The sequence below is a fragment of the Propithecus coquereli genome, unplaced genomic scaffold (genome assembly GCF_000956105.1).
Source record: "Propithecus coquereli isolate 6110/MARCELLA unplaced genomic scaffold, Pcoq_1.0 Scaffold243, whole genome shotgun sequence".
Lineage (NCBI taxonomy): Eukaryota > Metazoa > Chordata > Mammalia > Primates > Indriidae > Propithecus > Propithecus coquereli.
In genome coordinates this window covers 300,093-368,533 of record NW_012147986.1, presented here as the reverse complement: position 1 = coordinate 368,533, position 68,441 = coordinate 300,093, and the positions used below count along the sequence as shown (strand labels likewise).

General features: G+C 49.8%; 5 protein-coding genes across 5 annotated transcripts in view; 3 read left to right on the top strand and 2 right to left on the bottom strand.

Moving 5' to 3' along the window:
* Positions 1–4,681, top strand: part of NOTO (notochord homeobox) — a 7,894-nt gene extending 3,213 nt beyond the window's left edge. Inside the window, exons 2-3 of the mRNA XM_012646416.1 lie at positions 2,258–2,472; positions 4,523–4,681. Of these exons, the coding sequence (XP_012501870.1) occupies positions 2,258–2,472; positions 4,523–4,681 (374 nt within the window). The remainder of the gene's footprint in view (positions 1–2,257; positions 2,473–4,522) is intronic.
* A 3,305-nt stretch (positions 4,682–7,986) lies between these two features.
* SMYD5 (SMYD family member 5) lies at positions 7,987–20,791 on the top strand. The gene is made up of 13 exons (XM_012646464.1): positions 7,987–8,121; positions 12,140–12,248; positions 12,996–13,135; positions 13,622–13,743; positions 14,131–14,200; positions 14,778–14,882; positions 15,708–15,770; positions 15,992–16,062; positions 16,404–16,510; positions 16,934–16,990; positions 17,898–17,992; positions 19,164–19,234; positions 19,331–20,791. Exons 1-13 carry the CDS (start codon positions 8,026–8,028, stop codon positions 19,473–19,475), a joined length of 1,251 nt encoding a protein of 416 aa, XP_012501918.1. The 5' UTR covers positions 7,987–8,025; the 3' UTR covers positions 19,476–20,791.
* A 454-nt stretch (positions 20,792–21,245) lies between these two features.
* Positions 21,246–25,280, bottom strand: PRADC1 (protease-associated domain containing 1). The gene is made up of 5 exons (XM_012646463.1): positions 25,105–25,280; positions 23,090–23,190; positions 22,458–22,567; positions 22,036–22,203; positions 21,246–21,811 (listed from the first exon to the last, which is right to left on the bottom strand). The coding sequence occupies exons 1-5, from the start codon at positions 25,169–25,171 to the stop codon at positions 21,691–21,693; spliced, it is 567 nt and encodes a 188-aa protein (XP_012501917.1). The 5' UTR covers positions 25,172–25,280; the 3' UTR covers positions 21,246–21,690.
* A 901-nt stretch (positions 25,281–26,181) lies between these two features.
* CCT7 (chaperonin containing TCP1, subunit 7 (eta)) lies at positions 26,182–43,269 on the top strand. The gene is made up of 12 exons (XM_012646462.1): positions 26,182–26,343; positions 31,316–31,469; positions 32,109–32,215; positions 33,397–33,522; positions 34,370–34,422; positions 34,779–34,950; positions 38,542–38,706; positions 39,516–39,704; positions 40,368–40,465; positions 40,852–40,984; positions 41,461–41,667; positions 42,906–43,269. The coding sequence occupies exons 1-12, from the start codon at positions 26,338–26,340 to the stop codon at positions 43,125–43,127; spliced, it is 1,632 nt and encodes a 543-aa protein (XP_012501916.1). The 5' UTR covers positions 26,182–26,337; the 3' UTR covers positions 43,128–43,269.
* A 1,456-nt stretch (positions 43,270–44,725) lies between these two features.
* On the bottom strand, positions 44,726–58,802 carry FBXO41 (F-box protein 41). The gene is made up of 12 exons (XM_012646461.1): positions 57,898–58,802; positions 56,340–56,565; positions 55,770–55,843; positions 55,159–55,517; positions 53,463–53,704; positions 53,126–53,241; positions 52,851–53,003; positions 52,590–52,685; positions 50,969–51,087; positions 50,628–50,786; positions 49,209–49,324; positions 44,726–49,072 (listed from the first exon to the last, which is right to left on the bottom strand). The coding sequence occupies exons 1-12, from the start codon at positions 58,800–58,802 to the stop codon at positions 49,010–49,012; spliced, it is 2,628 nt and encodes an 875-aa protein (XP_012501915.1). The 3' UTR covers positions 44,726–49,009.
* Between the last annotated feature and the right edge of the window lie 9,639 nt (positions 58,803–68,441).

The following is a 68,441-nucleotide window of genomic DNA, read 5'->3' as shown; positions in this document are numbered from 1 at the left end:
AGGATCCATTTGTAGAAGCTCTTTTATATTGGGAAATTAGCTCTTTGACTAATGAATTGCAAATATTTTTCTCCCCAGTTTATTGGCCTTTTGACTCTGATTATGGTCATTTTTAGGTCATGTAGAAAAATATTTTCTTTTTTTTCTTTTTCTTTTTCTTTTTTTCTCCCCCTATCTGTACAAATCAAAATTTTAAAATATTTATGTGTTTGAATGTATCTTTTTATAAATGAGTTCTATGTCTTGTACCATATTTGGAAAGACTTTCCCCACTCCGAGGTCATAAAATAATTCTCCCCTGGTTTCTTCTAGATTTTTTGTGGGTTTGCCTTTTTACATTTAAATATTTGCTCCATTTGGAATTTTTCTTGGTGCATGGTATTAGGTATGTATCTAGCTTATTTTTTCCTAGCTCTGGAACTAATCCATCCAGAAATAATCCATCTCTTCCCTATTGCATTATCTCTTTTGTTATACTTTTTATAACAACCATTGACTTTCTTCTTGCTCTGTACTGGCACAGTAGTAAGGACTTCACAAGTACCATATTTTAAAATCCTTGCGACATCTCTGAAAGTAGGGATTATTGTCACCATTTTACATAAGAGGAAATCAAGGCTCACTGAAGTATATTCACTTGCCTAAGGTCCTGTGGCTGGTAACTGGTGGCAGAGCTAGGATTCCAACCAGAACTCTTAAGGAATATACAATACAGCCTAATCTCTTCTTCCAGGGTCATAACTACTTATGATTCTGCAACAAGGCAGGAAAGACTAGGTACTACAGACTACACCAGGCCGTATGCCTGCTGGGCTTTTTCTGGTCTTTTAGTCCTGCCTTGGTCAGGCACATGGTAAGCCTGGTGGGCCCAGTGATTGGAGTCTCAGGCAGTCAGGATCCCAGCCCTGCTCCCTTCATTGGAGCAGTCTGTCTGCCAGCCCTGAAGCCTCCCCAAGGCTGGTGAGGGCTGAGTGGACTTAGCATCACACTTGCCCTTCCTCTGCCCAGAACACTCTCCTCCTAGATAGCCCAATGGCCCACTCCCTCGTCCCCATCGAGCCCTGACTCAGGTACTTTCCCCTGATTGATGCATCTCCACTGATCCACAACTTGGCAAGCTGAATAGTGCTTTGTGTCCCTTTAAAAGGGCATCCTTTCCTCCAGACAGACATAGCACCTTGTCATGGGGCAAAAATGGGCCTACAGAGAGTAGGCAGAATTTTAGACCCCACGCACCCTACCAGCTGGATATCTATGTGCAGGGCACAAGATTTACAGAGTGGCTAGACATAGTGGACCTGTTTAAATATCACCAACACCCTTTCTGACGATGTAAACTACCTGCTACCAACACACATACACACTCACCCTGTCCCCTTTCCCTGCTTTTTTCCCCTCCTGAGCACTTATTGCTATCTGACATACTAAATATTTTATATTTTTACCTTGTTTACTGTTTTCCCCACTTCTAAGATGTAAGCTCCATCAAGATAGAGATTTTCTGTTCTGTCTTGAAACCCTGCTTGACACATAGCAGACATTCAAAAAGTATTCGTTGAGTGAATGAAGAGGGTGAATCCCTGGTGATGCCTCTTCTGCCCATCCCATGGGGTTCCCCAAAGCAGTCAAGGAGAGGAGAGGAGAGCAAGGAGAAGGGAGGTTTGGCAACTCCTATCAGGGGCCAGAAGTTAAGCCACTGGTCGGGGAGTAGTGAAGGCAAGGAGTCTCATAGCATTGCCCTTTCTTTCTCATTTGTTTTCTGTTATTTCTGCACAGTCTTTTTTTTTTTTTTGAGACAGAATCTCACCCTTTTGCCGGGGCTAGAGTGCCGTGGCATCAGCCTAGCTCACAGCAACCTCAAATTCCTGGGCTCAAGCGATCCTTCTGCCTCAGCCTCCCGAGTAGCTGGGACTCCAGGCATGCATCACCATGCCTGGATAATTTTTTTTCTATATATTTTTAGTTGTCCAATTAATTTCTTTCTATTTTTAGTAGAGACAGGGTCTCGCTCTTGCTCAGGCTGGTTTCGAACTCCTGAGCTCGAACAATCTGCCCGCCTCGGCCTCCCAGTGCTAGGATTACAGGCGTGAGCCACCGTGCCCAGCCTGCACAGTCTTTTTACACTCTGCCTTCCTGCCATGTTACCTGGCCAAGGGGAAGGCAGGGTAGCGGACTTGTGGGTGTGTTCTCTCTCCTCCAATATGGGTGGGCAGGCAGCTGCTGGCTAACCACCCCCCTGCTGCTGGTTGTTCTTCAGGTTTGGAGCTGGCTCCCTGCCCAGACCTCTGGAGCTCCCGAGACTGGGTCCCAACCAAGGACATTCAGGACACTGAGAGACACCAAAAGAGGGTCCGAACCATGTTTAAACTGGAGCAGCTGCAAGAGTTGGAGAAAGCGTTTGCAAAACAGCACAATCTGGTGGGGAAGAAGAGAGCCCAGCTGGCAGCCCAGCTCAACCTTACGGAGAACCAGGTGGGAGCAGGGACTCCTGTGGGGCCTGGGCTGCACCTGGGGACAGACACTACCTCTGGAAGGCCCTAGGGGGTGGGAGGAAGACAGGGGCCCTCTCCCTCTGCACCAGGCTGTTGGGGAGTCAGGCCCTAACTTTTTTGCACATCCCCTATATAATGAGAAAAACAATTCCATTTGAAGTCACAATATAGGATCAACATATGATGTTAGTTTAGATTATTAGTCTAGAAACTTATAATAAAGTACTTCCATGCTAAATAAGGAGCTATCAGTAAAATTAAGTAGATATTCAAGAGACTCAATATTTTAAAAAATCATCAATATTCCCTTGACTCCCATATTCCCCTCCAGCTATTTTTCTATCCCTTTCATGGGCAAACCTCTCAAGAATTTGCTATGTTCACTCTTTCTGTGTCCTCACCTCCCATTCACTCCCTAACTCATTCCAACAACACTTTTTTCCCTACCATTCCATCAAAACTTCTCAGCAAGGTCTCTAATAGCTTCCATGTGGCCAAAGCCAACAGATGCTTTCCTTTCCTCAACTTAGTCCACTTCTCAGCAGCTCTTGGGTCAGCCACTCCTTCCCATACTGAAACACACTTTTCTCTGGGCTTCTGCACACCACGCTCTCTTGGTTTTACTCCCAGCTCTCTGGCCACTTCCATCTCCTTGGCAGGCTGCTCTTCCATTTAAAACCTCAAAGTCTCTCCCCAGCTGGTCTTACCTGCTCCCGTTACTTAAAGTACCATCCATAAGCTGATGACTCCCAAATTTATATCCTCAGCCCAACCTTCTCTCTTATGACTTATGTAATACGTCTCACTACCTTCTTGATGTCTCCACTTAGATGTCTCAGGCATTTCAAACCTAACAAGTCTAAATCTCAATTCCTGACTGCTTTCCTCCCGAAATCTGTTCCTTTCTCATACCACCCACCATCCACCCAATTGTTCAAAAGACCTAGCTATCCTAGACTCCTCCTTCTCTCTGACTTCCAACCATCAGCAAGCTTTGTCACCTCTACCTCCAAAATATGGCTGGAATGGCTTCATCTCTCTCCATTGTCCCTATTAAGATGTAAATAGGCTGGGTGTGGTGGCTCATGCCTGTAATCCCAGCACTTTGGGAGGCTGAGGCAGGAGGATCACTTGGGACCAGGAATTTGAGAGCAGCTTGGGCAACATAGCAAGACCCCATTGCTACAAAACTTTTTTTTTTAAATTAGCCAGACATGATGGTGAATACCTGTATGTAGTCCCAACTACTTGGGAGGCTGAGGCAGGAGGATCACTTGAGCCCAGGAGTTTGCAGTTGCAGTGAGCTATAATGCCACTGCAAAGCCAAGCAAAGGAGCAAGACCTTGTCCCTAAAAAAAAAAAAAATGTAAATAAAACTACATCACATCCCACTTAAAATTCTCACAGGTGACACTCCTTACCTGTGGCCTTCCAGGTCCTGGGTGATCTGGCTCCTGCTGACCTCTCCCATTTCCCTCCTGTGGCATCCCCTCTCGCTCTCAGCCACGTTTTCTCTTCTGGTCCTCAAACACTCCAAGCTTGGTTCTACCTCAGAGCCTTCCTACAGGCTGTCCCCTGCCCCACTGGCCTGTTCTTCTCTGTTCCCACTGGGCTGGCCTCTCTTACTTTGAGCCTCAGCTTCAGTCCTGGTTCCTCATGGAGACTCCCCCTACCCAAACCCCTGTTTGTATCCCATTTGTTTTTATATATTTCTTTGTTTACATGTTTGTTACCAATGTCCCTCTATTAGACCGTGAGCTACACGAGGGCAGGGACCATGCCACTATTGCTAACCACTATATCATCATCACCTAGGATGGTGTCTAGCACATACTAAGAGCTCAATAAAGACTAATTGGATGAATGAGTGGTGTCTGGAATTATAGAAAAGGGTGTTTCAGAGGAGGTGTTTCCCTTAGAAGGAAGGGCAAATTTTGGCCAGACAGAGGAGGGGTGGGCACTCCAAGAACTGGGGAGCACTGGAACCTGCTGGTCACATTCTGATCTCTGCCCATTTTCTCCAATTATAGGTGAGGATCTGGTTCCAAAATCGCAGGGTCAAGTATCAGAAACAGCAAAAGCTGAGACTGCTAGCTGTGTCTTCCGAGGCTGCCTCCCTGGACGAGCCCTCCAGCAGCTCTAATGCCAGCATCCAGAGTGATGACTCCGAGACAGGAGTGGACAGCTGAGGACCGGGACAGGGGCCTTACCCAGATGGCCTGGGCTAGTTCCTGTTCTGGGTACCCACTGGACCTCTCCACCCCACATCTTAACAAAGAGCCTTTTTAACCAGAGGAATATGAACTGTCAAAGCAGGGAACTTCTTTTATATACTGAGCCCTGGTAACTAGAATAATGTAATGGTCAGAGGCACAAACTTTGGCGTTCAGCTATGTCTTTGGTCAAGTTCCTGAACTTCTGAGGCTTTTTTCTTCATCTGTATAATGGGTGTCTTGATAACTTAGACCTTTCATGGGTGAGATAATGTCTGTACAGCACTTACAATGTGCCAGGCCCAGTGCTAAGCATGCAGATACTGTTAAGGCTAGGCCCCTTAAAAAAAACAAACAGTTTTTCCTCTGCTCTCACCCCATATCAGTCAACATCAGAAGACTTCTGTGACCAAACATATGGGTTTTTTCCCCACACACCAAACAGCCAACACCAGTTGGGTATCCTCTAATTCAGTTCAATTCTGACACTATCTACCTGCAGGTAGTGTCAGACCCCACAGCTTGAGGGCTCAATCCTACAAGACTGCCCCCTACTTTCCATGCCAATTAGAAGCCCCAGGTTTTACCTGTGCTTCTGATGGACCACTTATTATTTATTTATTTGGAGACAGAGTCTCGCTCTGTTGCCTGGGCTAGAGTGCTGCAGCATCAGCCTAGCTCACGGTAACTTTGAACTCCTGGGCTTAAGCGATCCTCCTGCCTCAGCCTCCCGAGTAGCTGGGACTACAGGCATGTGCCACCATGCCCGGCTAATTTTTTCTATATATTTTTAGTTGTCCAGCTAATTTCTTTCTATTATTTTTAGTAGAGACAGGGTCTCGCTTTTGCTCAGACTGGTTTCAAACTCCTGACCTCGAGCGATCCTCCTGCCTCGGCCTCCTAGAGTGCTAGGATTACAGGTATGAGCCACCTCGCCAGGCCTGATAGACCATTTATAAATTGGGGTTCCCATGCATCCTTCCTTGGGTTTGATTAATTTGCTAGAGTGACTCTTAAAACTTAAGGAAACACTCATGCTTACCAGTTTATTATAAAGGATATTATGAAGGATACATATGTGGGTAAACGAATATATGCTATAATGGAATAAACTTATGGAAATAATTGCAAAAAAAAAAATAAAGGATACATATGAAGAGATACATAGGAGCAGGTATGGAGGAGGGGTATGGAGCTTCCATGCCCTCCCTGTGTATGCTATCCTCCGGGAACGGTCATATGTTCAGCTTTCTATAAGCTCTCCAAACCCTATCTCTTTTTTGTTTGTTTTTGTGGAGTTTTACTTCCATAGGCACAACTGATTAAATCATTGGCCATTGTTGATCAGTTTAACATTCAGGCTGGGCGATGTGGCTCATGCCAGTAATCCTAGCACTTTGGGAGGCTGAGGCGGGAGGATTGCTTGAGGCCAGGAGTTTGAGGTTGCTGTGAGCTTTGAGCACGCCACTGTACTCTAGCTCCTGCAAAAGGAGAGACCCTGTCTGTAAAAAAAAAAATTTTTTTTTCAGTCCCTGTCCCCTCCTGGGAGGTTGAGAGGTGGGCTGAAAATCCCAACCCTCTAATCCTACTTTGGTCTTTCTGATGAGCAGCCCCCATCATGAAGCTAGCTAGGGCTATCAGCCATCAACTCAATTAGCGTACAAAAAGACATCACTTAGGAGATTCCAAGACCAAATATTTATTTCACAATATCACAGCCCCCCTCACCTGGGGTAGTGGTACCTGTACCAGCCTTAGCTTCCCAGGGATCAATCTTTTCCTGGCCTGGCTGGGCAGGGGGTGAGGAGGGAAGGAGAAGGGGACTCCTTGAATGAGTGTCTGGGCATAGAAGACTTCCCCACCAGAGATGGTGGAGTTGAGAGCAAAGAGGAGGGGAAGGTAGACCATTTAGCCCACTTCACCTCACAGAGATTCTGAAAGTTTTCTTGTTTTGTCTGAATTGTTGCCATTCTCAGGAACTCAGGCCCAGCTGCCTTCTTGGAGCAGCATGCTACCTTGACCACCATCTTTGTCCCTCCAGCTACCCACCTCAACCCCCTCCCATCTTTTTTTAGAACAATTTACTCTGTCTATGCCAAGGCTGGCATTTTGTCAAACTCTGCCATGTTTTCACAAAACAATTATTGTTTCCCTTTCTTGACCCTAACTAAGCATGACAGCCTACCCTCCTGGAAAGCCTGTCACCAGAATTTTCAGAGGCCATTTCTGTAGTACAGACCATTCAGATTCCAGACTAGCTCCTGGGGGCTCAGGTGAGGGGTAGAGGGAGGTCTGTCCTGCCACCTGGTAGGGAGTGAGGGCATGGTCCCCAGCTGCCCTCAAGGTGGAGTTTTCTGAGGCAGGGGCAAGGCCCCCAAGGGATCTTTTTTTTTTTTTTTTTAAATCATGTCAGTTACCTATACAGCAGTTACTGGGCTCTACCCAGTCCCCAAAGGTCATCATGAGACTATAGCAGATGCAGACACAGATCTCTTTTCAAGGAACACAAAATCAGTTGGGGACAAGGAAACAAAGTAAGGCATGATGGTCAAGGCTAGCTGTTGGGACAGATGCTGTAGATCAGTGGTTTGCAGCTTTTTGGGGTCCTGAATGGGAGAACAGAATCCTCTCCCTGCTCAGACAATGTGCATATGTACACTCACTTCTGCATCCAATTTCAGGGGTCCTCAGATCTGAGGTCTACTATGGACCCTTTCACTACCCACAGGCTGCAAGGTCCCCAGGCCTCTGAAAAATCTGAGAGGCACAAGTCCACGTAGCTCTTTCCGTTGGATTGTCTGCCCTGCTGCCAGAAGGCTTATGGAGAAAGGAAATCTTGCGGTGGACTTTGTAGATGGGGTGAGTGAGTTGAGGGTATAAACTAGACTAGTCCTTCCCTTCAGGTTGAGGGTCAGAATAGGAGTAAATGCCTTCTGCTTTCCCAACCCTTGGTCCAGGGCTAGGTCCAAAGAGTGCTTTACTCAATTAAGACAGGCCACTGTGTGGACACTGACAATAACGGACATACAATCATGCACTCGGACACAAACACACATCAGAAGTACGTACGGATACATAGACTCTGACACAGAGGTACATACTGGTCACGAAGACATAGACACAAAAAATACACAGATGTAAAAGCACAAAGACAGGCCCAGCTACACCCAGTCAATGACCCGAGGGACCTAAATTCAGACCCACTAGAGCGCAAACCGTCGCAGCCTCAAGGACACTCACGCCGGGGGCGGGGCTGAAAAGGGGCGGGACCTCCCAGGTCGAGTCGGGGTCAAGGGTCAGAAGGCGGAGGCGCGCCCAAGATGGCGGCCTCCATGTGCGACGTGTTCTCCTTTTGCGTGGGCGTGGCGGGCAGTGCCCGGGTCTCAGTGGAAGTCCGTTTCGTGAGCAGCGCCAAGGTGAGGCTGAGGCGGATCCGGCTGGGAGCCCCAACCCCGTTCCGCCTTGGAGATAGCCCCCGAGGACCCCAAGGCCGGAGCCTAGAGGCTCCTGTGCCGCTTGGATGCTGCGGCTCGGCCCCTGCTCGCGGCCCGGGGGCTCCCAGTGTGTCCCCACGCGCAGGCTCCTGGCGCGGTCACGCGATTGACCTGGGCTTCCACAGTCTCCTTGCGCTTCCCCTCCCGGCGCAACCCGACCCGCCAGGCAGAGGCCCTGCTGTGCCTGCTCGGGGGCGGGGCTGGGGGGGGTCCCAGGCCTCCTGGCCCAGGTTGGGGGCTTTGCTGTTGGGCCCCTGGAGCCGTGGGTAGGGACGTGCTAGGCAGAGAGAACTGAAGTATCAAAAAGCGCGGGTCCTCTGGGAACTTTCTGAGTGAGATTTGGGTGTGGGGATGAGAAGAGAGGCCAGGACCCTTCACAAAGGGCCTTGGAGTGCTAAGGAATTTGGACCAGAACCCCAAGGCCATGAGAGCATTTGAAAGGTTTTTAGTAGAAAAGTGTAATGATTTTGTCATTTTATTACCGCGTCTTAAAAGTTCACTGTGGATAAAAATAGAAAATGCATGTAAGGAAAGGAAAGATAAAAATCACTCATAATTCTACACTTGTACAAATATGTGTATATTAATATTATATTTTTAAGAGCCGCCTTTTGTTGCAGCAGTGAATCTTTCAATGTTAATAAACCTATTTCTACATGTTAATTTTTAAGAACTGAATAGAATAGTCTCTTCCATGGGAGGGCCGCAGTTCACTCAACTAATCCCTTATTAATGGGCCCTTTATTGTTACTTATTTTTCATCCTTGGGGTCAAAGGCCTTAGAGTTCATTTTCTGTTCATTTTCTGTTCTCTCCTGCGTTGTTTTCTTTCCTAGTTATCTTTGCAAATTGACGTGTGCAAAATGGTATTGCTTTGTTCTCGTTTTCGTTTCTTTGGTTACTCATGAGGATGAATAATTTATTTGTAATGGCTGTGTGTATCTTTAGTCCTTGCCCAAGATGTTAGCCCTCTAGTCATCTGTCACTTGCTGTCAGCATTATCATATTGATCCAGTTTCTCAACCCAACTTCCCTTGCCTTCTTTCTATTCCAGAGGCATCTGGAGCACTCCTGTCCTTCCCAGTAAATCAGCTCCCTTACATCCTTGGTTTCCTTAGCTGCTCTTATCTCCATCTCTACCCAGGACCTCTAGTGCTCCCGGGTGGCCCATAGTTTGAAGGGTTCTCAGTTCTATCACTCCTAGTTTGCAGTGATATTCATCTTTATCTTCATTAACCCCCAATCTCTCGGCCTTCTCCTTCTTCACTTTTTCCCCTCTTTATCACTTCAACCACTCTCCTTGCACATTTGTCCTGTCCCAGCCTTCTACTAAGGGTCCAGCTGATTGTCCTCTCCCTGCCTGTTGCTGGAGAAAATCACATACCTACCTGGACTTGGTCACAAGATGGATTATCCCGGGCCTTTTGCATCTGTATTCAAGTTAGATTGGTTTGTGATTTTTTTTTTCTTTGTGTGTATGCTTGTTTTTTGGTAAAATGGAGAAGCTGTCCATTTTTTTTCTGTCATTAAATAGTTTAAATAGCATGAGAATTTTTTATTCTTTGAAGGTTTGAGAGAATTGGCTCATGAAACCAATTCATACAGACTGAGGCCTCATGTGGTAGTACTTTCTGACCACTTTTTAATGCTTCTATGGATATTGGCAGGAATGACTTTTCAAAAATTTACCAACTGTCATGCCAGGGACATGACCAATCAGAACAGAAACCTGACCAGGTCCCGTGGATGCCAGCTGGACTGCTATAGTGGTGCACACAAGCCAGGTATCAACATGGCTTATTGGCAGCTGTCTTCCTTTCAAATTCAGTTTTGTTCATTTGTATTTTTCTAGAAAATAATCCATTTAATCAAGATTTTAAAATTTACTGCAAGGCAGGGTGAGGTGGCTCATGCTTGTAATATTGGGACTTTGGGAGGCTGGGGAGGATTGCTTGAGGTCAGGAGTTGGAAACCAGCCTGAGCAAGAGTGAGACCCATCTCTACTAAAAATAGAAAAAATTAGCCATACAAGGTGGTATGGGCCTGTAGTCCTAACTACTCTGGAGGCTGAGGCAGGAGGATCACATGAGCCCAGGAATTTGAGGTTGCAGTGAGCTATGAGCATGCCATTGCACTCTAGCCCAGGTGACAGAGACCCTGTCTCAAAAAAAAAAAAAAATTACTGCATCGTCTTAGAATTTTTCATGATCTTTTCTTAAAATTTCTTTTTCAAATTTGAAATATGTTTGTATGGTTTGTCCCCTTTCCATTAAGGTTCAGTGCTCTCCAGGCTTCTTGATGTTATGAATTAGAGCTGTTTTTCTTGAAATACTTTCATTTGTTTTGGAAATGAGGGGCTTTATAAAGGAATAACGTTGATTCTTTTCCCTTGGTTACTAAATATTATCTGTATTTGGTCCTCCAGAAAGAGGGAGAGGGAGATTGAGATTTGAGATTGTCAGAGATTAAGTGGGTCCCTGTTTATATCATTTTATCCCACAGAGGAAGGCCAAGTTTTCATTTTGCTAGATTGGGTCCCAGGGCTGCAAGGCATAGGAGAGGGGCTTCCAGGAAGACAGTCAAGGGTGTGTCTGCGGGTTTGCCCCATGGTTTTGTTTCACCTGTTCCATTATACTATTACGAAGAGGTCCCATAGTTGTTCATAGGGTTGAGATTTGTGGCTCATGGGTCGTTCAGGGCTTGTCCTGGTCCACACACCCCTGCCACTCTGGGTTTGGAGGCACCCCTGTCAGACCAGAGCAGCAGTGCTAGAAGGAAGCAGGGAGCGGCCTGGGAGGCTACAGTGACAGGACATTTCACTGCTGTGTTGTTTTTTTCCTTTCCCTTGGTTGTGGCAGCTCAGTGTTGGCAGAGCACCAATCCTCTTCTCTGAGTAGGGGGAGTAAGTGTTGAGCAAGGCCAATAGCTGCCTGGGCTCTGAAGCCATCTCCTGAGTCTTTTTGCACATTTGAGAGGTGGCAATTCAGCGGTTGTTTTCTCATCCTTCATCGTTTACATGATGTATATAGTATTTTAGACCAGTGCTTCTCAAACTTTAACATGCATATGAATCACGTGGGAATCTTGTTAAAATGCAGATTCTGATTCAGCAGGTCTGGGGTGGGGCCTGAGATTCTGCATTTTTAACAGTGTCCCAGGTGATACCTATGCTACCAGTCCATGCACCTCACACTGAGTAGTAAGGAAGTAGAGCTAGCTCATGATGTTCATTCATCTGTGCTATATCATTGCATCCTGGAAACTACCTGGTGAGTGTTATTATAATACTCACCTTTCATATGGGAAACAGATGCAAAGAAGTGAAGCAACTGGCTCAAATGTTCACAGCAAGTTAACAGTAGGACTGGTGCTAGGATTAGCTCATTTCTTTCAGTGTAACCCCTGAGCAGTGCTATGCACTGTGCTAGGTGCCATGGGTACCCAGCTGACCGAGGAAGAGGGCACATTTCCCCCAAACTCGGCCTCCCTCTTCCATGGCGTAGGATTTCTCTGCAACCCTGAGCAGCAGCACTACTGCCAGGATCCTGGAAGGGCACACGGGTGACTCAGGGAAGGCTGCTCTGCTGTTACCAGCCTCTGGTATAGGAGGCTCCAGCCTGCTATGAGCCTTGGCCCCACTCTGGCCATCCCCAAAATTCTCCTCCTCCGAGTAGTCTGAGATGGCTGCCGTGGTGATTCCTGCCCTGTCCCAGGCCTTCTGCTCTGAATAGGCTGAAAGAGGTGCAACTGTAAGTCAGAGCTGCATTTCCAGAGGAGGCGGTTGTGGAGGGTGCTGACCACTCTTCATGAGCCCTCAGAGGTAGAGGCCTCTGCTAAGAGGGAGGCATGTCAGGGTGAGGCAGAACAGCCTCTTCAGAGCTCCTGGAGCTATGTCCTCTGTCCCTTCTTAGGGCCATCCTCTTCCCTCTCTACCCTCTTAGGGAAAGGGGCTGTTCGCCACACAGTTGATCCGGAAAGGGGAGACTATCTTCGTAGAACGGCCCCTGGTGGCTGCGCAATTTCTCTGGAATGCACTTTATCGCTACCGAGGTGAGCACATCTTGCCTACTCCTCCATGGCTGCTGGGCCCAGTTGCCTTTGTGCACAGAAGACAGTATATGTCCCTACTGGTTGATGTCTCCGAGACTCCAGGTGTTGGGAGGAAATGCTGTCTCCCTTTGGAGAACTCTGCCTGAGAACTAGGAGGCTCTTCTGACATGCTCCCTCGGGGAGGATGTCACTCAGGCAGGACTCAGAGTCTGGCCCCATAGTATGAGGGACTGGATGTCATGGTGAAGGGCTCTGTGCCAAAGTGGAGCCCTCCACCAAGAGGAGGCCACATGGCCTTTGTTCAGAGAAGGCTGAGTTAGGATTCCAAAGCAAGTAGGATGCCCTTAGCTTTGCTGGCCACATGCTTTTTTTCACACTTTTCTTAAGCTAGAGACACACCATGAAAAGAGGGTCAGTTGGCTGCAGAGGATGAAGAAAGCCCAGTCTGGGGGTAGTTGGGGGCAGCCCCACAGAGTGGGTCTGATTGAGAAGTAGGGAGAGTCAGACAGTAGGGATTAGGGGGTCTTTGAAAGGGAGGAGGATCATCCACCCTTGGATGCATGTAAATTTCATTCATTCATTCTATTCCTTAATGTAGTCATTCATTCACGTCCCAAATTTTTATAGAGCACTCGCTGTGTGCTGGGCATTCTAGCCCTGTAGACACTAGAATGTATCTGTGAAAAGGACAGATGTGGCCCCTGCTGTCGAGACACTTATATTGTCGTGTCTGGCTCTCACCTTCAGCCTGTGACCACTGCCTTCGGGCACTGGAGAAGGCTGAGGAGAATGCCCAGAGGCTGACTGGGAAACCAGGCCAGGTTCTGCCTCACCCAGAGCTGTGCACTGTGCATAAGGACCTCCACCAGAACTGTCCCCACTGCCAGGTGAGCATGTCTGGGGAATTCACCTGAAAGGGGGTGGGCGAGGGAGGCCTTAGCTGAAGTCCTCATTGGAGAGACAGGAGCAAAGACAGACCGGTCATGGCCCTTGAAAGCTACAGTGTAGGGGTAAGACATTGAAAAGGCTTGGTTATTGTTACAGTTTCATCTTTCCTGTCCCAGTTCCATTGTCTAGAAAATGGGCTTTCTGGGAGCTTGCCCTCTTCCTGAGGGCCTGGCAGGTGCTCTCCCCTCTACCTGAAAAGTTCTCTTCCCTTTCTGTGGTTTTACAAGCCTAGGTTAGGTGCACTTTGCACGTGGCCCCAGAGTACCCTATGTTTTCTCATTTCATAATACCTCTGGGCTATGGCTCAGGGGCTCTTTGTGGAAGAAATGCAGTTAGAAGAGGTGGGTACCATATGGGATGTCTGTGCCTTGTCCCCCTCACCCCATGGGCAGATCCTGGGGCTCTGACCTCACCCCACCTAACAGGTGATGTACTGCAGTGCAGAATGTCGGCTGGCAGCTGCTGAGCAATACCACCAGGTTCTGTGCCCTGGCCCCTCCCAGGATGACCCCCTGCATCCTCTCAATAAGCTGCAGGAGGCATGGAGGTAGGTCTTTTTTCATCTCTTCTTTCCGTTATCCTTCCCTCCCTGCTTGCCTGCCTGGGCTCAGCAGATCTTGCCATCTTTCTTAAGTTACCTTGCCCCATATTTTTTCTCCATTTTTAGGGTTAAATAGAAGTCACATCTCCCAACCCTCTGCCTTTAATCTGGGCTGCCAGTCCTGCTATCCTCAGCATTTTACACACTCCCAGAAAGAGCCCCATTAAGCCCAGGGGCATGCCAAGTCCTGCCTGAGTCCCCGCCTGTGACTTTCTCTCTTTGTAATAGATGGAATTGGTGGGAAGGTTTCTCTGTACCAGTCAGACTGGGTTTCCCTGGGCTCAGCTACTAGGGAAGGAATTTCTAGGCAAAACTTTTTTTCTCTTTCCCCAGGAGTGTTCATTACCCCCCTGAGACAGCAAGCATCATGCTGATGGCCCGGATGGTGGCCACAGTGAAGCAGGTGAGTCCACCTGACCCTCCTGGGGAGTTGACTTTGGTCCTATTCAACCCTTGGTCTTGGTCTCTTTTTCACCTCAAGGCCCTAGCTCGGATGCAGAATTCTTCCTGGCCTTCACAAAAGAGAGTTGCTTGCCATGTAAAATCTTAGGAGTATGCACGACATAAATCAGACGTGGGGAGTGGGGGAGCAGGGGCTCATTTGGACTTTGATGTACAAGAAGATGTCTTGGGCAGCAGCAACCTATGCATTCGATTTACAAGCACTTTTTCAGGATCGTATCTTACCTAAAGTGACAGAAGGCACTCCAACCGCCTTCTGTTAATATTGTTAGTCAGCATCATTCTCCTGTTTTTCCAAGTGTCGTTGAACTGGTTAGCTCAGCTCCCTCTGGGGAATTGGTGGGGCTGGGCAGCTTGGGGAGGAAGCCTCAGGCAGAGGAAGGGCCCTGGAAGCTCAGCTGTAGTGGGATTTCCCTGATGGCAGGGGCTTTTGAAACAGGCTGCCCCTCCCACATGGGCCGGGAGTACCAGTGATAAGGTGGGTGTCCATGACCCTTAAGTATATTTGTTCACTGCAGGCTAAGGATAAGGACCGTTGGATCAGGCTCTTCTCCCAGTTCTGTAACAAAACTGCCAATGAGGAGGAGGAAATTGTCCACAAACTCCTGGGGGACAAATTCAAGGTTAGTCTTTTCTGATGACCTATTTCCCCCCTGCTCTGCCTTCCCCAAATAGCCTAGGATGTCTCTGGCTAGAGAGAACTCCTATGGGGAGTTCCACATTTGATCCATTCCCAGCTATAGGAATGGGTTAGAATCTGGGCCCAAAAATTGATTCAGAGACATTCTGGCCACTATTTAACTTCATGACCTAATGTGGCCCTACAGTTGGAAAGTGGGAAAGTAGAGTGGTGACAGAAGAACCCTCTGCCCTGAAAGCACTCTGTACATGTTGTAGAAAGGCAGAACTCCCGTCATAGGATAGAGCAGTGGGCACATCAGGTAGGATGGAGGGTTGGGGTCCACAGAGTCAGAGAGTAGCGTGAAACTGCCAATGTACTGAGCGCCCATTCCCAATCAGAGTACTGATTCTCACTGAGGACAGCAGACTTTCCACACAGGAGCTGCCTGAGGGTGGAGGCAGGATGCATCTAGGATGGGTGGGCCCTCCTGTGTTGAATTCAGTGGAAAGGAAGGGGAGAGCCTACTGCTCTGGAGCTGGGTCAGGAGAGCTTTGAGGATGGTGATGAGGACAGATGTTCTAAGCCAGGCTGCCTCAGCCTTGCTAGTACAAGTGCTGGAAAATGAGGAGAAATTTTGGCTTGGAGCATGCCAGTGGACTGCCAAAACTCTTTGGAAATAGGACTCTGCGGCCTTCCTTTGCCCCCAGGGAAAGCTCAGTCTGTAGAGCTGGCCCTTTTTTCTTCCCTCTCCTGGTCTTCTGGGCCCTGCCTGGGTATAATGGGAAATTCCAGGGATGCAAGTCTCTCCCTGCTTCCCCTAAACCAGAGCCAACTGGACCTTCTGCGGAGACTCTTCACTGAGGCCCTTTATGAGGAAGCACTCAGCCAGGTGAGTGTGGGGAGGGCAGGAACAATGGCAGCCTTGTCCCTCTAGTTCTCCAGAAGCAGCTGGGTCAGCATCTCCTCCTGGGGAAGCTAAGCCAAAGCCAGCTTAGTCTTCTAGAGTTGGGATGGGCCTGACTCACAGAAGACTTCCTGAATAGAGTCGTGTTAGGAGAAAAGCAAGTGGCTGTAACCTGAGCACTCATCTCCTCTCTTTCTCCCCCACAGTGGTTCACTCCAGATGGATTCCGATCTCTCTTTGCTCTCGTTGGGACCAATGGCCAAGGAATTGGGACTAGGTTAGGAGAGAATATTCCAGAGCTGTTGGACTTATCTCTCAGGGATTGGGTGAGAGATTGAGGAAGATAGCCACAGTGCCTCTCAAGACTGGGGCGGGGTAGGGTGTGACTCTGTGGCTAGAGGGCTGAACTGGATACAGTGGTGGGGAGTCAGAAAGAATGAGGCAGTGGAGTCTGCTCTTGGGAGCCTTGGACTGTTAGGGAAGATGGGGCCCCTACCCTGGAGAAAAAATGGGGCAGGGGTGGGAGACCCTTCTTCCTGGGCTTAACCTGCCTGGAGGTGGAGAGCCCTGTGACCTGGGCTTCCTCCTCTCCAACCACGGGCTGCCTGGGACCCCCAGCTCCCTGAGCCAGTGGGTCCATGCCTGTGACGCTCTGGAGCTGAAGCCTCAGGACCGCGAGCAGCTGGATGCTTTCATTGACCAGCTGTACAAGGACATCGAGGCAGGTTGGTGAGATGGGGCCTTGGCCTCACCCAACCTTAGAGAACCCCCAGGCAGATGGGGGACACCCAGTCTGTCCCCAGGGTACTCTGAGTTAATGGGGGGCTGAGGGGCGGGAAGGTAATCCCTATGTGCCTGTGCAGAGCTTCAGATCTGTCCACAGGACACACATTGAGAAATGGCCCCACGATCCATGCAGAAGCTTGATGCTGGGAGGAGGGGGAGTGCTGGAAAATAGGGTGATGTCATAGACAGAAAAGCAAGGTTTGTGTCTCAGAGAAGCAAGTTCAGGTAAAGTGGTAGGGACTGGGTGCATTAGTGTGGTGGGGTGGCAGGACAGTAGAGCCAGTGCCTATCCTTGTGAGCCTAGTTTCCTTTTCCCACCTGTAAAATGGGTAGAATAATGTCTGCATATTACTGTCTTACAGCAACCGGCGAGTTTCTTAACTGTGAAGGATCTGGCCTCTTTGTGCTTCAGAGCTGCTGTGAGTTACGGCATTGAGGAGGGATGGTCCCAGGTGTTTCTGCCTTTGCCAGGTGGCCTCACAGCCACAGTTCATCTTTCTCAGTTGGCCCTTTGTAGGCTGGTAGGGTGGAGTCTTGGAACAGGGTTAGGTCTGAGTTTCCTAGGGAATTCCCCTGGGCCTTCTTGTTCCATTATTGTTTCATTCATTCATCCAACTGCTCGGGCTTTAATATATGCTTATATATAAAACCTTACAGTGGGCCAGGCCCTGTGCGAAGGCAGGCACAGAGCTCTGATTCTTGCAAAGGGAAGCATGGACTTTGCACCATCACTGCCCTGTGAGATTTGATAGGGAATATTGGGAGAGGCTGAGAGGCCCTAAGGATCCTGGGAAGAGGGAGTTCAGCCCAGAAGGTGGGTCTCACCAAGCACCTGATGGAGGGGGGAAGTCACTCAGACAAACTATCTTTTCCAGATCTCAGCCTCCCACCCTCTGGTTTCTTCCCTGCAAACTCCTCCCAGGCTCCAGTGCCACACTACCCCTACCAAACTGGGTGCTCAGGGAGCCTGAGTCAGCCATTACCAGATGCTCAATAGCAAACAGAACTGAGTTCAGTGGTCTGGTATAGGCATCCCTCCAGCCCTGTCCCTCCATTTGTGAGACAATGGGAACACAACGGAGAATGAAGTTGGCCAGTCATGAGAGGCTAGAATGGGGAGTGATGTGGCAGTGCATCGTGCCTGGGCTCTGTGGCCTTCAAGAAAGAGCACTGGATGGGGAGTCAGGAAACTTGGGTTCTAGTATCTGTTCAGCCCTGGCAGGGATAAGAGACTAAGAAAGGATGAGACCCATTGCTCTGCAGAGTTGAAGCTATTATTTTTTTTTAGTTAATAATCCTTATTATTATCTGCCTCTTGTGACCCAGGCAACCACAGCTGTGTCCCCAATGCAGAGACCTCCTTCCCAGAAAACAACTTCCTTTTGCATGTCACCGCCCTGGAGGATATTAAGCCAGGAGAGGTGAGGGGGGCCAGGAGCTATGAGGGGTTGGGTGGGCAGTGGGCCTTGGAAGTTATCCCCAGGGATTAGGGGCAGCAGTGGCTAGAGCCCCTTAAAGTTCAGGCTGTTGGGTCGGATTCCCACATGCCCCAGGGCCTGAGTCTTTTAGCCCTGCAGTCCCTAACCCCCAGGCTGTGGACTGGTACTAGTTAGGTTTGTGGCCTGTTAGGAATCCAGCTACACAGCAGGAGGGTCAATCGAGTGAAGCTTCATCTGTATTTACAGCAGCTTTCCATCACTTGAATCAGTAAATAAGCTCCACCTCCTGTCAGATCAGTGGTGACATTAGAGTCTCATAGCAGCAAGAACCCTATCATAAACTGCGTATGCGAGGGATCTAGGTTGTACTCTTCTTATGAGAATCTAATGCCTGATGATCTGAGGTGGAGCTAAGGTGGTGATGCTAGCACTGGGGAGCAACAGCAAATGCAGACTATCATTAGCAGGGAGGTTTGACTGCACAATAAATATAATGCTCTTGAATCATCCTGACTGTCCCCCCGTGTCTGTGGAAAAATTGTCTTCCATGAAATCAGTCCCTGGTGCCAAAAAGTTTGGGGACCACTGTTTTGGCCCATGGCTATGTTATAACCCTACTCTCTTTAAAAATATAACTCCAGAATGCCTCAGAGCAGCATTTGAGGGACAGCTGCGTGTCTAGGTTCTTGTCCTCAGCTACGTTTTGGTCAACAATCTGCAGTTTCTAAGAAAGCAGGAGATAGCTCTTTGTGGCTTGGGCCTTGGCAGGCTAGTGTTGGTTTGGGATGTTGGCTGTTAGTACAGTGCGCAAAGCCTGGCTGAATCTCTTTCCAGAGCAAGTAGCATCACACCAAGATAACCTCTGATCCTAGCCACAGACATTGGCCATTGGCTGTCTTTCACCATGTCCTGAGGCTAACTGCAGTCACCTCTCTGTCTCAGACACAGATTAGGACACAGGAGCCTTATAGTGGCCTGCCTGCTGAAGGCACAGGGTACTGGATCAGGGCAGCCCACCCCTTCGCTGAAGGGCAGCTGAGACCTGAGTCCTGAAGATGGGGCAGTGGTTGGAGAGAGGGCAGGTATTGGGGGAGGCCTTTATCCCATCTAATACAGAGCACAGACCATCAGACCCCACTTCTCTGCCCTACAGGAAATTTGTATCAGCTACTTAGACTGCTGTCAGCGGGAACGCAGCCGCCACAGCCGCCACAAGATCCTCAGGTGCCCGCTGGGAACGTGGTTGGGCAGCTGGGCTCTGGGTCCTCCATCCCAGTGGATGCCTGACTTGTCGCCGTCCCCCTTGTGCCACCTCTGCAGGGAGAACTATCTGTTTATCTGTTCCTGTCCCAAATGCCTGGCAGAGGCCGATGAACCCAATGTGACCTCAGAGGAGGAAGAGGAAGAAGAAGAGGAAGGAGAGCCGGAAGATGCAGAGCTAGGGGATGAGATGACTGATGTGTGATGTTGCCCTACCCGGAAGGAGCTCTGCCCCAGACCCTGCTGTGAAAGGGGGCCCTTCCCCAAGAGAAGAGGCTTGGAAAGAACTCCTCACTCCCATTGCCTGCTTTCCCCTGTTCCAGCTCTCCCTGCCAGAGGGTAGGATAGAGGCTGGACCCTAGGCCCCCAACCCCCACCAGACCTCATGCCCTATACACTGCTGCTGAGTTGGCTTATGCTCTGCATTGTCACTGAGCCTTTCAGAACCAGCCTCCCCCTGAGCTCACTCCACTCTAGGGTTGGAGGGGCTGGAACCCAGGTCAGAGCCTAACAGTGTTTCCTCCCCTTGGCCCTATAGCCCACATTCACCCATCCACCTGAGGCTTCTCCCCTCTCAACTTGCTATTGATTCATTTTGAGGGGGGTAACAATATGGCAAATTGAGGGACAGAACAATTTTATTGAAGCAGAATATTCTGCTTCAATAGTAAGGTGTAGTAAGGTGTCCTCACCTACTTCCGTACCTCCCACCTACCACAGTTGTAGCTTGACCACGAGCCCAGCGAGGAGAGGCAGGCAGAAGGATCCAGCCTCCTGAGCCCCTTCCTAAGGCTGTCTAGTGGGGAACACTGGATCAGGGGAATTACTTCCCCCTTTCCCCCTCCACTCCCACCATTTGGACATCTGGGGAAGTGGAGATTAACCCCTTCCCCAGACTCCAGAATCTCTGTCCCTTGCCTCTCAGGCCCTGGCACAGTGGCTGGCCCTGTGGGATAGGAAGAAGCCTCTGCCTTGCTCAGGTGGGGAATGTGGGGGCTCATCACCCTTTGTCACACCTTCTTCCCACTGAGCTCTCTAGCAGCATGGCTGAGACTTGGGGGTTGACAGGACTGTGCTCCTTAATTGAGGATGGTCAAGTCTTCCCTGGGGCCAGTTAAAATGGGTCAGTAAGAGGCTCTCCTGGCCTCAGTCTCCATCTTTAGGATCTCCACAGAGGAACACTGAAGTCTTCCAGACAACTAGAGGAGCTAGGCTAGAGGTTAGCCCTGACTGTGTCCCCTCCTTTCTGTGGATTAGCACCACCCTCCTCTCACTCTTGGTTTGGATGCTATGGGAACAACAACCCATCATTCTTGGTGCCTTCCTTTCCTGGAGGGGCCTACCACATCTTGCTGAGGGATCCCAGGGAGGGCAGGTGCCCACCCCACAGGTCCTTGTCTGGACCATGGAGCCAGGTGGAACCCGCCTGTCTGGCCCCCTGTTTTTACTCCACAGCAGCCAACACCCCTTCCCACCACAGCCTGCCCACTTTTCTCAATAAAATGTGAGTGGTGACAGGCCTTTGCAGGAATACTTTGTGGAAAGTGGCTGGACAGGCTGCCCAGGGCACACAGCAGTCACATAGGTAGGTGCAAAGGGGCACAGGTTGGACCAGGCAATGGCAGGAAACGGAAGCTCCAGGCTCCCCAGCTTGGGCTCATCTGCTCTTTTCTGCACTCTGCTGTGGATATTCTAAAGCCCAAGAGCAAGGGTCCTCTGAGGTCCAGTTTGGATCCCTTGTTCTAGGCTACAAGATGTCTTCTCCCCAGGTGGCTGAACTGGGGCTTCCTGAGCTCTTGAGTAGGAGGCTGTGTTGGGATCCAAGACTAACAGCCTGAACACTGGTCCTAAAGGACCCTGGGCAAGTCATTGTCTTCTCTGGGCTTCAGTTTCCTTCCCTCAAAACGACGGTATGGGACCAGATGAGTGAGTTTGAAGGCCCTTGCCACCCGTGTGCTCTTACTCTAGGACACAGTTGCAACCCTGATGAGAAACTTTATTGCTGAAGTCAGTGAGGGTTTATTGAGTCCCCAAACACCAGTTCCTTAAACCACTCCAACAACTGCTGTAAAGGTCACTGTGAAGAGACCCTGGGTAGGAGATGCTGGAGCCAAGTGGGATGTGGCAGGTCACAGATGGCTCTCAGGCTGTCTGCCTTTAGCTCCTTTTGTTCCAGATTTTAGCCAGAAGCCTGGGGCCTAGCTCTTGCCTCTTACTATAGCATGAGGTACCCTTGGGGGCCCTGGGGAAGGGAAGGCCAGTGGTGTGGCTTCCCTCAGCCTAGCCAAGGCCTAAACCCTTTTCCTCTACCTGACTTCACTTGTCCCTAAATGCTGTCCCCAAATTTCAAATAGCAAAATTCCTGGGTTCCTCCTCCTCAGCCCAGAGTCACTTATGGCTGGAATGTGGGACCAACTCTTCTACCAGAAGGTCCAGGGTGGCTGCAGCAGCTCAAAGGTGGGGATGCTGGTGACATTGACTGGGATGGAAATGATGGCCCATGGCAGCCCATGCTGTTCCAGCGAGCGGCGGATCATGTAGCTGGGAGAGCATGAAGAGAGGTGGCAATGGTCACTTTCTTGGCATCCCATCATGCCCCACTGTCCCCACCACTCTGGGAATTCCAAAGCCCAAGAACTTTTTTGCCCTTCATCTGAGGCACCCCAAGATGAGGCCCGTTGGAAGGGACTGGTGATTACCCTTGACCTCCCCAAGTCATGGTACCCAGCCTGGTGCTGACACAGCCAGAGACAAGGAGCCCTCACCCATCTCGGCCGAGCAGGAAGAGGGCAGGGATGTCAGCTGTGCGCTGGGTACTGTCCTGGATCATCTCCACGTAGAAGCTGTCATTGTCAACTGCGTTGTCAGAGATGATCACTGCCCGCCCGCCGTGCTCCTGTACCACCCGGGTCTTGGAGAGGAAGGAACAGCCCCTGGAAGAGGTGTTGATGAGACCAAAGGAAAGACAGGTCCTAGCTACTCTCCCCCAGACCATCACCCTGGGAGTATGGAAGAAGGACTATGAAGAATTTGTTATAAAGGCTTGTAAGTAAATAGCCAAAAGTATGGATAACCTTAAGACATTTCTTAAAGACCCTTAAAAATACGAGTCATTCAAAAACAGCAATTTCAAAGCACCACCACCACCAATAATCTCAGAATCTGCCCGTGCCTGCCCACTCTTTACCCCCTCTCCACCAGAGCGATCTGGTCCTGGATGAAGAAGCCGTTGCTGAGTTCCCCGCAGGCCTCTGGAGGTTCAGCAGGGACAAGGTGAATCTGCTCATACCTTGTGTGCTGAAAAACGTTTAGACATTTGGAGGTGAGAGTGTAAGGAGACAGACACATCGGCTTTAGGACTGGGCTGACAATCCCATCTTACTGGCACCTCATAAAGTGTGAAGGAAATGTCGAGTGGTTTCTATGTTGCCAGGCACTTGAGCATTTTTACTTAATTCTCACAAAGGCCTATCTGGTTGTCCTACCCTACCCTGCCTTTCCATGAGATAGGTAGGGGAATTGGTTATAGACCCAGAAAGGGGAAGTGACTTGCCTTAAGTCACATAGTTCAGAGCTAAAGCTGGCAGAAGAAACTGGTGCCCTTGGTATTTCATTATTTCATGTCCCCCAAGGAAACAGCTTGTCCCTCCACTGTGCGCAGGTCTAAGTTATACCCAGGGGAGTAGCTGGAAGTGCTTCCTTTCTGCAGCTCCTGGAGGACAGCTGGATTCTGCTCCCTTGCCTGTCTCAGCACTCAGATGGGATGAGAGGGGAAGGGGGAGGCTGAGGATCAGAGATCAGGGGCCTCTCTGAACTTACAAAGATACCACCGAAGTCCTTGGCAGGTGTGGCTGTGAAGATGTATCGAATGTCCCCAGGACTCAGCACTTGAAAGTATAAATAATCATGGATGCGGAAGCCTGGAAAGATAAAGAGTACAGGTGAGAAGTCTCCTGGGAATGAGCTGGTTGATGTTCAGATCACAGACCTGTGTCTTCAACTGGGTGGCTATAATCTGGGTCCAGGGCCCCAGCTACAGCTGGTTGGATCCCCCAGGTGGGTGGGATAGATGGTCTTTGCCCTGGGGAGGATAAAATTGATGCAGACAGAGTTAGTAACCCCAGAGGTTTAGAGCACCTGCTGCTGCATAATAGGTGAGCCAGGAAGACTGAGAGCTCTAGGTTAATCCATTTTTGCTCTGAAGACCTGGAAGTTTCAGGTTAGAGATGTAGTGGCCCAAGTACAAAACGGTTCTCCCAAAAACTTAAAAGTTGACTTTCTAGTCCCACTGCCATACCTCTAGTCCAGTCACTATCATCTCTTCCTGACTGTTCAGCTTCTTAACTGGTCTACCTGCTTCCATTCTTACTCCCTAAGGTCCATTCCCCAAACAACTTGAGATCTTAAACCATCTTAGCAATTATAATCATATCACCATGCTCAGGGCATCAATATCCTTCAACGACTTCCCTTTGCACTTAAAAGCTAAACTTTTAATGGTGGCCTACAAGGCCCTGCTTGATCTGGCCCCTGGCCACTACTCCAATCTTATCTCCTTCCTATGTTCAAGTTACCCTGGCCGCCTTTCAGTTCCTTCATTTCTCTGGGTTTTCCTGCAAGCTGTTCCCTCTACCTGGAAGGCTCCCTACTCCCACCTCCCTGCCACCACTTTACCTGGCTCACTTCTAGTCATCCTTCAGATCATAGCTTAAATGTCACTTTCACAGAGAAAGCTTCTGCCTCATGATTGCCCTCCCCTAAACCCATTCAAATGTACTATTTATTTCAATTGATATTTCAACATAATTTTTAATTATACAGGATTCGTAATTGTTTAATGTGTGTCTCTTCCACTAGGGCAAGGATCTTAAGTTTGTAGCTTCATTCAATACTGAATCACCAGAGCCTAGCATAGTGGCTACTCAATAAAGGTTGAATGAATAAATAACAACTGTGTCCATCTCCACTGAGGAAGAGAGTTGCCAGAAGAACTAGATTTTTCTGGGGGTATGGAAACTTCTGTTCAGCACTGGTGTTTAATGTTTCACCTGGACTTGAGTCCTGGTTTCCTTAGCCCAGAGAGATTGAGGAATGTTGAAGGATAAAAGCTGCTGCCACAGGTCCATTAGTCAATCAACAAATTACTGAGCCACCACTATGTGCTAGGGTTGGGAATGGTTGTGGCTTTAGCTGTCCTTGTTTACTGTCCAAATCACAGCCACCAAGTAGAACTCCACTGACTTAGTACTTAGCTATATAGATTTTTGTCCTGGAAGTGGGGCTCCCCATCAGGTACGCCCCCAGGAAGCCTTCCTGGATTAGTGGTAAACTTCCACTTCTCCCCCCACACATCCTTGCTTGCCTTTGCTTGTGCTTATCTGTATAAATTGTGGGTTTATCTACTCGTGTAGGTGCAACCAGTTGTGGGTACTTACGTTTGTGCGTGTGAGCCCACGTGTAGGAATGTGTGCTCCTGTATATATATGTGAATGCTCACATATATATCTCCAGCTTGTAGCATCTTTAGTTGTCCCTTGTGCCTCATCCTGGTCTCACCCTAAGTTACCTGGGTCGGTGCTAGCGGGTGGGGAGGCGGGGGAGGTTCGCGGACCTGCTTGGACGTGGGAAGCTGAGGACTCAGAGCTCAGCCTCAGGCTGCGCCCAGCTCATGTCCCTGGGGACCAGCACCCACTCTCTCCAGCCGCCCGTCCTCAGACCTGTCCTGCTCTGAACTCGCGGGATCCCCAAGGTGACCCGTGGCCCCCAGCCCGAGACACGCGCAAGCTGGACGGCCAGCCCCGCCCCGCAGCGCAGACCCGCCCGTTGCCGCTCACCGTGAGCTGCGACGCACACGGGGAGCCAGAACACGAGACAACACCAGCCCGCGGCGCCGGGGACCATCTCCGGGGCCCGGCCGGGCGCCGCGTCTCCTCCCGTCGTCCCCGCGCGTCGCTCGCCGGACTTTAGCCTGACAGCTGCTCCGGCCTCCCGCCCACATACCCGCTCTTGCCGCTGGTTGCACAACGAGAACGAGGCCCACGGCTGATTGGCTCTGACGCCTGCTCATGTAGCCACACTTTCCGCCTCTGCGCCTTAGCCCACTTCCTATTGGTCGAGACAAGTGGAGCCGAGGGCTGATTGGTCTAAACTCTGGCTACTGCGGGCCCTCACCTCAGCCCCGCCCCAGCATTTCTCAGTTTGGGTTCGACTCTCCGGGATCTCGCCCGCTGTGGGCGGGCCGGGGAGGAGGGGGAGCTGGACGTAGGCGCCCCGCAGGACTCGCTTCAGCCACCGAAAGTGCTGGCCGTCTCGCCGGATCCTCCCCGAGGCCACCTCGCCTGACGATTTACTTTCTCCCACCCTCTCGGGAAGGCATCCGCCTAGCCCGGTGTCCTCCGCCCAGTTCCAGTGGCGCTGGCCGCGATCTGATGCACGCCACCCGCGGGCAGGCTCTGGCCCGTGCAGAGCCAGAAAACCGGCACTGAGGACAGCTTCCCACGCCCGCTTCGCTAGCACTTACTGTGTAACTGTGACGTGGACACCTTTCTTAATCTCTCCGCCTCGGTTCCCTCATCAGTAAAATGGGCATGATAACAGTACCAACAGAATAGGCTTGTGAGGATTAAATGAGATCACTCACGAAAAGTGCCTCCTTAGCATAAGTCTGTCTCACAGTTGGCATTTAATAAACGTTTGCCTTTATTGCATTCCTGGGTCTGACGTCCGTGGGTGGGGGGAACGGAGTCAAGGTTCGTAGGTGACGGGACCGAGGGAGCAAGGACCTACAGGCTCAAAAACAAAAGCGCGACCGACACGCGGCGATCCCGCGATAACTAGCGCCTCTCGCTAAAGCGTCCCTCAAGGCCCAGCCTCTGGCTCTTCTAGCCACACCAACTCTGTGCTAGCGAACCATAGAGTGGCGGAAGTGGCCCCTCTACTTCCTCTCTCGGTCCAACGGCTTGGCGAAGCTTCTGGGGATTTCTGTAGCGCGGGGCATTGTGGGTTGCTGGGTGGCCCCGACAGAGAGAAGAGAGGAGGAGGAGCGGGACCCTGAATAAGCTTCCAAAATGATGGTGAGTGATTTCTCGCGCATCCGCCGCCATCCGCAGCCATCTGGCTGGTGGCCGGCGCCGCCCGGCTGGCGTCCGCCCTTTGGGATCCTTTTCCCTCTACGGCCTCTGTTCTCGCCCCGACCCCCAGCCTGTGGGCGACCCCGGCTCGCCGCGGCCCGGCTCGGCCCGAGCACCGGGCAGGAGCCGTTGGCAAGGGCTGTTTGGGGCTCGAGGGGAAGCTGTGGTCGGGCCGGTTGGATACTACAAGTCCCAGGGTGCTTCAGGGCCGAGAACCCATGTCGGGGACCCCTTTTTCGAGCACCCCCCTACAGTCGGGACCTGGTTACGAGTGCGGGTCGAGCGTGCTTACGAGGTCGGCGGCCAGACTTGGAAGCCCGGGCTGTCCTGGGAAATGCGGACCCTGAAAACATGTGCTTTCGAGAATTGGCAGAGGCAGCATGGGACCTTATGTTGTGCTGTGCTCAGGAACTCACTCTAGTTGCTCGCTGTCCCCAATCCTGCCCGCCGCTGCATGCAGGGAAACAGACACTTCCGCTAGTATTCACTCACTGGCTCAGTCGTTAAATAAAAGCATAGTGAGTGCCTACTGAACGTACTAGGCCCTGCTGGTTGCTGGGGATGCGGTCTCAGGCAGGAGAATGGGAAGGGCAGATGGGGACACTGGCTCAGAGGTGGAAAGACCCGGGCTCCGACTCCGTTGACATTAGACAGGCTTTTCTAGTCAGCTACCTAACTCTGGGTGTCGTTTTCTTAAAATTAGGGCAGAGGGGGTGGGGAGTTGATGTGAATCTTGGAGGCTCCTAAAGGGCTTCTGTAAGCTCTGTTCTCCACCATCACCCCAGCCCCTTTTCTCCCTCTCAGAGCTGCAGATACCTTCCGTGGGTCCCAAGCCTCAGTGGTATCTCCTGGGTTGCTATTGAGTAGGGCCAACTCTAAAGAGTTGTTTGATGGCAAAACCCTGAGCAGTATATTGTGTACTTGGCAGTTCATTTATCCATACTGGCCTATCAGTACAACTTGGTCCTCTGTTCTTTTCCCGCTTCTTGCAGCTTCTCCCTGTCTTGATAGATGTCAGACTGACATCTGTGAGGTGTTCCTCCTATCAAATGCCCTGTGAATTCAATTTGTACCTAAGGTAGAAGAAACTTGGCATTTATCTGTACTCCCTCTCCCCCTTATTCCTTCAGCACTGCCCTTTTTCAGTCCATCTTCAGCATTGCCTATTCAGTTGAAGTCCTCTTCATCTTCTGTGCAGAAGCAGTATGGTATAGTAGTTGAGAGTCAGGGCTATGAAGCCACACTGAGTGCCTAGGTTTGTAACATGTAATATGCCTAGCATGTAGTAAGCACTCAGCAAATGTTAGCTCTTATTCTGCTAAGTGGTTGCTTGCTTCCTTTCACTCCCACAGTCCAGCCTGCTCCCAAGGCTTCCATAAGACCTTTGGTTGGCATTCCAAGGAACTGGATCAGAACCAAGATTTTTCTGTGTGGTGATAAAACCCTTCACCGAGGGGCTCCAGACCACAACACTTGGATTTTCCCTAAACTGACTCCTGCTCTGTCAGATTGACTCTGTTTCTCTGTTGTATCAGCTCTTTATATCTCTTCCCCATTTTGCAATGTGAAACTACTATCATCGAGAGTCCTTCTGTCATCAGATTGGTCCCTGATATTCTAGAAGCCTTCTGTGATTGAAAGAGCGGTTAAAAGGTCCCCCAAAACTTCAGTCCTGTGACTTTGGTACAGCTTGTACAGAGTGTATATCCTTGCCTTCATTGAACACTATGTGCCTTGGCATATACACACCTGGTCTTGTTTTGTAGAACATCAAGCTTAATAATGCTAGGTAAAAGTTTTAAAGTTGGATGAAGAGGAGGATCATGAAGCTGAAATTCCAAAGCCTTCCGTGATACCCCTGGCAGATTATTGGATTCTGCTATGTTCTTTACTTGAGGAATAGAAATGAGTGAGATCGAAAGTAACAGAGGGACAGAAGCTGGATTTTCCATATCAGTGCCTGCTGCTGAGGAACTGTTAGAGGAGGGCCAAGCCTGCCATTTCTACAGAGCCTACAAAGCGTAGGGGACATGGGGACTATGGGGTCAGCTGCTTCCAAGCCCTTCTTGCTTCTACTTAAGAATTCTCGGCCGGATACGGTGGCTCACGCCTGTAATCCTAGCACTCTGGGAGGCTGAGGCGGGTGGATTGTTTGAGTTCAGGAGTTTGAGACCAGCCTGAGCAAGAGCGAGATCCCGTTTCGACTAAAAATAGAAAGAAATCAGCTGGACAACTAAAAATATATAGAAAAAATTAACCGAGCTTGATGGCGCATGCCTGTAGTTCCAGCTACTCGGGAGGCTGAGGCAGGAGGATCACTGAGCCCAGGAGTTTGAGGTTGCTGGGAGCTAGGCTGATGCCACGGCACTCTAGCCCGGGCAACAGAGTGAGACTCTGTCTAAAAAAAAAAAAAAAAAAAAAAAGAATTCTCAGTAAATTTAGTGTCACCATACTGCCAGTACTTTTCCAAAAAAGTCAAGAAGCCAGTGCTATCTTATTTCATGGTTTGTATCAAGCACTTTGAAGTAACAGTTGAATTTTCAGCACCAAAAGCTGCTGAACATTGCTTCATGTGTGGCCAAATCTTGGCGCTCTACAAATCAAGGTTATTGTGGTCCTTGCTTTTGAGAAACTCGTACTTAAAGATGATGGTGATACAAAGGTTGTGAGCAAGGGAAAACGAAGAGAAAGTCATGAGATCCCCTGTCCAGGATACCCGTTTACTGCAGTAGAGAAAACTTCTCAGAAGAATTGGGGTTCTGAGGAATTGCTGGCCTGGTGGTGAGAAAGTGGTTTTGGTAGAAACGATGTGGTGGCTCTTGTAGATGGGGGTGCAATTTGTGGGTGGAGGTAAGAAAAAGGATACAGAAGCATTGGATAGTTTAGCCCATTGAAGAGATGGAAGAACCTGTTGAAGGTGATAGGAAGGGATTGAGACTCAAGTTGGTTTTTTATTTAAATTATAAGACTCTGTCCAGGGCAGGGGTGGACCAGAGAAGACTTGAGACTGCCATAAGGAATGGTTTAGCAGGACTGGATGATGGTGAAGCCTTTCAGGAGACACATCTTTCCCTTACAGAAGGCACCAGGGAGTGGGCCAACTGAAGGGCCTGAAAGAATGCTGGGAGGGTAGAGAAGTCATTTCTTATCACCAGATCTGGGACACTCCAGGAATAGGAAGGAATTTTCTCTTCAGTCCATACCTGACCCCCAGATGTAGGGGGTTATATGACAAGCATTCTTTAAAAAAATTAATAAGTGATTATTTGACATCATTAAAAAAATTTACTGAGTAATGTATTAAATTACCTCTACTCTTTTATTCCTTAGAGTTTGCTGGGTATCTTTCCAGCCCATTTTTATATATTCACATATTATGTCTTGCCTCTTACCTATTTTCTACAGTGATTTTTGTTTTAATGTAAATCACAGTATGCCATTCCTCTGCTGAAAGTTTTTCCAGGGCTGTCTTTCTTTGTAGGAATGAAATACAAACTCCTTACCGTACATAGTCTGTCTACAAGTGGGTGTGTGATCTAGTTCCTTGCCTGCCTCTTTAGCTTTATTCCAGTCTTCCTCTTGCTCATTACTCTATAGCTACCCTGGCCAGAGGAGTTGGACTTTTTAAGGAATTGCTTAGTTAGTACAGAGTCAATCTCCTGGGTTGCCAGACTCTGTTTTTGGTATGTGAATTCCTCACTCCTGACCGTTAGCCCAGGACAGCCCCGTGCTTTCCTGTACCTTCCCTGCTCAGATCCCTCAGGTACCCCAAGGGTAGACTAGTGCAGTGGCTTTTAAACTTTTTATTGCATTCCATACTAAAGAAATAAATTTTAAGCCATACCCTAGTAATACATATTTAAGTAACACAATAAAAGTTTTGAAATAGTATTTACCTTCACTGTATTCTGTTTCACACACAAAATTAGTCAGAAACACTTGGGAAGACTGGATCTGGTTCATGAGCTCATTTCTGAAGGCTCAGGCTTAGATGCAGAGAGAAAGAACCCTGGTTTGCTAAATTGAGAAATTACTGTCTGTGCTAATGGTCATTAGAGTAAAGATACCTGAGCAGGCCCTTTAAAACAAGTAAGTGTGCATTAGTGACTCTGGGTATTTAAAAAATAAATAAATAAAACAAGCAAGTATCCCTGTCTTCCCAAAGTTTCTAAAGCAAGTCTGCAAATGAGGCCCTTATTGGGATAGTGACTATTCTGGAAGCCAGTACAAAATAGAGAAAAACTTCTTTGGGGTCGCTGATTGGAAATAGTCACACAGAAGCTTTATTGAGCCAGCATGAGAGAGAGAAACACTACTGTATGAATTAGACTTGTCATTTTGCGAGGCAGGACAAAGGTGTTCTTTGTTTCTCTGCCTGTTTTATTCCACTCCAGCTGAACATCCCTGACAAAGCTTCCTGCCTAGGCATCTCCAGGACAACACCTCAAGCTGTTGGCTTCTTGCATTTTGCATCATTGCCCCATCTGCTTCTCGAAGATTGAGCTGTAATAACAGACAAGTAGATGTTTTGCTGGGGGGTGAACACTGAGTAGGGCCTGCTTCCTCCTGTGTTGTGACCTAATTCCTCAGCACAGAGAATAAGGTCAGAAGTTGAAAAGTTTATGCTCATTTAGCTGGGCACTGGTGAACACATGATTTGTTCTGTCACATCAGTGTTTCTCAGACCATTTTCCTGTCTAGCATACCTGCAGGGTATGCTGTAATCTTGGCAGTACTCTGGTGGTAGAGGCTGGTGGGAAATGGATGTGGTGGACAGTGGGGGAATATGGTTTAAGAAGGCCTCCAGGCAATTCTTTTACATGGGAGGTGAGAGCATTTTTCTTCTTCCCTCCCCCCTTGAATCTCATTGTAATAGATGATTATTAAAAGCAGTCAATTGTTCTTTCTTCTCTAGCCCACACCAGTTATTCTGTTAAAAGAGGGGACTGATAGCTCCCAAGGCATTCCCCAGCTCGTAAGTAACATCAGTGCCTGCCAGGTGATTGCTGAGGCTGTAAGAACTACCCTGGGTCCCCGTGGCATGGATAAGCTTATTGTGGATGGCCGAGGTAAGTCTACATGGTTTCTCAGTCCTGTACACGTGAGAGGATGCTGCTAGGGAATTTTTGGACTAGCACGGGTTGGCATCAGAAATCCCACTGCTTTTAAGATCTCTAAGGGATTGCTCACTCTGAGGCAGTTCCATCTCATACCTTGTCCTGAATGGTGAGCCCTTGTGGGAATATATTGGAGAACCTGGGCTCAGGAGCCTGTTGCCTAAAGGTAGGGCCTAGAAACATGAAATAGAACCATCTGGAGTTATCTATGGTCACTTCCATTGTATCATTGTCAAGACAAGGAGAAAATTCCCCCTTATGTTTTAGTGTATTAATTGATGGGTAAGGGTGTCAGCTTGTTAAAAATATCTATCTAAGTGGTTGCTCTTATTTTAAAATATTTTCTGCATCCAGTCAAGCTGTACTAATTGCTGTTCAAAGAATATTGGAAGCCTGTGGTCTTTGAAAGCTTGTGATTTTAGGTGGCCCTTTGTGCACAGAGCTAACTGTGTAAAATCAGATCAATATCCATCCCCTTCAATCTTGCCATGATACCCTCTGCCCCGTCCCAATAGTGTGTTTGGACTCTAGGTCCAACTAGAAGACAGAATTTTAAAAAGAGGCTTTAAACTTTTATTTGTTTCTTTTAAGGCAAAGCAACAATTTCTAATGATGGGGCCACAATTCTGAAACTCCTTGATGTTGTCCATCCAGCAGCAAAGACATTAGTGGACATTGCCAAATCCCAAGATGCTGAGGTAGGAAAATCAATTGTATGTTTAAATGGAGGTTGAAACACACGCTTGCGTGCTCCTTCACTCTCCTCTCTTAAAAGTTCTTTTTGTTTGTTTGTTTTGTTTTGTTTTGTTTTGGTTGAGATGGGGTCTCGCTCTTTTGCCTGGGCTGCAGTGCAGTGATGTCATCATAGCTCACTGCAGCCTCAAACTCCTCGGCTCAAGCGATCCTCCTGCCTCAGCTTCCCAAGTAGCTAGGACTACTACATCACACTCAGTTAATTTTTGTGTTTTTTGTAGAGATGGGGTTTTGCTGTGATGCCCAGATTGGTCTCAAACTCCTGGCTTCAAGGGATCCTCCTGCCTTGGCCTCCCAAAGTGCTGAGATTATAGGTGCTGAGATTATAGGTGTGAGCCACCATGCCTGTACATTTCTCAGTTTTCTTTTTCTATTTTTTTTTTTTTTTGAGACAGAGTCTTGCTCTATTGCCTGGGCTAGAGTGCCATGGCGTTAGCCTAGCTCACAGCAACCTCAAACTCCTGGGCTCAAGTGATCCTCCTGCCTCAGCCTCTTTCTCAGTTTTTATAAAAGCTCTCTCATTCTTTTTCTCCCTCATTAAAAATTGGATAGAGATCCCATCACAGAAAAGCACCATCTAAGAAAGATTAGCAGACTAGTAATCTGTTTATTAATAGTTTTTGAAATATAAAAAACTGCGGCAGGTCCTGGGAGGTTTGTTTTAGTAGAATTTGGCTGAAAATTACCTTTTTATAAGCTCCTGCGATACTTTTTGCTCCTTAAAGATTATTTTTCTCATGCTTCTTGGTACCATGGTCATTGTAACATGTAAGCATTATATTATAAGCATGACAAGAACTGTTTTATTCATCACAATGCCTGGTACATAATAAATAAGTTTTCAGTTAATTCACATGTGTGATTTCATATCCTAAGAAAATTTGATTGCCTAAGTCAGTCCTTTTTGGAGAATGGGTCTGAGGAATTAATTCGGGACTATTTGACAAGATAGATACCTACTGTCACCTTCTTTCTACTTGTTGCAAAAACCTATGCTTCCAGAAAAAAGCTTGACACCCATTTAAACAGTTGTCTAGTTTAAATGGGTAGAGTGCCTAAAAAGGGAGTTTCAGGGCTTAATTTCCTAAATATCAGAAATTGTTTATTTCCTGTCTTCTTCTTCTAGGTCGGTGATGGCACCACCTCAGTGACCTTGCTGGCTGCGGAGTTTCTGAAGCAGGTGAAACCATACGTGGAGGAAGGTTTGCATCCCCAGATCATCATTCGAGCTTTCCGCACAGCCACCCAGTTGGTAAGGGAGTACTGTTTAACCTGACCTTGTGCCCGGGCACCTTCACGTTTTTCTTAGTGAGGGGAGTACTTTTCCTGATATGTGGAAGGATTGGAGAATAAGGCTCTTTGGACATTTTCTGACTTCTTCCTAAGATTCTCAGTTGTATTATTCGGTAACTATGATGTGAAACATTAATCTCTTTAAGCTTCAGGTTAAACAGCCTGGTAGACTATGATGTAGATATAGGTTCTTAGAAACTAAGGGCTATTTTTGTTGTTATCAAGTACCTCATGGCACATCTTGAGACCTAGTTAGTATTCACTCTTTAGCCTTCATTTTGTGATTTGGGCGAGGTACTTAATCTCTCTAGGCTTTTCTCCCTTTGCCGTCTCTGTTTCAATTGGGGACATTAAAATGAGATCATATATGAGGAGTATTTTGAAAACGATTAAAAGTTTAGTATATATATTTGTGTGTGTGTTATATATGTAATGAATATGTAAAGTACCAAAAGTTGTCATAGGTGCTTTTAGTAAGTCAGAAGATTTGGCCTAATCTGGTGTCATAGCTTCTTTCTGCTTATTTGTTTTAGTGTGTTACCTACAGATACAGAGTTAAATCTTGGAAGTCCCCTATTGATTCTTCAGAACTGTATACCTCCTCTACATTTCAAACTTTTGGAGTTTTCTGAACTATAGAGATTTACATTTTTCTGAGCAGTTACAAGACCCAGAATGTTGTTTCAGCTGTAGAGTAGAAATGTTTAAGATTTGGGAGTAAATAGATTAGGAACTACTGAGAGATTGGGATCCACTTTAGCAGTGTGCCTTTAGCATGAGAGACTCATTCAATTTGTTTTTGGCAGGCCGTTAACAAGATCAAAGAGATTGCTGTGACTGTGAAGAAGGCAGATAAAGTGTAAGTTTGCGTTGGACTTTGTCAGACCCCTAACTTCTGTGGCTGAAGGGGACATAGAAGCATGTTGCAATCTCTGTATGGGCCTGGGGTTGTTTGGCTCTCATGAGACCTTTGGCTGTGCCCCAGCCCTCACAGTACAGAAGAGGCTGTAGACTGTAGTTTAAAAGCTGTCACATATGAGGTCTTTGACTGCAGTCACCATCTGTCACTGATAATCTGCCCTAAAGATACAGAAGGCGAAGTTGGAGAGGACGGACTTTAGAGGCTGGAAGGGAACTGCCTCCACATTGTAATGGAATCAGATAAGAGGGGTTTGCTTTTCAAGACTTAATGCAGGTTCTGCTCTTGTGTCCCAGGGAGCAGAGGAAGCTGCTGGAAAAGTGTGCCATGACTGCTCTGAGTTCCAAGCTTATCTCCCAGCAGAAAGCCTTCTTTGCTAAGATGGTGGTTGATGCGGTGATGATGCTCGATGATTTGCTGCAGCTGAAAATGATTGGAATCAAGAAGGTACAGGGTGGTGCCTTAGAGGTAAGCTTGCCTCCCTGGACAGCTCCTGCTTTCACATTGACCCTTCAGACAGCCTCATATGGGAGAAGGGCACACATTACAGGTGTACAGAAAATGCATGTTGGACAGGAAGTCAGATTGGGGTGGTACTTCCCATGTTGCCACTACAGGCTGTAACTGTAGATATTTTTGGTAATCTCTGTGGATCTTTATTTGCTTGTCAACAGAATAGAAAACTGGACTGGTTGATTTTCAGAATCTCAGGTTCTCTGTATCGATGTGGGGGTTGGTGGGTAGTAGGGCTAGTTCAGATAAATTATATATGACCTCCCAATTAATAAATCTGAGAGGTACTCTTTAGTCTACTGTTTACTCACAGGTGATATTGTTAAGCTCTCCCTTCTTTCATTCATCTATTTTTTTTCTTTTCTTTTCTTTTGGAGACAGAGTCTTGCTCTGTTGCCTGGGCTAGAGTGCTGTGGCATCAAGCCTAGCAACCTCAAAATCCTAGACTCAAGTGATCCTCCTGTCTCAGCCTCCCAAGTAGCTGGGACTACAGGCATGCACCACCACACCTGGCTCATTTTTTCTATTTTTAGTTGTCCAGTTAATTTCTTTCTATTTTTAATAGAGACAAGGTCTCACTCATGCTAAGGCTGGTCTCGAACTCCTGACCTCAGGCGATCCTCCTGCCTTGGCCTCCCAGAGTGCTAGGATTACAGGCATGAGCCACCATGCCCAGCCTATTCATCTATGTCGAATAGATGATACATAGTTCAAACTGCGTAAAAGGGCCTAAAGTAAATAGTAAGTGTTCCATACATCACCCTGGTCCATATACAGCCACTATTATCAGTTTGTATATGTGTATCCTTCCAGAATTACTTTGTGCTTATATGAGTATGTATGTAAATATTGTTTTTTCAAACACAAAAGACTACTTGCGATATATAATGTTCTATGACTTGTTTTTGTCCCTTTAACAATTTATTTTAGAAATTGATCTATACCAGTTTGTGTGGCTCTTCACTCAGCGTTGTCCAATAGAACTTTCTGTGGTGGTGAAACTGTTAACATATCTGCACTGCCCTATTTACATGTGGCTACGGAGCAATTTTTTTTTATCTCCTGGGCCTTCCTGCTTACATAAACCCTTAGTGAGATTAGATTGGCATCCACTAAGCTAGGAATGAAAACTAATAATGTGGGACTAAAATGCAGCTAATACAACTGAGGAACTGAATTTTAAATTTAATTTTAATTTATTTAAATTTAAATAGCAACTATCCTGAAATGTTCTTTGATATCCCCATGCTATTTTTGACCTTCTCAATCTCTGGCTTATTGGACTTCTTACTGTATTCCTCAGTGATCTCAACCAAAGTGATCTGGACAGGGAAAGACCTACTTGAAATATAGCCTAGCCCTTTTTGTTCTTTGACTTTTACCCTCCCAAACTGCATTCACACTTTGTCATTCTTCCTCCTGTTGTGGCATATGTCATACCAGTGGGCTGAGGTTCTCTTTATGTATGTATGTATGTATGTATGCATAGACAGAGTCTTGCTCAGTTGCCCAGGCTGGTCTCGAACTCAAGCGATCCTCCCACCTCAGCCTCTCGAAGTGCTGGGATTATAGGCTTGAGGAACCATACCCAGTATACCCACTGCTTTAGTAGCAATTTTTCATCTCCCTTGCCTTCCGACTTCCATAAACCCTTGAGATTAGGTTGACATCCACTAAACTAGGGATCAAGACTAATAATATTATCTGGAAAGAAAGCCAAGGAGTCTCTAAGCCACACTTGTGTTTTCTCCATAATGTCCCACATGCATGTAAAACTATTAGCATAAAACCTGACCCAGAATTCGATAAATGGTGGTAGTGATTATTTATTTATTATCAGGATTAACTGAGAACTTCCTGATCTTTATCTATAGTCCTCAGCCTCTCCCCTGAGCCTCCTGTTCCTATATCCAACTGCTTCTGAACTCTTGTCCTCCAAACCTGTAGCCTTTTCTTTCTTGTCACAGTCAGTATCATCACCATTTATTCAATCACTCAAACCAGACATCTGGTGTCATCCTTGAAAACCTTTCTGACTCCTCACAACCTGTCAATCACCATTTTCTCATCTTTACTTACTAATTCACTATTTCTTGAATCTGTCTCTTTTTCCCGAGACCATGGTTGTCCTTCCTCCAGTGTTGCATCCCCTAAATCCATTCTATTTACTACTGTTGCAGGGTGAAGTTCCCCACTTTACTCCTCTGTGTAAAGCCTTTCGGGGTCTACATTGCCTCCAAGATAAAAGCCAGGCCTTAGCAGAGCCTATAATAGCCTTGTAAATTGGCCTCTGCCTGCTCCCCTCTTCTTCATTGGCTGGTGCCAGTCTTTTACATTCTAGCAACTTCAAATGGCTTTTCATTCCCTGATTCTACAATACTGCCTCCCATCTGCCTCCAAAGGGATATTGGGAACATCCCTTTTTTCTGTTTGACAACTCATTTCTGCTCATCCATCATGATTCACCTCAGGCATCACTCTCATCAGGAGGCTGTGGAATTGAATGAATGCAGGAATTGGGGACAGATACTGTTCACCGATTGGTTACAGTATTACAGATTAGAATTGTAGATAAGCACTGGCAGAGAACGTAAAGGTCATTGAACTGAATACCATTTTTTGTGGTGTGAGAAGTGCCTTGGTCATTTAGTAAGAAAAAGATCTGAAGCCGGGCACAGTGCCTTATGCTCGTAATCCTAGCACTTTGGGAGGCTGAGGTGGGAGGGTTGCTTGAGCTCAGGAGTTGGAGACAAGCCTGGGCAACAGCGAGACCCTGTGTTTACTTTTAAAAAAATTAAAGGAAAAAAATTAGAAAAATGTTTTTAGATGTGAACCTAAGTCTCATGGTAGTGCCAAGTCCTGAGTGCAGTGTGCTTTCTGTCATGCTCTGCTGTTAAATCCAGCCCACAGGAAACTCTGTTACGGAACAAGCGGTAGAAACTCATGTCTTAAGGGGTTGAGATGGAAGGAGCCGTGATGATAGCTTAGGAACTGTGCAGGAGATTTCTAATTCTTACGACATTTTGGCTTCATCTTCTGGAGAGAAGCAGCATCTAGGCCACAGCACACATGCCATGGTGGTTGTGTGTTTGTGCACTGCAGGTGGGGGTGTATGAAGGTGTATGTGTAGGCGACTTGAGGTTTCGGAGTTGGGGCATAGAAGTAGGGAGCTTTGCATAGCTTCTGCCTTATTCATAAACACCTGGCTCCTTTTCTAGTACACTGTGTGTGTATCTATTGGCAAGTGCTTCAGAGATCATCTTAGGGGACAGCCCAGACAGGCCTTTATCATGCTTTGTTGCTGAACTGAATGATTTTCCTTATATTAAAGGGATAACTAAAATATGTTTTGTGTTACCTTTTTTTTGAAAAATAATTTGTCCCAAATTTTATGATAATGGAAAGGCTTTGTTATAGCAGTGATAAAAAGACATGATTAACTTTCAGATTCACAGGAGTGGACAAGAATTAGCCCAGCAAACCACTAGCTTAATTGTATTTCATGCAACATACTAAACTGTTGGACTATTTTGTTTTTTTTAACAGGATTCTCAGCTGGTAGCTGGTGTTGCATTCAAGAAGACTTTCTCTTATGCTGGGTTTGAAATGCAACCCAAAAAGTACGATAATCCCATGATTGCCCTTTTAAATGTTGAGCTTGAGTTGAAAGCTGAGAAGGACAATGCCGAGATCAGAGTCCACACAGTTGAGGTAGGCCTCACCAACTGGCAGTGGTGTGGAAATGGGCAGCTTTCTGGGCCAGAGCCTTGGGTCTTCATGGCTGTCTTGAGCCCAGCTGTGCTTCTCAGCTCTTTGTGGGCCCCTTTCTCCTCCTGCTTCCCTGAATATTGATGTCTAAATACCAGGCCCACTTCTTTTCTCACTCTGTCCTCTTCTCTGAATGACCTTGACCTAAGGAAATTGGGACAGGGAAGATCTGTTGAGATGTTATGCTCTGGCCCTGGGGAAGAGGTTGGCAGGGGCTCTCCAGGTATACAGCCTGCCCCATATTTTGATTGCCCTTGTTTGTGCTGGTGTGGGCTCCTCCCCTGCTAGACTGGGTCTCATGCTGCAGGGACAGGTGTGCTCCCTTCACTGATATTACCAAGGCTGCCTCTGAAGGTAGCAGTGTCACCCAGCTGTGAACAGCTCTTGGGAAATATGTCCCTAGCACAGAATGGCCTTCGGAGGAAGGATCTTATTGGGAACTCCATGAGTACAGCACCTTAGAAGAGACTAGAACTTAGCCAGACTAAACTAGTTCTCACATCATGTCAGTGCCAGCTTTGGTGTAGTTCCCAGCCCTGGGTTATCTTCTGCTTTTGTGATTGGAAGTTCTAGTTGGTTACTAAATTATCTTACAGGGTCCTTTTTTGCTTGGACTGAGGAGCAGCTATTTTGTTTACCCCTGTTAATTATCACATACATTAGCATGTTTTATTTTGAGGAGTATATGTTACCCTACCATATATGCCAACCTGTGCCCCAAAGCATTCTCATCCTTTTTCGGGCCTCTGCAGGATTATCAGGCAATTGTCGATGCTGAGTGGAACATTCTCTATGACAAGTTAGAGAGGATCCATCATTCTGGAGCCAAAGTCGTCTTGTCCAAACTCCCCATTGGAGATGTGGCCACCCAGTACTTTGCTGACAGGGACATGTTCTGTGCTGGCCGAGTACCTGAGGAGGATCTGAAGAGGACAATGATGGTAAGTAAACTTTCACAGGCTGCTGCTTGGCCTTCGTGGCCCTGAAGGGGTTTTCATTCACCACTGTTGTAACAGAGTGCATTGTCAGGTTGGCATGGGAATCCAGCCCTGTCTTAAAACTCTTTCTTTTTGCCAGGCAGCACTCCATTCCCATTGTGTGTGTGCACTCAGTGACAGAAACTGCTTTAAAGTTAGTCCAGCCAGAACAAGTCAGGAAATAAATCCAGTTTGTGAGAGAACCTAGTAGTAATGCTACGATTAGCTGGACGAGCTCGGATATTGATGCTCCCAGCTAGATTTCTTCCCTTTCTTGAGCGTCTCACAAAGATGCTTTTAAGTTTAAAGTACTGTTCCTGAGTTCCAATTTTGGGCCCAAAGCACCCTAGTTTGGGGGAGAAGGTATAAGCCAAATTGAAGGGAGCCCCATCTCCTTTTAACTAGGTCTGTTTGCCTTTCATGTGTTTTAGTTCTATTTTATTTTCAACTCTCAGAGAGGGGGAAGGGTCACTTGGAGCTCAAGGGAAAGGGCAGTTTATCCAGTGCAGCGGTCTCTGGGGCTCCGTGGCAGAGTCCAGCCTAGGAACTGGCTTTGAGACTAAGAGGCGGGAAACTGGGCTCATTGTGAACCTTCACTGCTAGATCTTTCCCTTCCTTGTGCCTTAGGCTTGTGGAGGTTCAATCCAGACCAGTGTGAATGCTCTGTCAGCAGATGTGCTGGGCCGCTGCCAGGTGTTTGAAGAGACCCAAATTGGCGGTGAAAGGTAAGCCGAAGGCCTGTTCTATCTGTAGGCTGAGGTCAAAATATCTACCTGGGCCTAGCCTTCTGCCATGTTTTGGGTGTAGTATACAGCTTGTAGTGCTCTTTTTTCAAAGTCTCACCTTTTTGGCATGAAGAGTTCAGACATATTCAGCGTTACAGGAGAGAAAAAGACCTACTTGGGTCTAAAGTCTGACTCCACAATCTTTTATGCCCTAGTGGTGCAGCCCCAGAGCTTTCCAAGAAAATGTCTTTAAATTGGAATTGGGCAGCCTGAGTGAAGGACGTAAGAGTAGCTACTGAGTACTAGGAGGGCTTGGCAGTGAGGACAGTACAGCAAGATGGTGGCAGAAAGGAGTTCATGTGTGTATGATTTGATCCTGGACATAGGTACAATTTTTTCACTGGCTGCCCCAAGGCCAAGACATGCACCTTCATCCTCCGTGGTGGTGCTGAGCAGTTTATGGAGGAAACAGAGCGGTCCCTGCATGATGCCATCATGATCGTCAGAAGGGCCATCAAGGTAAGGTACTGGGCTGATGGCCTCCTTCCTGCACAGCCTACTGTGCCTTAGCTGATCAGACCCTGTATTTGTGTGGTGATTCCTTCCCTATGTAACCTGCCCACCTGGGGTGGTGTGGTGGGCCCTGCTTTGCCCCACAAATCGAAGAGAAACTGAGCCTCAGTCTCTCAAAAATAGGTTATGCTGCCTTAAAAGCTAAGATTTGTTAGCAAACTGTGGAGCTGCTGTAGTCAGCCGTCCCAGTGATCGTGCCAGTACCCTCGAGCTACAGGTGACCTTGAAGACGGTCAGAAACCATAAGGCTCACTGGATTAAAGTTGGCATGTGTTAGACAGGAGCCATGTTTGGGCTTCTGGGCCTTTGGGTGAGGGGCAGGAATGAGGAACCACTCTCTGGGCTGGAGGGCCTGGTGAGTGGCCCACCTTGGATCTTGGACCAGGAATCACTTAAATTGAGAGGTGATCTGGTCTCTGCAGAATGATTCGGTGGTGGCTGGTGGCGGGGCCATTGAGATGGAACTCTCCAAGTACCTGCGGGATTACTCAAGGACTATTCCTGGAAAGCAGCAGCTGTTGATTGGGGCATATGCCAAGGCCCTGGAGATTATCCCACGCCAGCTGTGTGATAATGCTGGCTTTGATGCCACAAACATCCTCAACAAGCTGCGGGCTCGTCATGCCCAGGTGGGTCCTTTGTCTCCTCAGGGTTCAGGGATTGGTGGGTGCCTGGGGCTAGATTCTGAGTGCGTGCTGTGCTTACACAAGCTGTACCCAGGTGATAGGCTGCAGCTGCATCCAGTACCCACTAACTTTTGTCTCTGAAGTCAAGGGGAAGCCAGGGCTGGAGGTCCAGGGTTTCTTCAGTGCTTCTACCAAGAGCATGATCGCTCCTTATGGTGCGGCAAGAGGAACCCTGCAGCCTCCTGCTTAGAGGACCTCATACAGAGCGTTTCTTTTTTTTTTTTGAGACAGAGTCTCACTGTGTTGCCCGGGCTACAGTGCCGTGGCGTCAGCCTAGCTCACAGCAACCTCAAACTCCTGGGCTCAAGCGATCCTCCTGCCTCAGCCTCCCAAGTAGCTGGGACTACAGGCATGCGCCACCATGCCCGGCTAATTTTTTCTTATATTCTTAGTTGTCCGATTAATTTCTTTCTATTTTTAGTAGAGATGGGGTCTCGCTCTTGCTCAGGCTGGTTTCGAACTCCTGAGCTCAAACGATCCACCCGCCTCGGCCTCCCAGAGAGCTAGGATTACAGGCGTGAGCCACCGCGCCCGGCCCAGAGCGTTTCTTAGTGTGGTCGTGAAGCACTCCAGAGCCCTGCTGATCTCTGGTTCTGCTGTGGCTTCACCACCTCCAGGTGTGATCCTGGGCTAGTTACTTCAGCCTCTGAGAATTTAATTTCTCTGTTTGCTAAGCAGATATGTTTAAGTGGTCAGCACTGTGATAGCTACACTTACTGAATGACCTTGCTTCTGGCTTGTGTTAGGACTTTAAGCAAGTCACTTTACCTGTCTGTGTCTTAGTTTCCTCATCTATAAAATGGGGCTTAATTTAAGCAATGAGATGAGGGATTAGAAAAGAATCCATTCTTGTTTCTCTTGAGAACTCAGTTTGATAGACCTAGTCCTCAGGTAACCTGAGGATGGCACCTGCCCAAAATACAGCAGCTTGCCTGATGGAGGCCCTAGAGCTCGTGGGTGATCAGTTTGTCCAGGCTTGGAATGGAGTGGTTGGCAGGAGTAGGGGTGCTTCCAGGTTCCTGAAGGGATGCTATAGGAAGATGCTGTCTTCCTGGGGGAAATGCTGTCAAGTTCAGAGAGCCTGAAGATTTCTAACAGTCCAAGTCTTTTGGAGTACCAGTATATAGGAGGAAATATGAGAGCAGTTCCATATTATCTCCCTTCTTTTCCTGCTCTTCTAGGGGGGCACATGGTATGGGGTGGACATCAACAATGAGGACATTGCTGACAACTTTGAGGCCTTCGTGTGGGAGCCAGCTATGGTGCGGATCAATGCCCTGACGGCAGCCTCAGAGGCGGCATGCCTTATCGTGTCCGTAGATGAAACCATCAAGAACCCCCGCTCAACTGTGGACGCTCCCCCAGCAGCTGGCCGGGGCCGAGGTCGTGGCCGTCCCCTTTGAGAGGCATCCCACCCATCACGTGACTGGTCGGCTGCAGGGTGCACTTAGTCTCCCTGGCTTGGTTAATTGGTGTTACAAGGAAAGGGTAGTAATTGGCCCATTCTATTCTCACTGGAGGTTATTTAAATAAAACTTAAGACTTAGAATTAACTTTGTCAGTTATTTTGGCGTGTTAGTTTTACTCATAAATGTTTGACTGCAGCTCAGAACTTTAGCTTTGTGTGCACCTGCCCAGTAGGTAGAAAAGAGCATCCTGGGGCGAGCTCCACTAGAGCGGCCCTTGTCTGGAGGTGTCACTGTCGTTGCATTCTTAGTCCCAGAAGTGGCTAAGAGACAGGGAGTTGCTTCCTTTTCTTTTGAGATGATCTTATTTAGCCCTGGCCTAGCCAGGTACCGCTCCCAGGGTTTTTCTGGTTTGAGTAAATGGGTTGCATTACCTTGTCTGCCCCTTCTGCCTCTGTGTTATTGTGGCTCAGTCTCTCGTTCCCTGTTACTCACGATGTCGAAGTTGAGGATTCTGAGGGGGAAGTTTTGGAGAGGCCTCATTCTCTCTAAACTCTGGTGACGTCTTGGAAGTCTACTAAGAAGATGACTGAAAGGGCCCCCATCTGGTTTCTTCGTTTCAGCCACCAGTGATCTTAGGGGTCTCTTCTGCTTTCCTGTGACTAATGGAAGTTTGGAATGGCCGGTAGGTAAACTGGAATTCCAGCAGGGTCCAGCAGCCTGCACATTTATACTAGTCTAGATGGCTGGCCTGCAGCTAGCTGTAGTTAGTTAATTGTTGAAGCTGGAGGTAAATGATTATGTCACCTTGAGCCATTGACGTTTTCACTGCCTGAACCTGGAAAGTGGTGAAAATAATAATAAAAATCTCTGATCCCAGCCACTCCTGGTTAGATGGACTCCAGAGCAGATGGGGTTATGGCCAGGTTCAGGCTTTGGAGTCTGGCAGCACTCCTAACTTGATGGTCTTTAGGTAGACTAAATTTTCTGAGTCTCAACTATTCCACCTGTATGATAAGAATAGCTGGTTCAAAGAGTTGTGAGGCTTAAATGCTCATTCTACTTGCTTAATGTGAGAGCCACAGTTTAAGCCTAAACACTTGTTCCTTTTCTGATTTTAAATATTTCAGGACTCTAGTAATCAAACCAGTGGGTCAAGGTCATTTTGTAAAATGAGGAAGTCAAGGCCAGGCCATGTTGGCAGCTTGGTCTTTCCTGGCCAAATCCCAGTTGGCTGGCCAGAGCCTCCTGAGGACGTGGCCAAGCCAGGGGGGGGCTGGGCAGTGCCTGCGCCTGCTGTACTTGTGCTGGGTTTGCCCTGGAAGATGGCCTCTCCCATTGGAGAGCCAGCAATGACACGTCCCATGGCTTTCTGTCAGGATACAGATACCAAAAGCAGGGTTGAGCTATGGCATGGACAGTAACCTTGGTGGCAGCCACCTCCAGTGATCTCTGCAGTCCTGAGACAAGTCTTCCTAATACTCCATTCGCCCCACTGCTGCCGATTGGGCTATCTGCCTCCATGTGCTTGAGCTGCAGAAAGGCTGTGGTGACACAGACTGACAAATATGGCCACATACCATTTACTTCCCTGGGGCAGATAGACCAGTTTCACCATCTTTTATTGGATACAGAGCCATAAATTCTCTGATGCCCACGTGAGTCCTTTTAAATACATACACTCAGGTACATTCGGCAAAGGGCATCTACAGGTGACGTGGAGCAAAGTGCTGGGATGGCGATGCCTGGGTGGGGCAGACAAGTGGGGCCAGGGAAGGCCCCCTGGGGGCTGGAGGTACAGGCACCACTTTAGAAACAAAAGTAAAACCAAAAGTTGCTCTCCACCCCTCTACCTGATGTGCTTGAGGTGGGGAAGCTACCGTCTCACTGCTCAGGCCCATGGCAGCCTGGCTGTGTGGGAAGGCAGGGCCTAGGGGCCAGTTGTGGAGGTCCCCACTAGGGGTGCCCACTAGAACCAAGCCTGCTGGCATCAGCCACAAGGCAAGCCTGGGTCACCTCAGGCCTCTGCCCCTGGATACAAGACCCCTGCCAGGGCAGAGCGAAGGCTGGGGAGCCTGAGGCCAAGCCTCCCCCAGGGCCATGCTGGCAGTGGCTGAGGAGGCTTGGCCTCATGGTGGGGAGCCTGCCTGATTGTCAGGGCTGCTTTGGGACGGGCTGAGGTCCCAAGGGGTTGGGGAGGGAGTAGTTGTGTAGTTGACCCTGGTAGTCTGATCTTCACCCAATCCTAAACCTTATCCTCAGGCAAGGGCTGCAGATGAACACACTTGTCCAGGAATAAATACATACACACAATACACAGCAATATATACAGAAATACAGGCCTGGAACAAGGCTGGGTGAGAAAGCATGTCCACTAGGGATAAAAAGAGAAGCAGACCCCCAGGGGAGGGAAGTCACACTCACCAGGGACTGAAGCTGGGAAAGATCCCATAGGTTCAAGTTAACATCTCTGGGCACTTGGGCCATACACCCACTCACCATCTCCTGTGTTCACCCCAAGTCCACCAGGAACTGGGACTTTGGCACCAATAGTCACTCTGGGAAGGTCTCCTTTGACTTAGCGCCTTGGATTGGGGCCTGGGCAGCTCCCCACCTGTGGCCCAGAGGACTAGAGACCACGACCGGGGGACAGGCAGGACCCAAAGGCAAAGAACAGAGCCAAACCTTGGAGGAGCAGGCCTTGGGAAGAGGCTTTTTTTTTTTCTTTTTTTTTCCTTTTGAAGCAATTCCTGAGGGGCTGGCTCAGACTCCACTATCGCAGGACTAAGAAAACATGAGTTGCCTTGCTCCTTAGGTGGTCTCTCCTGGCCAGTGAAAAGCTGTGGTTCTGGGCAGCCCACTTTTTCCCTGCAGGGATGCATATATATGCATCTTCATTTCCTGCCAGTGTTGTGGAGAAGCAGCCTAAAAAAAGCATGAAGTACTCAAGCCAAGCATGCCAACCTCCCAGGTGCCAGGGCCAGGCTGTGTGGTAGGGACACGAAGTGGCCACCACTCATAGGACCTATACACACACCTGGGGCCCCTGGAGCAGGGCCTGCCTTGGTTTGCTCTCTGATACTCCTTTTTTGCATCTTATTAGGTATGATGGGGACGACAGCTCCCCTTTGGGTGGGTACAGATGGGATGAGGTGCTTCCAGGGATGGCCAGGCCCTCTGTCCCTGTTCCCATCCTCAGCCTTGGTTGTATGGTTGCCAAAGAAGTGAATAAATGTGGAGCGTCCCAGCAAGCCAAAACTCCCCACTCAGCAGCAGGGCTCATCCCCCTGAGCAGAGAACAAAAGAAGAGCATCAAGTTGCTGGTGGGGGCAGGGTGTTGCAAAGCTGCCAGGGCTCAAGGCATGCGCGAAGGCCAGCGTGCACGTCTGTCGGCCAGAGGGGTGCAAGTACGATGGGACACACTGATGTGTCATTCCTGTTGGCAAGGGCTCAGACCTGTGCAACATGACACATCCTTTACACACACAGCCAGAAAACACAGGATGGAGAACTTAGGGGGTTTCCTGGAAAGAGCCAAACCCGTGGGGTGGACTTCACACCAGGCAAAATGGGGTCTTGTTCATCCTTCTGCCTCTAGCGCTGGTGGTGCTCAGTACTGTTGCATGAATGAGTGAATGAACGTACGAATAGCATCAGTCTTTTCAGCACCACTTTTCTTCCACCCTAGCTCACTGCCTATGCACCCCAACCTCCTGTCCTAGGGCTGGTGCCAGGCATTCCAGTGGGTACCATCCAGAGCAAAATTGCCCAAAGCCTTATATTCAGGGATAGAGGGTACCCTGGGGCAGAGAAGGTTCCTCAGTCGGGCAGGCTCAGGCCAAGCAGGGCATCCTTTTGTGCTTTGTCCAGGAGATAGGGAGGACAGCACCTCTGGTCCTGGGGTCATGAGAGCAGGAGCTACAGGAGTGTAGCTGGCAAGGCAGGCCAGGCAAACAGGGGCAGCCAGGCCCTGAGTGGGCCTCCACCTCCCTTCCAGGCCTCTGGAGGAGAGGAAAGCTGTGCTGCTCCTTCCTGTGACTCCTGAGGACAAGGCTGGGGAGGTGGGAGCCAATGGAGCCAGCTGCTCTGGGGTAGGGGCGCAGGGGTGTCACATACGCCAAGGCTTCGTGCAGGACTGGACAGGAAATTGCCAACATGACACCCTTGGTGTTTGAGGTCTTCAAAGAGCAGGGACAGAACAAGCCACAGGAGAAAAAGTCAGCAATGATAAAAAGACCTGGGACAGTGCTAGGGAGTGAAGCCAGGGGAGCTGGAGTAGACTGCTGTGCCCGTGGGGTCTCAGCTCTGGAGGACTCATTACAAGGTAACCTACGGCTGGGTCTTGATGTCCAAGCCAGGCTGTGGCAGAAAATTGGGTCCCTGGGAAGGACTGGGAAATGAGATGGCCCCAGCGCCAGCTGGGACCAGCAGCCTAATGGCTAGGGCTGGGAGCCAATCCTATACAGGAGAGAAGGAAACCTACATGGATCTAGTTTGGATGTTTGAAAGAACTTTCCAAATGAAGGTTGGAAGGACCCGTAACCTCTGAACCCCTGCGGGAGTTCTAAGGAAGAACTGGGGAGACTTCAGTCTTTGGAGCCTTGGTCCTTTGGGGATTGTGCAAGGGCCAGTGAAAACCTCCACTGACTTTCTGTGGCTTCTCAGCCAGGTGGCTCCAGCCCAGGCCCCAGCACTGGCCCTAGGCAGAAGACCCCCAACACAGCCCTTAGCCATGGGGCCAGTGGAGACTGAGGAAGGGGGAACAAGTCTGTTGAGAATGTTCTTCCTTTTCCTTGGCCCCATGGGTCTGGCTCCCTGCCACAGCTATATCTTTAAGCAAGTTCGCTGGACAAGGAAGCAAAGCAAACCACCCTCCTCTTAACTTGCTCCAGGCCCCAGTACAGAGGGCAGCCCAGTGCCTCCCTCCCAGATGGCCGTGGGGACCCGAAGGCCATCCAATTCCTGCCCAAGCACCTGATCAGAGGGAAATTCCTTGAAGATGGGAACTATTTCTCACTGCTGACAGGGGCTTCCCAGGGCTGGGACCTTGACCCTCCAGAGGGTCCCTCAGGAATGAATAATAGGTATAGAAACATGCACCTTCAGCTCTGAATTTAGCTCTGGAATGTGGTGGGGTATGTGGTGGTTGGGTTGGGAGGAGGGATCTTGTCTTCCTACAGCAGTAAATAAGTTTTCTCCACCTGGCAATTCCCCACCTTGGAGGGGTGGTCTCATTCTGGGGAGAAATTCGGGGTGACTGTTCCTTTCCAAACCCATCCCCACTACCCCACTGCCATGCCCCAGCTTTTGGCTGACCCTGTGCCCAGGCCCCTAGGCCTGCCTGTGTTAGCCCTGGAGAGTGTGGACTCAGCCTAGGCTGTCTAAAGGGGATGCCCCACAGAAGGCTGGGACAGCGTATGGGGAGAAGAGCCCTCCTTGCCAAGTCTGAGCTGCCTCTGGGGCCTCCTCTGGCTGGAGCCTGGCAGAGGCCCCTGATTGGGAGGCTGGGTGCAAGAAGGAAAGGCCTGCCTGAGCAGCTGAGGAGCCACTGGGTGGTTATTGCAGATCCTCCAGGTGATGACACCAGGTGCTGGTGGGGACAGCTCCTCGCTGGCTGTGCCAGAAGGCTGCTCCAGCTGGGGGTAGGGTGGGGGTCGAGGGCAGCTTTTGTCTGAGCCCCTGTCCTAGAGAGGCAGTACCCTGGGTCAGGCCTGTTGCTCTGCAGTTCCAGGAGAAGGACAGGAAACTGTCACCCCTCTCTGGAAGCCAGGGATAACAGTAGGCCTCCGAAGGTCTAGTCCAAACCAGGGTCCCTCCGGAGGTCCAAAGAGAGTGCCCTGGTGTGGGGCTGGCAGGGGCCCTGCCGCCCCCCACCCGGGTTAGCAGCCACCTTCCACCTTGATGTGCAGAATCTTAGAGAAACCCGGCCTCCGTCGCAGGGCCTGCGGACCAAACCCTGGGTTAGTTCTCTCTCAGAGCCAGGCAGGTGGGGCCCTCCCGCCACAGTCACCCAGGCTGCCAGCCCTAGTCGAGGAATGCCGCTTGGGGTCTTAGGTGGTCTCAGAGCCCACCCCTCACCTGGAGTTTTGTCACCATGTCATCAAACAGCTTCTGGGCCTCAGGGCTGCTAGGCTCTTTGAAATAATCAGCAATCCCAATCTGGACCACGATGGACTTGAGGTTCCGGCAAATGCCTGAGAAGAGGTGGGTAAGGGGGACCCATATTTGGCCTGGGCAATGGGCCATGGGTGATGCCTCCTTTGCCCTCTCACTAATGAAGTCAGACACCCACTGAGAGACAATCGTGTGCCAGGCACTGGGAGCATAAACAAGGGGAGCTGGCCCACGCCATCCAGGGCTCACAGCTGGACGTGGGGAGAAGGTGGGTGATGGGGTTAGGGAAGGGGAGAGGCTACAGTGGACTCTGGGAGGGTGAGTGGGAAACAGCCAATTGTTCAAGGACTCTAGGAACTTCCCTGGCAGAGGGGACAGTTGTACTGTGGTCTGGGCATTTGGAAATGAACTGCCAGGTTCATTTGGAAATGAACTGCCAGGCTGAGGTGAGGCTGAGAGGTCTAGGCTGGAGCTTGAAGCCAGGGAGGCAGGGGAAACAGTTGGGAGCAGAGGGCTCAAGGGACCAGATATCTCATGAAGTCAGGGAGGCTGAGGAGGGCCTGGAGGTCATGATTTTGGAGGCTGAATAGTTAGTTCTGATGGCGAGGTCCAGGGTGTGACCATGTGGCTGAAGGGGAGGGAAGAAGAGGGTCCTGGAAAGAAGGTCAAGGGACTTTTGAGTGGTCAGGGCATGGGGTCCTCCCAGGAGTCAAAGGGTCCCAGATGGTGGTCTCATTTGGGCAGGAGCAGCCGGAGCTGGGCACCTTCCTCCTCAATGAGGGCAGAGGAGTGACTGCGAGTGGAGTGGGTGGTCTGAGAAAGGTGGGAACCCACAGGTGGCATGATTTGGAGTCCAGGGAGAGGACAGTCTTCACCCCGAGACTTATCCTGGAGGTGTTTACACACATTGCCTCATTTAATCCTCCTACCCCTTCTAGAAAGTCAGCTTAGCAGACAGAAATACAGAACTCAAGGAAGTATGGAAACTTGCCCAAAGTCACACAGCTAATGAGCAGCAGAGCCAGAACTGGGACCTAGGTCAGTCCAGCCGGGAACCTGTGCTCCTAACCCGTCTTCCCCCGCCTCTGCCCTGGGCTAGAGGCTCACATGGGGCCAACAGCTCATGCCTCCAATGTGGGTAGAGCACGTTGTCTCTTTGTAGGGTGACAAATGTCTGTTGAACTGAACCATTTGGACCAGATGCTGGAGGGCCTTGAATGTCATACTGTCCTCAGAAGGCATTGGTGGCAAAGCCAGGCTAGAACCCTGGCCAGTCTGCCCTGGCGCTGATCAGGAGCAACAGGGAATTGGTTATGCTACCTGCTGACAGGGCACCGTGACGAGTGGTGGTCATCCCCTGCCCCGCATTCCCCCATTGCTCACTGTTGAAGTGCAGCAGGGCCTTGGGGGTGACTGGGGTGGCCGTGAGCACCAGCATCTCCAGTCCCTTCAGGCCTTCCCGGCAGACCTCGGCCGCCACCTCCTGGGTGATTTCCGACACATGGTCAAGCTCCAGGACCTGCAGCCGCATGCAGTTTCTTGCTGAGAAGAGGAACAAGGGAAGGCCCTGTTCATAAACTCCACAGGTCACCTCCTGGCCAGCACCCTGAGGCCCCTGCCGCCACCCAGGCTGCAGCCCCGAGCCCCTGTGGGATTTCACAAGGTAGCACTGTACCCACACCTCTTCTCACCAATCCCCACCCAAGTCCCAAGGAAAGACTTACCAAGTGATGCCAGGCCCTGCACCCCACAGCCGGCGCCCCCAACCCCCAGGGCCCGGAGGTGGGGCCAACAGCGACCAATCATCTGCAGGCAGCGGTTACTGAAGCGCGTGGGCTGCTGGCTGGAGAACAGGGAGGGGGGAGCCGTCAGGGAAGCCCCTGGATGCTTAACCCCCTGAGTATGCTCCTCCTTTGGGACCTTTCCCTGCCTCAGGAAAGTGTGCCACCAAGAACCCAGCTGGTCAAGTCAGAAAACTGGGATCATCCCTGACTCGTCTCCCCTCATCTCCTGCCAAGCCCTGCAGAGTCTGATTCCTAAGTAACTCTTGAACCCACGGTTCAGAGCATCGGCATTCTGTATTATAACTAGTCTCCCTGCAATTCACCCTCCGCGCTGTGAGTTGTTCCTTCCTACGTCCATTCACTCCAGCCTTCGGCAGTTATCATGTGCCTAGACAGAAAAGAAGAACTGAGCCAGGCCCTGGGGATACAGTGGTGACAATACAGACATGGTCCCTGCCCTCAAGGAGTGGAAATCTATTGTGGGGCCCGGACACAGAATATTACAGTCTGATTTTAATCCCTTTCTTAAAATCTAAAACCCTTCAATAGCTTCCTAGTGCTTTCTAGATAAAATGCAAAAACCTAAACTTGGTAGCAAGGCCCTTCTTGACCTTGCCCCACCTTCCTTTCCATACTCGTTGCTTGGCCCTGCCCGCTGCACTCGACCAAACTTGCCATTTCCCTGAACATTTCATCCCTCAGTGTTCGCCCAGGCAACAGACAGGTCCCTGGCATCTGCTATGCACTTGGTACCAGGGATATGGACATGGACATTCCCAGACTCTGCCCTGAGAACCGCCAGTCTAGAGGAGGAGATCAAAACATAGAGACATTATTGCAGGATGGACGACAGGGATCAGGACACGGTGCAGTGGGAATCGAAGCAGGGGAGCAGTGACACCGTAGCCAGGGCGCTGCTGAAGGCACACTGGACAACCTGGGCGGAGCTGTCGTGTAGAGAGAGGACTTGGGGAGGGGGCGAGGATGAGCATGGGCCTGTTTCTGGTAGGGTGGACCCACGTGTGACAGCCTGCAGGGGATGGCACTAGCAGCTGGCCAGGGAGAGAAGGAGCCTGGGGTGCTTGAGGAACTCCAAGTAGAGGAGATGTGATTTCACACCCTGGGTTCTCCAACAACCAGCTCTTTTGAACTTTATACACTGACCTCCCCGAACTGCCTTTCATATGCAAAACAAACCTGGCTAATTTTATCTAGTGTTTACCAAGCACTTACTGTGGACCCTGAAAGTTTTGTGTACATGATCTCACTGGGGCCAGCAATAGCCCTAATAAAGTCAACAGAATCCTAACATCACCTTCACTTTTCAGTTTGAGAAACTAAGATGCAACTGGGTTGCCCAAAGTGACACTACCAGTAAGCCAAGACAGGATCCCAGGTCTGATTCTAAAGCCCTGCACCCAACACCTCAATGCATTATGTGCAAATCAATGTGTGTGAATCTGTCTCCCCAACAGCTTATGGAATGGGATCAGATCTGCTCAGTCCTCAGCCCCAGACCAGGCCCAACCGTTCCCTTCCCCTCCCTGCTCCCAGGGCTCACCAGGGGTGAAGTGGTGCCACCTGGAGGGAGACAATCTCTCTGCAGCCTGCGCCCAGGGCCCAAATGACTTCATGGCCCACGGGGTCTGTGGCACTCCTGTTGGAAAGACAAAGCTGGAGTTGTCCACCCTGGTGGCCTCTGCTCCTGCCAAGGCTTCCTTCCCTTGAGCCACAGAGCTCTTGGGGCCCTTTGCCTGAGAACTCTGGAGGAAGGCTATGCAGTGCCTAGGGATCCCTTGGGGCCTGGGCATGGTGCACCCACCTGTAGGTGACAGCCTGCAGGGCACGGCAATAGCAGCTGGCCAGCCAGAGCGAACGGTCGGTGAGGATGTTTGGACAGTGGGAGATGCGCAGGATCAGCAGGTTCCCCCCAGCCGCCTTCAGCAGGGACTCCAGCCCCGCTTCCAGGCAGCCCCTGGGGATGATCAAGAGGTCAGGGAGCTGCTTATAGCCACCTCCTCCTCTGGGAAGCATCCTCACCTAATTCCAGGTCTGTGGTCCAGGAGCACCCACCCACCCACCCACTATAGGCCTCACCGGGTGCTCCGAGCATACTCCTCCTTGCTCTCCTTCTTTCCCCGCTGCCGGGGCTTCAAGTTTTGCAGCGTCAGCGAGTGGGCCTGGGTGCACCACTGAGCCAGCATTGCCAGGAACTGTGGTAAGGAGAAGGGTATTTGGAGATGAGGAAGTCTGAGCTTGGCTGGCTGGAGGAGGGACAGCCCCAGGACGGGAGCCCCCATGGGAGCATTTCAGGGAGCCAGGCTGGAGCTGCGGTGCTGTAAGGGTTGCAAGGACCAGACCTTGAGGGGCCAGATTCTACCAGGGGGAAAGGCGAGCTCACAACAGGGTGAGGGTGGCAGGCAGGGGTGGGCACCTTGGAACAGACGCGTGCATTCTCAAGCAGCACCCTTGTCCAGACCGCGGGGTGGCGGGCCACAAAGCGCCAGTCCCGGCAGACCTCGGCGGCATGCAGCAGTGTGCGCGTGTCCAGGTAGGTGAAGATGCAGAAGAGGGCGGCTCGCATCTTGAGGATCTCCGGGCTGATGACCTCGTTGGAGCGTGAGGGGCTGCCCCTCTCTGCTCGCCGACCCCGTCCACTGCCTCCCTCCTGGCGGGCTGCAGAATACCAGGGGGTCAAAGGTGAGCGTGGAGGGACAAGGGCCAGCGTGGGAGTGTGAGTGGGGAGCTGGGGTAGGGTAGGCACTGCAGGAGGAATGGGCACAAAAGACTGTGTTGGGGGCCCAGCACCTTGGAGGAAGGACAAGGGCCTCTGCTTCCCCTCCTCTACAGTACCCCAGCCCTAACTTTTCAAATTAGAAAAAGGTGTCCCTTCTTCATGTAAACTTTCTTTTTTTCCTTTTTTGTTGTTGTTGAGAGAGAGTCTTACTCTGTCGCCCTGGGTAGAGTACAGTGGCGTCATTGTAGCTCACTGCAACCTGCAACTCCTGGGCTCTAAGCGATCCTTCTGCCTCAGCCTCCCAAGTAGCTGGGACTACAGGCACGCGCCGCAATGAGCAGCTAGGTTTTTTGTTTTTTTTTTAATTTTTCTTTTTGGTAGAGATGGGGGTCTCACTCTTGCTCAGACTGGTCTCGAACTCCTAAACTCAAGCGATCCTCCCTCCTGCCTTGGCCTCCCAGAGTGCTGGGATTATAGGCATGAGCCACCGCGCCCGGCCTAAACTTTATTTTTAAGGCTGTATATCACCCAACAGTCCAAACTCAACCCCTATGTGAGGTGGCTGCGCCAGATTTGGAGGAGGAAAGAGGTTGGGGGAGCCAGAGCATAAACTGGGTGTGCAGAACCCGAAGGCAGGTGAGGGCCTGCCTAGAACAGTCGAAGGAGGTGCAGCCGCACTCCTGAAACTAACCCTCTAACCTCCTAACCCGCCCACACGTGAGCAGGGCCTCCTGTGAATGTGGCCCGTGGCTCTCCTCGACTGCGCCCGGGCTTCAGCGCCTTCAGCGACTCCCTATAAAAGTTAATGAGCCGGCCGGGCGCGGTGGCTCACGCCTGTAATCCTAGCTCTCTGGGAGGCCGAGGCGGGCGGGCGGATCCTTTGAGCTCAGGAGTTCCAAACCAGCCTGAGCAAGAGCGAGACCCTGTCTCTACTAAAAATAGAAAGAAATTAATCAGACAACTAAAAATATATACAGAAAAAATTAGCCGGGCATGGTGGCGCATGCCTGTAGTCCCAGCTACTCGGGAGGCTGAGGCAGAAGGATCGCTTGAGCCCAGGAGTTTGAGGTTGCTGTGAGCTAGGCTGACGCCAGGGCACTCTAGCCCGGGCAACACAGTGAGACTCTGTCTCAAAAAAAAAAAAAAAAGTTAATGAGCCCACCATGTGAATGGACGCCCCCCAGATATGGCACCCTTATGCCAGCAGCCCTGCCCTGTCACTCAAGTACCTGCCCCAGGCATAGAGGGCACCATAGGAGGGGTGGGCAAGTCCGGGGAAAGGGGAAGGGAGGTGCAGGAGCCCAGGAGATTCACTGCCTCAGCCTTGAGTCCCCTGATAGGGCCCCCCACCATGGGAAAGGCTGGCCTCTCTGCCCACCCTCCCGGGACTTACCTGAGAGCCGGCAGCTGCTCAATGGCCCAGCCGTTACAGGCCCAGCACGGGAGGCATCTGATGGCCCCTCAGCCTCTGACTCAGTGGTTCGGGAGCCCACGTCCGAGACGTCCCCCTCCTCCCCTTCAGTGCTGTGTCGGCGGGGTCTGCGCTGCCAGTTCTGGATGGCCTGGCGCCGCAGGCCTGAGCTGCGAGGGGGCTGGGACCTTTCTGAGCCCCCGTTGGCACCCTGGGCCCGTGAGCCCAAGCCCCCAGGGCCACTGTCCTCAGGGGCCCCCTCCTCTGGCCGGGGCAGCTCCAGACTGTCACTGTCATAGCAGCCTGAGCTCTGGGATGCAGCTGGCACACGACTGGAGGCCCTGGGGCGGGATGGACCGGACAGTAAGGGGTGAGGGGCACCAGGCCTGCCTGAACTCCCTACCCGGCCCCTACCAGCAGCCAAGGGCAACCCACCCACCCTGCTTTCCAAAAGCTCCCTCTGGGTATGGACAGGAAGACACAGATGACCCAAGGAGGATAGGGGAAGGAGGAGGAGACAAGCTCCTGACAGGCCAGTGGATCTTTCCAGGGTGAGGGTGGGCTGCATGGGGCGCGCCAGGCCCAAGGCTTACCCTGTGCTTGGAGAGGAGCCGTGCCGTGACACTGCATATGTGCTAGGCACGGCCGGGCCCCCGTGGTGGTCTCGCTGTGGGCCCCAGAGCAGGAAGGAAAGGAAGTGGGCGGGGGAGGCAAGAGGATGAGAGGCAACAGAGGGAGAAACAGGGCACAAGATAGAAGAGGAGGGAGAAGAGAGAGACAGAAAAAGGTTGGGAAAGATGGACAAATGGACAGACAGATAGCCCAGAGAGGCAGGCTCACCAGCCCCTCCCCACACCCACCCACCACCCCAGACCCCAGCTTGTGGCTCCTGGGCTCTCATTTGCAGGGATGGGCAGAGATAGGCCCGCAAGGGCCAGGGCCACTGGGTCACACCTCACTACAGCCTCAGGGGCTGGCACTCCGGCCCCATCAGAGGGGCTCCTTGTTCCTGGACCCCTACTCCAGGCCTGGAGTCTGCTCGTGGGAGAAGGGCCAGAGAAGGAAAGCATGGGGCCTTATGGGGGATGTCAGGCCTTGTGTAAGGGGAGGTCGTGGGGGGCCAGGTGTGCAGGTAGAGGAGGGAACGCAGGGAAGGCACTCACCATTCTGCCTGGGCCCCGGGCATTGGGGCCCGCGCCGCTGCCCCCACCCCCACGACCCAGGCTGGCGCTGGGTGTGCTGCCGCAGCTGCTGCTGATGACCTGCAGCTGCCGTTCGGCACGGTCAGCCCGCTCAAGGAGCTCCTCAATGAACTGCTGCAGCCGCAGCTTGGCGCTGGCCTCCCGTGCCGCCGTCTCCTTCAGGAACTGGTCGATTTGCACCACCTCCCTGGGCCGGGAGCAGTCTCTTACCCCAGGACCTCGGCCTGGCTGCCCACCCACCCTCTGGAGGAGAACCTGGCCAGTGCGGGGAGACACAGGGCACAGCTGCCTGCAGTGTCTGCCCACGGTCACATGGGTCCATGCAGCACAGGCCCAGCACACGCCCCACACAATGGCACACACAGAAACATAGACATGCACTCTAAGTCACACACACCGCACCCACCCAGCCCCAAACGCACAATCCATACGCCATAACCAGTCACATCTGCCTCACACAGACATGCTCTGTTACATGTGGCCTCAATGCGCAGCCTCCCAACGCACTCCCGGGCACGCGCTTAGAGCACACAGCCGCGTCACATATCCCCACACATAGCCTAATAACTCGAATATCTCATGTAATTTACTGAACACTGCACTGAAAATGAAAAACAGAATGGTTGTGTGAGTACTCGAACTACAGTTCCTACAGATTGCGTATAGCTTTCACACCACTATAAGATCAAAAAATCAGTAAGTTGAGCCACTGTAAGTTGGGGACTGTCTGTGGTTCATAATCTTACATTTAAAGACCAGAGAAATGAGGAGAAGCCAGTAAAGAAGATTGCAAAGGAGTAGACAAAAAGAAGGAAATCCCGAGAGAGTGTGCTGGAAGCCAAGTCAAGAAAGTGTTTCAAGGACCAGCTATGTCAAATGTGCTGATGGGTCAAGTATAATGATGGCTTGGCCTTAGCAACGTGAAGGTCCCCACGGACATGAGTTGGAGTCACCACTGGAAACCTGATCAGATTGGGTTTAAGAGAGAAAAGGAGGAAAGAAATGGGAGACAAGGAGTTGTTCTTCCGTAAGGAGGAGAGAAAAGCGGCAGTAGCTTACAGAGAGGTGGGGTTGTGGCAGATGGGAGAAATGACATTATGTCTGCATCCTTTTAGAAATGATATGCACATAGGCTAAATCCGATGGTGGAAAAGGGAAAAGGGAGAATCAGGCCCTGTCTTTGAGTAGATGAAAGAGAGGAGGATCTGGTGCCAAAATGCAGGAGTTGGCCTTGGCTAGGACAGAGGAGGAGTAGAAAGAGTTTTCAAAAAAGGCACATGGTCATACTGACATGTACCCACGGTGCCAAACTCACGTCATCATGACATTTTTGCCCCCCACCCCGATCCTCTGCCCGCCGCCCCAATCACCACTGCATGCTCATAGCCACATATTCCATATTACAAAGCCATGGCCGCATTCTCAGGCACGCTCACGGTGGTGGTGGTGGTAGTGGTGGCAGGCAGCACAGTGACTCACACGGGCACACCCACCCACAGGAACCCAAGGGTCTACTCACTGCTGCTTGCGGCTCAGCTCCTGTTCCTTGTGCACCAGGTCCTGCTTGAGCGAGGCCAGCAGCTCCACGCTCACGTCCACCTGGCGCGACAGCTCCGACGCTCGCTCCTCCAACTCCTCCTTCTCGCGCCCGAGCCGCGCGCTCTCCTGCCGCGCGGTCTCCAGCTCAGCCGCCTTGCGCTCCAGCTCGGCTTGCAGCCGCCCCACCTGGCCCGCGATCTTCTGCTCCACCTCCTCGCTTAGCCGCTCCAGCCGCCGGTCTACCTCCAGCTTCTCCAGCGCGCGGATCTTGAGGCGCGCCAGGCCCTCCTCATAGGCCACATCGGCGGGCGAGGGGGACGCGGGCGAGGCGGAGGCGGGCCCGGGGCAGGGGCCGGGACCAGGCCCGGGCGGCGGCGTCGAACAAGCCGAGGACGCCACTGACTTGCGGGCGAACAGCTCCCCCAGCGGGATCTCGATCTCGCGCAGCGCATAGCGCGCGGCGGCGGCGGGCACGAGGCCCGGTTCAGCCAGCTCCTCGCAGGGCAGGCTGGCGGGCACCAGGTCGCTGGGGAAGTGGGCGAGGGGCGCGTGGTGGTGGTGGTGGTGCAGCAGGTGCGGCGCCGCGGGCGATGGCCCGGCCGCCTGCTCCTTGCCCTGGAAGGACGTGCTCTCGAAGACCTCGCGCCGGGCGCCGGGCACGGCCAGCAGGGCGGCGGGCTCCGGAGCTAGCTGGAAGCCCGAGGCGGCGGCGGCGGCGGCGGCAGCCGCGGCGGCGCCGTCGCAGATGCTGTTGGTCTTGGAGAGGATGTAGAGCGTCTCGTACGTGTGGCTGTACTCCAGGTGCGCGCGCAGCGACGACAGGCTCCGGAAGCGCTTGTGCTCCCCGCAGCGGGGGCAGCGGTACGGCAGGTCCAGCGAGGCCATGGCCCCGCCGCCCCCGCGGCGCGCTGGCTCCACCGCGGCCGCCCCACGGTCAGCCAGGCGCGCTCATGGGGGGCCGCGGCGAGCCCCCCTGCGGGGTCAGGAAGGCTCAGGACGCCCGCGGCCAGGGGCGAGGAGGCTAGAAGAGAGGGAGTAAGTCTTAGGAGGATGGCATCGCTGCTGCCACCTGCCCCTCCCAGTCCCCGCGCCTGTATCACCCACACGGGAGGAGGTTAGAGGGGCCGGCCTGGTCTGGTACCTGTGCGATGGCCTGTATATGTGCAAGAGTGAGAGGTAATGAGGTTTTAGAATGAGATTTTTCTTTTTTTTTTTTTTCCAAAGAACTTAGTTTTATTTATAATGGTTCCAACTTGGAAACAACCCAAGTGCCCATCAACAGTAGAATAGATAAATTGTGTCATATTCATAATGGGATACTCCCCAGTAATAAGAAGAGGAACTATTGGTACACACAATGACACGGATGAATCCATTCAACATTGTGTTGCACGAAAGAAGCCAGACCAAAGAGTGCATACTGTAGGATTCCTCAGAGATCGAGTTCAAGAACAGACAGCATTGGTGAAAAAATCAGAATAGAGGTTACCCCTGGGAGCTGCATGGACTGGGAAGGGGCAGGAGGGAACCTTATGTGATGCTGAAAATGTTCTGTATCTTGCTCTGAGGGGTTGTATACAGGTGCATACATATGTAAACAACTATCAAGCAGCATACTCAAGATTACTGCATTGTATGTACTTTATGTATGTTACATCTTTAAAAATCCTTAAAAAGAAGATGCTTATTTTCATCTCATGCAAACCACACCCATCACATGGCCTGGACTATTGGTACCATGTTGCAGGACCAAGACATCACTCCACTGAATGATACTTGTGAGTGTCACTGTTTGTTCTGCACCACACCCTCCCATTCCTGCTACTCCAGACACCTGGGTCCTTTTCTCAGAGTTAGAAAAGGTTAGGTAGACCTCCAGTAAGTGTCCCTGCCCTGCCCTTCACCCCAAGGACCCTATATCTGTCTTCCCCACACCTTTCTGGCACAAACCCTCCTCCCCCCGCCTTTCTGGCATCTCACCCCTTGCCCTCAACTCCCGCTGCCCACCCCTCATCTCTGGCTTCTTGTCACCTCTCCCCTGCCTTGTGGGTCTCCATCCCATTCCTCACTGCCATCCCCTCCCTAACTGCCTGCAATCGTGCTCCCACCACCCTCTGTTGTCCCTGTACTCCTTGGGGTCATAGACCACCTGCTAATCAGACAATCCAGTTGTCATCAAGGGTCTTCACCCACCTGGGACCTCGGCTGATTTTGTTGACCCCTCCATCTTCAGAGACTGCCATGATGCTGCCTTGTTTGAATTTTCCTCTGGGTTCTTTGAATTCCTGTTCCTGTTGCCTTCTTAAACTTCCTGTCTCTTGATGGGGTTTCTCTGAGCTCTGCCTTTGCACCCCCTCTACCCCTATCCTCCCCACAGGCAGCCTGGTTCCCTCCCACAGACTTAGTCTCATCTTTAAGACTCTCATGTTGACCTCTCCATCCTGACCTGCTCCTGAGTTCTGTGTGCCACCTGCCATTTCCACATAGATGTATGGGTGGCTGTCTGTTCCCTGTACCAGCCCAGCACCCAGTTCTCCTCCTGGTAGCAGCACCCTGATTTGACTTTGGGAAACCATTGTTCCATTTCCAGTTTCTCAGTTCGTATGGTCTGGGGAATGGGATATAGGCCTGGCCAGAGTCCTGGGACGGGCACAGAGCACCCAAGTTAAGCCAATGAGCCCCAGGACTGTTCTGGAACTATTGAGGGAAAGCATCCTTTTCGGGCTCGGGTTTCTAAGTTGATGGAGAGGGTCAGAGCTGCTAGGACCATCTTTGTCTCCTTTTGGGAGGAAACACCTGGGAATAAAGCCAACCCAAAAAAGTAGACCTGAGATGGAGAAAGAGATTTCTCATAGGCACTGTTTGAGATATTGGCCTGTTCAGTTACATAAGCCAATGAACTACCTTTTTTGCTTAAGCTAGTTACAGTTGGGTCTGTGTTATTTGCACCAGGAAAATATCCTAGCCAATACATTAGAATCAGAGATGGAAATTTTTAATAGACCCTGAGAAGGTATTAGAACTAAGGGAGGGGCATAAGATAGCACTGCTTCCCTGTTCCCTGCTCAAAAGTTGGTGAGCCTGTCACAGAGCAGCAAAATGGCTGATTAAACTGTCTCCCACTGCATCTGAGGCTGAAGCCATGTACCTACCAAGGCTAGAACTTTATTAGGGGACTTGTAGCAAAATGTCAGGATGTTGGGGTGTCTTTCCCATGGCCTCAGGTCTAGCAAGAAAGAGATACACTCTGGCTGAAAGGGACCCATCTGAAAGCAGAAAGGAAGAAAATTCAGCTGGCTCGGAGAAGCCCTTTCCGCCTAAGGCCAGTAATCCAATATGGCTGAGAGTCAGGTAATTAAGAGCCAGTTCTCTGCTTCAAGCTAAAGTCAGCTCAAGCAAAGACAAGGAGGCTGGAAACTCAGAGGGAGATAAGCCTAGGGCCTGACAGGCTCTTGACTCCTCAGGCCCTGCTGAACTTCTCCTGCTATGCCCTCCCAGCTCCACAGAAGCTTCCATTATAAGCAGCCTTCCGTTGGGACACAGCTTGAGTGGGAAGGGATAAATGAGCTCTGCCTCCCAAACTGGGGCTTTGCATTGCCCTGTGGCAGAGGCCCAGCTAGAGGCCACAGAACCAGAGGCTCCCGGGATGAGCTGAGCACTGGGGCCTGTTGCTAGGAGACACCCTCTCCCCTCCTCAACACTACCACCAGGGACTTCATCTAAGAATTATAACTTTCAATGGGACTCTAGCTTTGGTTAATAGCTCTGGGGATGACCAAATGCAAATTGACTGAAAAGCCTCCTAATGGGTAAGGGAATTGTATTGCCAGAACCCAACCCCTCCTCCCAAACCTGGAAAACAAAGACCAGGATTACTCAGCCTGTAAGGTTACCCCCAACCCCCAAACCTGCACCCCTCAGGGCCACTCTCATGGAGACAACAGAATCAGAGCAGCAGATTGGAGGCCAGGGAACCTCTTCCTTGCCATTCAGTCAATCATGTGGAGCACAGACTAGGTTTTGTTCCTGACCTCCTCTCTTCAACTCGGAGGGTTTTTTTCTGCAGCTTTCCATTTTGTTCTCCATTGCGGTGGTCTGGCCATAAACTGAAAGACCATGAGTGTAGCACCTGACCAAACAGCCCGTTGCCAAGATGTTGAACTGGGGCTGGATGTGGAAACAGGGTGAGAACTTGGAATGTCTCCTTCCAGAAATGGGACGACTATGCTTTAAGTTTTATGGGGGATAGTTGCATTATGATAAACAGGGAACTATTTTTTAAATTATACAGGAAGAGGGGGTCTGCAAAGATCTTGGATGCCAAGAAGTGGATTGAGGTGGCCATTTATTATTTTTGCTGCTTAGCTCTAGTAACCCTCACTCTGTTGTGGACTGACGGCCAATTTTCCCTTGTGAACCATTCCCCCCACCCTCCCCGCTTTGAATGGGTTTGGATAGGGCTGACCCCACCCCAGGCTCCAGGGGAACACATATGACCTCAGGCTGTTCCATTAGAGTCACAGTGATTAGGTCAGTGATGGACACATTTCTCAATCCAGGCCAACACAGGCACCCCAGGACTTGTGTTCAGCTGGTAGGATGTGAGCCTGGAGCTGCTTGTGGCCATTTCTGCCCTCTCTTTGGGAGAAAAAAAGAAAAAGACTCCCGATGATATCGCTTGAACATCCACACCCAGATGCGACTGAAGCTTTAACCCAGGACTTCTCAACTGAGTGGGGCAGCAAATGTTTTTGTAGCTTTAATCATTTGAGTCAGTTCCCAGTCCCTAATAGTGAGACTCCAGACTAACACAATGACCCACAGTGTCAAAAACAAATCCTGGACTTCCCCTCACTCAGTCCTCAGCGTCCCTGTTTCCTTCATCCATGCCATTGTCCTCCCAGCCATGCCACTGGCTATCTCCATTTTTCTCTCTCCGCTAACCACCAAGACCTGCTGATGACTTGTTCGGAATGCTTGCAACCCCACTGTTCCTTTGCTCTTCTCGTGCTTTGTGCCCTTCTGGGCCACAGCCTCCTCACACCTAGACTTCTGGCCCAGCCTTCAGTCTCACAGCTCTACGCCACCATACAGAAGGCACCAGATTCCCCCTTCTGTAGATCATTCCTGCTCAGACTCCTTCAAGGGCTCCCCATCATCTACCAACTGCAGCCAAATTCCTCGGCTTCGCGATCTGGCCTCGCTGAACTCTTGCCAACTTGAAAGTGGAAAATGGCCCAGCTGCTTCACTTGCATTTCTTTATGATGGCTGGACGTTTTTTCACACATTTACCAGTCATTTCTATCTCTGGTAACTTGCCTATGTACTACTTTGCTCATGTTTATACTGAACATTCATATTTTCATATCGATTTGCAAGGGCTTTTTGTAATATTGATCCTTTGTCATTTATATACTGCACATATTTTTCTCAAGTATGTTGATTGGCTTTTACTTTTGTTTATGGTCTTTATTGATATACTAAAGTTTTAAAGTATGCTTCAGTAAAATCTGATTTTGCTGTCATGCTTAGGAAGTCTGTCCCTACCCGAAGATTATATAAACTACATATGTTTTCAGCTTCCTTTTTTTTTTTTGGTTGAGACAGAGTCTCACTCTGTTGCCCTGAGTAGAGTGCATCAGCGTTGTTGTAGCTCACTGCAACCTCCAACTCCTGGGCTCAAGTGATCCTCCCGCCTCAGCCTCCCAAGTAGCTGGGACTACAAGCACATGCCACAATGCCCGGCTGATTTTGTTTTTTTTTCTTTTTGGTAGAGATGGGGTCTCACTCTTGTTCAGGCTCAAGTGATCCTCCCACCTCAGCCTCCCAGAGTGCTAGGATTATAGACGTGAACCACCGTGCCCAGCTGAGTTACATATGTTTTCTTTTAGTACTTGTGGTTTCCTTTTTTAAAAATTCCAGAATTTTTTTTAAATTAAAGGCTTTAAATAAATAACCATGTTATAAACTGACAATGACTTGGTATATGATTTTCTTGCCTACATTTTTTTTTTTTTTAAGAGACATAGGATCTCGGCCAGGTGCGGTAGCTCACGCTTGTAATTTTAGCACTCTGGCAGGCCGAGGCTGGAGGATCGCTTGAGCCCAGGAGTTCGAGGTTGCTGTGAGCTAGGCTGATGCCACAGCACTCTAGCCCAGGCAACAGAGTGAGACTCTGTCTTAATAAATAAATAAATAAAATAAAAAATAGGAGACATAGGGTCTCACTCTCTTGCCCAGGTTGGAGTGCAGTGGCACGATCATAGCTCATTGTAACCTCAAACTCCGGGCCTCAAGCAATTCTCCCACCTCAGCCTCCCAAGGTGCACACCACCATGCTGGCTTTTTTTTTTTTTTGCAGAGATGGGGTCTCACTGTGTTGCCCAGGCTGGTCTCATACTCTTAGCCTCAAGCGATCCTCCCAGCTTGGCCTTCCAAAGTGCTGGGATTATAGGCATGAGCCACCATGCCCAGCGTACATTTGGAATTTTAATACATCTAGAAATTTTTGGTGGGCATGGTAAGACAGGGATTAAAACACCAACTTCCATTATGGACACTTTTACACATATTAAAACACAGGGAGAATATTATGATGAACTCCTATGTAACTCGTCATCCAGCTTCAACAGTCCTCAACTTGTGGCCAGTTTTGTTTCATCTGCAAAATGCTCCTAGGCTTCACACTTGCCCCGCTCTCACCATTGGATCACTGTGAGAATTGTGAGCAAATCCTAAATATCATATTATTTCATCCCTAAGTACCTTATTATGTATGAAATAGGGCTTAACTTTCTATTTTTAAGAATAAATATTTAGTAATTGTTCCACTATCACCATTCTTTAGATATATTAAAAAAGTAAAAAAAATCTCTCAAAGACCAATAAAATAAATAGCCATCTGGCAAATCTATTCAAAGAGACAGAGAAAAAGAAAGAATACATATACATAACACAATGAATGAAAAAAGAGATATAACCACTGGCACAGAGAAGATTTTCTTAAATTACTAAAATGCTACCAGGTATAACTCTTGGCCCAAATTTTTGAAAATCTGGATGAGCTGAATGTTTTTCTAGGAAAACATAAATTATCAAAATTGACTCAGGAAGAAATAGAAAACCTGAATAGGCTAATAAAAAAAACTGAAGAAGTTGGCAAAGTGACCAGAGATATTACAGAGTTTAATTCACACACATACACAAGAACAAGAACAAGGTTATTCTGTAATACATGGTCAGCCTAGTGTCAGGGAATCTGTGTGTGCCTGCCCTCCCCAACTAAGTGGTGGTCCTTCCTGTGGGGGTCACCTTTCAGGGCCTCAGTTGTAGCCAGTCTTCTCCTTCGCTGCCCCTCCCACTGTGCACCTCCAAAGCACCCCTTTGCCTCACAGCATCGTGCTAGCCAGGCTCTGAGAAAGCAGGGGAAAGGGAAAGTCTGGATGTGCAGGCCTGTGGACGTGTGTGCAAGGGAGAGGTGGGGAGGGGATTCCAGGGTCCAAGTGGCTCTTTTCCCCAGGCCAGCTCACCCCACAGTTTCCCTCCATCTGCTGGAGCTGAGGAATGACTATGCATCTTCTTAGGAATGTTTTTATCAGATTTACACACCTCCTTATCATAGGCATGAAGCTTTGCCTGAAAGCAACTAAGAAGGTAATTGAGGCAGGGGGACGAAGGAGAGGATAAAAAAGAAAAATAGAAGTGTTGCTCGTTCAACTTTCATCACAGTCCTGCAGTATGAGCACCATGATGGAACAGCTGGAGATTTTTCCTTGCATTCTAGTCTCCTCACATCAGCAATGTCTGTAGCCCTAGGATCTGCCTCCTTGCCATCCCCAGACCTATCATACTCCTTCTCCCATCTGAAATGCCTATTTCAAGTCTACTTACTTTTAAGTCCACCTCGAGGTTTTCTTTAGGTAGAAGGATTCTATAGGCTAAACTAGGCTTTATTTTTAAGGATTTCAGTCTGATCTCTTCAAACAAGAACAACCATCTCAAGATGTTTGTCTTCTCTAGCTCCTGTCTACTGTCACATTCTCACACGTTGACTCTGCAGAAATGCAAATGATCTTGTCTTTCTATGGCTTCCACTATCACGTGGTCACTGATAATTCCTGCAGTAGACATTATTGTTTTCATCCGCTCAGGAAGTCTTCTTCACCTTCTGGTAATAGCAACATCTCATCCTTTATTTGGGGAGCTGCCCTCTCTACTCCATGTGGTTCTGCCAGGGCTGCCAATCCTAGTAGAGTGGACCCATGAACCAGGCCTGGCCAATCACAGTATCTCTATCTCCTTAGCCACAATGATTGACACAGGGAAGAGCACATTCCTCAAGCTAAGCCAACACAGTTCTTTACTGGGAGTTTATATGATAGAGGAGTCCTCTTGTCCCTCTGGGATCACATGTTAGGATGATGAAGCTGTCAACCTCCACCCAGCACATGGAGAAAGCCCATGCATGGTGGGGGGAAAATGTGGCAACATTTAGAGTGACGCTGAGCCAAGAGCTAGAGTCCTCACAGCATTTTTGAGAACTTGGGTGCCCGAAACCCATTCATTTCCCTTCTTTCTGGCTATGTGAATTAGTAAATATAGTATATCCTTTTTCGCTTAAAGTAGTTTGGGTTGGATTTCTGTCACTTGCAATCAAGAGTCCAACCTAATACTTTCCCAAACCTATATTTCTCTATAGTTCTATAGAACTATCTATAAGCTCTATTCAAACATGAATTCATTCTACGTACATTTACTGAGTACCTATTCTGTGCCACGAAGTATACCAGATACTGTGCTATGTATGTTGAGGACACACAGACAAACAAGATCCAGTCTTGGCTTTCAAGCAGCTTGTGATCTTCTGGAGCAGTCTGAAGTATTAGATATGGTCATTAAATAAATGTTGTGCAAGAAGCTGGCACAGGATTCTACACTTAACCTTGCCTGAGGAATTAGGGGACTGGGGAACCCCCAGAGGTGGCAGCATCTAAGTTGACTCTAGAAGAGCAAAGTAGAATTGCCAGGTAAAGAAGAGCCATTATGAGGTCAGCAGAAGAGAAGAAAGGCATCCCGAACAGATGAAACAGCATGTACGAGGGCAAGGAAGTGAGAAAGAGTGTGCCTTCTTTAGGGAACTACAATGTAAGTCCCATGCGGGTAAACACATTGTATGTCTCAATTATTGCTATTTCCCCAATACTTCTAACAGTGCCTGGCATGGGTTAGGTGCTCAGTAAGTGTTTGTGGAATGAATGAATGTCAAGGACTTGACTGGATTTACAGTTTAGAGAATGAACACAGAGGGACAAGGTCAGGAAGAAGGCCGTTGGGACACTGGAAGTGGAAATTATTAACCAAGGTAGCATAAGTACAAATGGGGAGAAGGATGGATACAGGATCAGGGAAGGGGAGTTGAGAGGCCTGGTGATGGGATGACTGTGGTAGGTAAGAAAGGGAGAGGTCATGGACGAGGCTCAGGTTTGGGTTTTGAGCAACTGGGTAGAGGATGTGACTCAGTAAGGAGGGCAAATGGAGGAAGGCAGGTTTCGGGGAGAGTTAATGAGTTCGGTTGTGGATTTCATGAGTTTGAGGTTCCAGTGGGCTTTCAAAGCAGAAATATTTGGTATGTGATTTGCACTAAGGAGCCAAAAAATACAGCTTTGGCAACTTAAGCATAAAAATGCAAGTGGATAAGGAGGCCCAGGGAGAGGATGCAGAGAGAGGAGAGCAGGGGGCAAAGAGGGACCTTCAGAGAGGTAGGAGAGGAAGAAGAATCAAGAAGTTTCTAAGAACCAGCAGCAGAAATGGGAGTTCTTTGGGAGGAGATGATGTCAAGGAGGAAAGGAGTGGCAACAGTGGAAATAAGATTGGCAACTCAAATAAGAGCAGAAGTGGAAAGCGTGCACGGGGAACTTTCAAGAGAGCTGCTTTGATGACCCTGGCTGATGGGGCAGAGGAGTGAGTGAGGTTAGACAGTGAGTGGACACAAGAAGCTCAACTGCAGAGAGGTGGAGGCAGCATGGGAGGATTCCGAAGACGCTTTTCAGACGGGGGAGACCTGAACGTATTTAAATGCTTCTTAGATATGAGCCAATTCTACTCTATATCATCACTTCTGGCTGGCCTGGAGGCATGAATAACTCAATGCCTTAGACCTGAAATTTATAGCAATTCTTTTTTTTTTAAATGCCTCTTACAAGCAGTCAGTAGAGAGGAAAAGAACGTAAAGGACCCTCTTTCAATGTTGACGGCTCAAAGCTTAATGTGGCTGAACTTTACTGAACTCAAAATGCCACAATACCCACCTTCAAACCGCTTCTTTCTCAGGTTTCTCATCTTGACCCGAAGCTATGTTTGACTTCTCAAAGTCCCCCTCAGATCTCATCAATCACCCATTCTTGTCACCACTGTCTTCTAAATATTTGACTCTATCTACTTCTTACTTTCCCTACAGCCACTGTCCCGGTTCAGAACTATATCCCCTTCTATTAATATATGGACTACTGATACTGTCTAACTGG

Coding starts and splice junctions, on each gene's coding strand:
- CCT7 (XM_012646462.1), top strand. Junction 32,216..33,396: donor CCAAATCCCAAGATGCTGAG/GTAGGAAAATCA, acceptor TTCTTCTTCTAG/GTCGGTGATGGCACCACCTC. Junction 39,705..40,367: donor ATCTGAAGAGGACAATGATG/GTAAGTAAACTT, acceptor CTTGTGCCTTAG/GCTTGTGGAGGTTCAATCCA.
- SMYD5 (XM_012646464.1), top strand. CDS start 8,026: ATGGCGGCCTCCATGTGCGACGTGTTCTCCTTTTGCGTGGGCGTGGCG. Junction 8,122..12,139: donor GTTTCGTGAGCAGCGCCAAG/GTGAGGCTGAGG, acceptor CTACCCTCTTAG/GGAAAGGGGCTGTTCGCCAC. Junction 14,201..14,777: donor TGGTGGCCACAGTGAAGCAG/GTGAGTCCACCT, acceptor TGTTCACTGCAG/GCTAAGGATAAGGACCGTTG.
- FBXO41 (XM_012646461.1), bottom strand. CDS start 58,802: ATGGCCTCGCTGGACCTGCCGTACCGCTGCCCCCGCTGCGGGGAGCAC. Junction 55,518..55,769: donor GGCTCCTCTCCAAGCACAGG/GTAAGCCTTGGG, acceptor ATCCCGCCCCAG/GGCCTCCAGTCGTGTGCCAG. Junction 53,004..53,125: donor GAGTATGCTCGGAGCACCCG/GTGAGGCCTATA, acceptor GATCATCCCCAG/GGGCTGCCTGGAAGCGGGGC.
- PRADC1 (XM_012646463.1), bottom strand. CDS start 25,171: ATGGTCCCCGGCGCCGCGGGCTGGTGTTGTCTCGTGTTCTGGCTCCCC. Junction 23,191..25,104: donor CGTGTGCGTCGCAGCTCACG/GTGAGCGGCAAC, acceptor TTATCTTTCCAG/GCTTCCGCATCCATGATTAT. Junction 22,568..23,089: donor AGGACTTCGGTGGTATCTTT/GTAAGTTCAGAG, acceptor AACGTTTTTCAG/CACACAAGGTATGAGCAGAT.